The following is a 58,930-nucleotide window of genomic DNA, read 5'->3' on the forward strand; positions in this document are numbered from 1 at the left end:
ACTTAACAATGTATTATTTTTCACAATGCTGCAATCCGGGTTGGACTCAGCTGAGCTGTTGTTCTTCTCCATGTCACATCTGCTGTAGGTATTCACTCACATGCTTGAAGCTGGGTGGGTTAGAACAGCTGGGGCCTGGCCTAGCATCTCTTTCTCTCCTGTTCTCACAATCTGCCTAGCTTAGGCTTCTTTATGGTAAGGTGATCTCAGGATATTTGGGCTTGTTACCTGGTGTCTGGCTCCCAAAAGAGGAATTGGAAGCTGAAGATCTTTTAAAAACTGGTCTGCAACTGGCAACAGTGTCACTTCTGCTGTGTTCTTTTCATCAAAAGCGAATCATAAAGCCAGTCTAGATTCAAGGACAGAGAAAACACATTTTATCTCTTGATGTGAGAAACAAAGTGCACATGGAAGTAAATGGGAAAAGGTGAGGAGTTGGTGGAAGATTTGATGGCAGCCATTTTTAGAGACTAGCTCCACAGTGTCTACAGCAAGACTTTCCATCTCCTGTAAGCCCTGTTCAAACTCTATTAAAGTGATCAAATTCACTATAGGAGACAACTAAATAACTGAAATAGTTTGTATATTAGTGCCTGCACAAATCTCATGTTAAGTTGTAATTTCCAGTGTTGGAGGTGGGGCGTGGTGGGAGGTGATCTGATCATGGGGTCAGGTTTCTCATGATGATTTAGCACCATCCCTTTGGTGTTGTCCACATGATAGTAAGTGAGATCTGGTAGTTTAAAAGTGTGTTGTATCCACCCCTGTCTCGTACCTGCTTTCACCATGTGATGTGACTGCTCCCCTTTTGCTTTCTGCCATGATTGGAAGCTTCCTAAGTCTTCCCCAGGTACAGATGCCACTCTTTTCTGTGCAGCCTACAGAACCATGAGCCAATTAAACCACTTTTCTTAGAAATTACCCAGTCTCAGATATTTCTTTATAGCAATGCAAGCATGGCCTAATACAATAACTTTAGATTCAGTTTTGAGGTCTGCATCAAGATCTCTGAAACTTCACAAGGACAGCTTCCACACCCCAATTCACTTGAATGTAGTTCCAGTCAATGGTTATTGAACACTTACCAAAAACAATAGCTTATTATTAGCCTTTTTCATTCATTCAACTTCATTTCTCCAAAACTTCCCAGGTCTGCTGCCCTTGTTCTTACTACTGGGCCTGTTGCCACATGACATTGTAAGCCTGGAGCATCACATGCCTGGAGTGTCTGTTTCACTGTTCCTTGTTACCACTCTTGGAATAGGCTTGGAACAAACCCTCACATCCTCTCGGAATCCTAGGTAGACTCATGACCAGTGGTGGATACATTTTTGGGGCTCCTTCCTATCTACAGTTACTAATTCTTCTTGCATCCTCCTACCCTCACCTCAGGTAAACACTTATTTTGCTTTCATACCAAAGTAAATTTAGTTTTCATTTGTATTTCATGTTATTCTCTATATATGTGTAGAAGCAGCCTGGAGCTTTGATGTGCTCAGCTGTGCCAGCCTTACCTTTATTAGAATACTAGACTCTTGATGGAGGATGTTATCTAGACTTAACCAAGATGGTTTCTAGACAAAACTCATTACAACTATTGTGGTCTCAGAGTATTTGAAGTATTAAATGGTTTCAGTTGCTCTATCAAAGGAACAATGGAGTTTTCAATTATATGTTATATTCTGAAACTGTCTCTCAATAGGAACTAAACCCAAGTAACTTTAGACTTTAAATGTATTTTCCTTTGTGTATTAATAAATTATTGCTTTATAAAATTGGTGGTGGAGAGGTAATTTTTCTTTTTCAAAATTAGAAAGTTAATCACAAAATAGGCTTTAGTATTTATCTTAAAGGTCACACTTTTGGAGGTTAGTTTTACAAGAAGAAAACCAAAACCCACAGTTGAGAAATTGAGTTGAGAGTTAATATTCTTTACAGGAAATTCCTGTAAAGGAAACCAGCTTACTCACTTTTTCAACTAAACCCAACCACAAACTTTATCTCGTCAAGGAGGTTGGTCAGAGAAGAGTTTGAGTTGCTTCTTCTTCAGAGCACTTCCTAGGGAAAGAGGTAGTTTATTTGATTTTCCTCTGTATGACCATCCATTTCACAATGTCAATGGTCATTTACAAAATGAGGTTTTCCTTTTTCCTCCAGTTATAACCCCTTATTTTTGAGCTGGTCTGAATAACATGGCTACTGTGTCTTCTCCAGGTATCTCTCTGGATAGGAATAAATACAGTAGAATCCTTTGAAAATGGATATTTTCACATATTTTCCTTCAGATACAAAAGCTGGCAGTTACTGAAATAAGGACTTGAAGTTCCTTCCACTTTTTTTATGTCTTAAGAGCAGGAAATAAAGGTAAGAGAGCAGTACTTCTTTTTTTTTTCACTAGATTTCCTGACCAGAAAACATAAGTTGGGAGAATAGCTTAAATAATTTAAAAAATGAGTTGCTAATACAATTGCTTTTCAAGAAATATTTTAGAATAACAAAATGGGTTATTTACTAACAAAATTTACATCTCCATGTATACGGAGTCTTCACTTAAAAAAACTGATGGTTATAGAATAAACCTGTTTAAAGTGCTTTGAGCATTTTACAGGAAGGGCTAAGAGCAGATTCAAGATGTTTGCCAAATTTGAATGCCCATTTAAACTTAACTGTAACATCTTTGATGGCAGGTAGTACAGCCTCATGTTCTGTTATCCCTAGACAATGGGATCTAAAGCCACCACGGAGCATCTGAGAATCATAATGATATTAGTTGAATTAAGTACTGTCACTATTAGACGAGACCAAATCTCTGTCTGCAGGTGTTCTCCGTGTAAAGTGGTTTAAGTCTGCCTTTGATGGTGACATTTCTGTCCCTGGGTCTCAGATCCCCGTTGACATTGCTTTCTCCAGCACTTTCCTCTCTCTTCCCCGTTTCCCACCACAAAGTTTTGTGGGGAAAGTTTGGTTCATTATTTCTCCCAGAGACAGCTGAAGGTGTAGACTTGACCAACTGAAAGAGAAATCTTCATCCTCTGACAAAAGATACATGGTTCTCAAAAAACGCATCTGGAAAATAATTGAAGAAGAGATTCTGTAGATTCTCCCAGCGCTGTTGGGCTCTCAATTCCTTCTGTGAAGGACAGCATATGGTGATGGGGAAATCAGAAGCTTTGAGACCCTCTACACCTGGATATGAATCCCCCTTCTAATACTTACCAGGTATGTGATTATCATTGAGAATGGGCACTGCCATTCCAAGCAATGTGAGCCTTGGTTGCCCATCTGTAATACGAGAAGGACAGCACCCCGCTTCACTTTACAGAAAGTAAATGAGTGCCACATTGTTTTATTCCCATAAGCAGAGTCTGAAGCTTGCTCTGGCTTAAGTTGCCCAGTGCTCAATAAATGATGTACTCTGCATTTGGGTGGCTCCTTCCGATTCAGTGAAGCATTTTAGTGATGGCAGCATGGAAGACATCACGCAGACATTAGACGGCCTTCAAAAGGTAGATATTAACAAGCAAGCCACACAGTGTGGGTGTGTTGTCCCACATAAATGAGACTTCCAGAATGGGCTTGGGCTCACGTTGGTCAGTTGCCTACAATGCTGGCAACAGCTACTGTAACTCAGCACTGACCCACCTCCCCAAGCTCTATGCTTATCCCTGAGCAGGGCTTCCCAAAAATGTCTCCTGGATGAGCATGGTGGCTCTGACACTTGTTTATAATGTAGGTTCCATTGCTCTTCTCCTTGAGAATCTGATTATCTGATTTAATAAGTCCTCGGGAATCCCAAAAATCTGCATTTGTAATAAGTGTTTCGGGTGATTCTTATAATCAAGATGATTTGAGAAACACTGTCCCAGAGTGAAAGCTGCAGCCTGCAATCAGTCTCAAGCAGCCGGAGGTCTGAGGCCAGTGGGTGGGTGGGTGCATCAGTAGACAGTATCTGTCATCTCAAGGTTGGTGGAAATTCCTGAGGGCTGGAGACTGCTGGGCATTGTGGTAACTGATTTGCTATAGGCTTGGACATTTAGACATAAATTGCGGGATGGTAGAGCTGGGATGATCTTAGCAATCAACTGGTCTTATGATTTGCAAGTCAGGGAGCTTTTTTTAAAATTACAAATATCCTGACTTAAACATCAGAAATTCTGATTCCCTCATTCTAAGGTGGAGGAACTACTGATACAGTCCACACATTTCACTTTTCAGATAAGAAAGCTGAAGTCCAGAAAGATCCTAAGTGACTTAACTGGAGTCACACAGTATGTGAATCACCATAATAGATTGCTATGTGTTTGTTCTGACAGCTCTGGAAGTGTTTGTCATTTTTTCAGAACACAAAATTTATTACTAATTATTCATTTGGCACTCTCCTAGAATCAGGATATATGATTTCTGAAACGGGATCTCTGCTCTTCAGGAGTTCCCAATCTAGTGGGAGGACAAGGTGTAAGGAACAACTGATCTACTGCACCACAGTTAAATCCTGAACAAGTCATTACTGAGCTCCTGCTATTAGCTAGGCATTATTCCTGCAGAGAGGCTGCAGGACTCAGAAAGACAAACTCAGCTCCTGCTGGGATGGAACTTATATTCTAGTTGGGGAGAAGTTTTAGGAATAAGATATTTTCAGACAATAATATGTGCTAAGACAAAAGTCATTTAAAATGAGTAGCAAGAAGGGAGAGAGGTGCTTCTTTATCCAGGTGGTCAGGGAATGACTCTCTGAGGAAGAAATCAGGTAAGACATTAGAGAGCCAAATGCTACAGCATTTGTCCGTGGTGCTCTGGAATCTGTGCTTCATCACATGGGTGGCGGGAGCCGGTGACGTTTTGGGCATGGAAATGAAATGCCCAGGCTTGCTTCTTAGGAAGATGTGTCTGGCGGTGGAGTTGGAGGACTGTTCTTTCAGAGACTTTGTGGACAAGGGAAAGGCAAGTGGGGAGACCATATCTTTAAAGGCCGTTGCTGATCCTGCCTTGTTCCTTGATTGCAGTCCTTGTAAGAAGAGCTGTCAGTTGTCAGCAATGGGGATAATGCAGTGACCTTAACACCTATCCCTGGCATTCTGCAAGGGGCATTGCACAGAACCCCCTTTCTTTCTTCCATGAACACGCCTTGCTCTCAGCAGACAGCCAGGTCAGCATCAGCAGCCAGGTGGTAGCATCCTGTACTTTCCTGTACTTTCTGGCTCCACCTGGACAAAGTGGTCTGAGCAGACTTTCCTTTTCACCTGCATGGTTCTACCTGCCTCCTGTCCAAGATTAATCTCTCCATGGTATGAGGGACCCCACTTCTTCTGACTTCCTGGGAGAAAGCAGTCCATGCACCCTCTCCTCACTCTCACTTGTATTTGTCCTCACTGACCTGCTGACACATTCCTCTCACAGTGGAATCCTGCCCAAGGCCCTCTCATCTCCAGAAATGAGCAAACACTTCCCCCGTCTTCCTGCATCATGCAGCCTGTAGAATGCGTGGTTCTTCCCCGCTTCCCACATTCCTTCTACTCCTCTCTCTCCACCCTGAAGTGCTCCGTTATCTCACCCCAGCTGCATATGCTGAGCTTTTGGTGGCCAAACCAAGACTCTTTGGTGGACACTTTTCAGTCCTTCTCATGCCCAACTCCTCTGCAGCTTCTGAAACTGATGTCTAGTCTCTCCTCCAAGCTTTCTCTGTCTGGATTGCCAAGGTGGTCTCTCTGCTCTGCTCTTTGCATTCCTTTTAGGTTTGTCATTCTTTATTTTCCATTAGCCCTGGCCTACTCTTAAAGGCTGAGGTTCCTCAGGGAAGTTCATCTGCCCTCCCCTGTGGGGCAACAGAAACACTCCAGGCTTGTTACAGATGCCCCAGGCTCCCTCCAGCTGCTGAAACAGAGACCCCGCTCTGAGCCATATCCCTCCTCACCCCGCTGCCCTGGGAATGCTCCAGCTGTATCCCCAAGATATTTCAAGTAAGTGGTTTGAAAGGTCCCATGACTGCCTTATCAAGAGAGGGGACACAAGTCCTTTGGACACAGCCCAAATCTGATTCTCTGGAGGGGACCTGCTCCCCCTTTCATATTTGAAAGAGTTGATAGTGATGCCATCCAGTGACAACTTTCCCTCTTGCATGTGGGGCAGGGAGAGGCAGGTGGCCTCTATTCTCTAATAGCATAGGCTAGTATATGCAAACATTCTCAAATTTTATCAATAGGAGCTATATCTCTAGCTTTCCTAACCGTGAAAAATCTGACATTTTTATTCAACTTGGGTCATTTTTTCAGGAAAAGTTAAACATAACTCTTTCCAAATTACTCATGGAAATATACATGCTAGGTGAGCACATCAAAGAGAAAAAGATTAATGAGGGGAAAAATGGCATTAAAAGAACACACTGCATAGAGCCTAGGGATATCGGGAGTTTGAGATGATTTGTAAGAAATGACACAAGTGAAAAGGTTGCTACACACCACTGGAAATGCTCACGTAAGTTATAGGCAAGTGAAGGCCGGTTTGGGTAGGACTTGCCCTTTCAAAGCTTCCTGTGTGAGTTGCACTTTGTTCACTGGTTCTGACTTCTTCATTTCCCATTTCTTGATTTACAGAAATGAAGGGGATACTCAGGGCAGAGTTCTGAATCTCAAAACACTCTACTCTGCCAACGGAATGAAGTTATTGGAGTGATGACAGGAACACGGGAGAACAATGCTCTATTTGGGCTGGATATTTCTTTGGCTTGTTGCAGGAGAGCGAATTAAAGGATTTAATATTTCAGGTAGGGGTTTTCACTTTTCGTGTTAGCACTGTGAGTCTTTGGTCAAACGTAAAGTGATGGATAACCTGATATATTAGCAGTGTGATATATTAATACACAACCTTTCCATCCTACTGTTAAAAAGGGACTGAGAGGAGAATTATTGGGGCGAACAGCTTTCGGCTGATACCAAGCATTGTCGAGGTACCCTGTTACTGTGGTTGAGTGTTCAGTGAGATCAGCTGACGAGGGAGGAGCCAGGGTTCTACCATCTTTTCCAGGAAACCAGGGCTGCTGCTGGTGATGCTGGAGTCCCGTGGGAGGGAATTAGAACAGGCACTTCCTTTCCCCTAAAAACTGGACAGTGAAGAAGAAAGACACACAAGGAAGCTTAATCTCTTGTTAAATCAAGTACTAGATGTAAATATAAGCTAGAATTCCATTTTCTAATGTGTTTCCATGTTGTTTTGTTTATTATGATTTTCAGGTTGTTCCACAAAAAAACTCCTTTGGACATATTCTACAAGGAGTGAAGAGGAATTTGTCTTATTTTGTGATTTACCAGAGCCACAGAAATCACATTTCTGCCACAGAAATCGACTCTCACCAAAACAGGTCCCTGAGCACCTGCCCTTCATGGGTAGTAAGGACCTATCTGATGTCCGATGGTACCGACAACCTTCAAATGGAGATCCATTAGAGGACATTAGAAAAAGCTATCCTCACATCATTCAGGATAAATGTACCCTTCGCTTTTTGACCCCAGGGGTGAATAATTCTGGGTCGTATATTTGTAGACCCAAGATGATTAAGTATGTTCCAAATACATTTCTATCTGAAAACATTTCCAAATCCTCTATTATCTAGACAAAATATCTATGTTCACAGGGTCTTGTTAATTTCCTAGGAGCCCCTATGATGTAGCCTGTTGTGTCAAGATGATTTTAGAAGTTAAGCCCCAGACAAATGCATCCAGTGAGAATTCCACATCACATAAGCAAGACCTACTTCTTGGGAGCACTGGCTCTATTTCTTGCCCCAGTCTCAGCTGCCAAAGTGATGCACAAAGTCCAGAGGTAACTTGGTACAAGGTAAGAGTGAATTCTCTAAAATTAATATGAGTATTGTTTTTGTGGTATCTTCTTCATGGGCTTTTCATGGAAAAGCGTATTTGAGAATCTGAGGTATACAGCTTCTCAAAAACTGGCCCTGTGCCTCTGCAGGAGATCTGACTTTCTAAAATAATCATGTCCCCTGGGAAGCCAGAGAGCTTGATATTCTAATTATTAGAGGCATCCTATTGATCAACACCAAAGAAACTTCTAAAATTCAAGTATATTACGCATGAGGTTAGACATAAACCTACTAACATCTGCTGATGTAGGAAGATAGGTTCACTCATTTTCACTCTTAGGAAAGCAACAGGCATTGAAAAGGGGAAGGGAGCACTCAACACGTAAGTCTTGAAGGGTTTGTGAAAGATACAGGAGCCTGAAATACATTCCCAAAAAGACAGCTCTTGAAGGACAGTTAGGACAAATCCAAAGTGGGCCTGAGTGACAGATGTCTTGCACAGGTGAGATGGAAAGGAGTACAGTGCAAAGAGAAAAAGGGAACAAGAGCAAGTTTCACAATGACTTTTAGCTATGAACCACATGTACGTGAACTCCCGTAACAAAAGCACTTCATGTTTCCATCATGTTTTATAGTGTTTCCAAGTGCTAGCAGATGATGAAATGCTGCCTAACCATCTCCTCCAACAGAGCCCCCTGTCAGTTGACTCTTGGGTGATGGAATCCAGGAATAGAATCTAAATCGCTTCCTACAGTTGCAATAACTATTTGAAGTCCAATACTTTGTCTTCAAAATTATGCAGAATTTTGTATTCAACCTCATAATATATGTGTTTGTTAATATAAAAATATCATTCTAAATTGCTACTGATTAAAGTCAGAAAGATGAGTTATGCTTATCTAATGGTTTAATGCACCCCAAATTTTAAGAATGAGAGTCTCCTGGGGATACAGTTACCATGGTAAGAGGAAACATTTCCCTACTTGATTCCTGAGACTCCAGGCTAATAGGAGGACATATGTTATCACATCCTTTATAGAAATAAATATACAGGGTGGACGAACGGCATGGGGTATGGTCTCACATTTGTGTTTTTATATGACACTGAAAGAATGCTGGTCTCAATAAAACCCTAATTTCAGAAACATTCATTTCATAACCTCTAAAATGAGGTTAGTAAGAAGAGCCAATAGTTTTGTTCATTATTTTCAGTTCCCTCTCAAGAACAAAACTTCCTTTGGTTCAAAGTATCTGTCATCCAGGATGGCAGCTGTCTTGTTGTCTTGGTGGGCTGTTCTCAAGCCAGTAAAGCAGTCTTGTCCCCATTATTTCAGATGAAAATGTGTTTGGCTTTTCAATGATCATACATCTGAAGTGAAAGCTATGAATTTTTACTTTTCAGGTGAGCACAAGTTGCATAATAGTTGCCAGCTTTCTGCAAATATTGCTTTTATAAACTAAACCCTAAAACTGTGTGACATTCACAAAGGGAAGCTTTGTTTCACTTCCCTGGGGCTTTGACTACAAACGTCAACATGTGTTTAATGGTGAACAGGCAGCCACCCTAAGGATAGGTGAACAATGGCTGTTATTAAAATTGTACCTCTGATACACATTTGGACAGGTCTTGGTTTTGTAAATTACACATATGTATGTGTGCACTCACACATACATATGCATATACAGGCACAAAGTAACCTGGAAATCACAGACCTAATGGCAGTAGTACATCATTAAAAGTGATGGCATTAGGCAGGAAAACACACCTAATGCCTTTTTCCTTCACGCTAACCCCCAGGTTCTCAGGTGGTGGGTGAGTCATACCTATGACCCATCTCTGAATAGATGAAGCTGACACTGGCTGAGAAAATGAAAACATGGCTTTGTTGAATTAAAATGAAACTGCTCTCTAGGGATGCACCCACCAGATACACAGAGTATACAACTGAAATAAATCCCTGGGCTTGGAGTCTCTGGAGCATTCCACAATATTTTTAATTGGCAAATTAAAAACAGGCTTGCAGATTGTTAAAAAAATTTTTTTCAACTTCTTTATTTTAAAATTATTTTTAATTAACAAATCATAATTGTATACATTTACAATAGATTAAATGTATACAATACATTTAATGGTCAATAGATTTTTAAAAAAGATGCCAAGAACACACAATGGGGAAAGGATTACCTCTCCAATAAACGATGTTAGGAAAACTGGTTATCTACAGGGAGAAGAATGAAATTGTATCTCATACCACATACAAAAAAAAGTATTGATGTGATGTTTTGATATATGTATACAATGTAGAGTGATTAACTCAAGCTAATTAACACATCCATCACCTTGCTTACTTTTTTTGTGGACAGACATTTGAAACTTACTCTCTTAGTTATCTTGAAATGTGCAATACATTATTGGCTATAGTTATCCTGCTGTGAAATATGTCTGAAAACTTATTCCTCCTATCTATCTGAAACTTTGTACTCTTTGACCAGTATCTCCCCATTCACCCTCTTCTCCCCACCAACCAAACCTCCGCTAATCATCATTCTACTCTCAACTTCTATGAGTTCAACTTTTTAAGGTTCTATATATGAGTGAGATCTTGCCGCATTTGTCTTTCTGTGCCTGGCTTATTTCACTTAGCATAGCTTCCAAGTTTATTCGTGTTGTCCCACATGATTGAATTTCCTTTTGTAAAGGCTGAATAGTATTTCATTGCGTACATGTACCACATTTTCTTTGTCCATTCCTCTGTTGATGGACACTGAGGTTGATTCCATATCTTGGCTATTGTGAATAGTGCTGCAGTAAGCATAGGAGCGTAGTTAACTCTTTGCCATATTGATTTCAATCTCCTTGGATATGTACCCAAAAGTGGGATTGCTGAATCATATGGTAGTTCTATTTTTAGTTTTTCTGATGAGCCTTCATAGAGTTTCTCTTAATGGCTGTACTAATTTACATTTCTACCAACAATGTACAACAGATTAATTTTTTTGATAAAAGCCACTCTAACAAGTGTGAGGTGATATGTCATTGTGATTTCAATTTGTATTTCTATGATGATTAGTGATACTCAGCATTTTTTCATATAGTTGTTGGCCATTTGCATCCTTTCTTTTGAGAAATATCTTTTCAGATCTCTTGCCTATTTTTAAAATGGGCTATTTGTTTTCTTGCTAATGCAGTGTTTGAGTTCCTTATATATTCTTGACATTAACTCCTTATCAGATATATGGCTTGTAAATATTTTCCCCATTTGGTGGGTTGTTTCCTTTGCTACACAGAAGATTTTTAGTTTTATGCTATATCATTTGTCTATTTCTGTTTTTGTTACCTGTGCTTTCAGGGTCATATTCAAAAAAATATTTGCCCATAACAGTGCTGTAGAGCTTTCCCCCTATGTTTTCTTTTAGAAGTTTTACAACTTTAGATCTTATATTTCATTCTTTAACCCATTTTGAATTGATGGGTTGTGTGTGCTATGAGATACAATTTCATTCTTCTCCCTGTAGATAGCCAATTTTCCTAACACCATTTATTGGAGAGATAATCCTTTCCCCATTGTGCGTTCTTGGCATCTTTTTTTTTTTTTTTTAAATCTGTTGACCATAAATGTGTGGGTTTCTTTCTGGACTTTCTATCGTATTCCATTTGTTGATGCGTCTGTTTTTATGCCAGTACCATGCTGTTTTGATTTAAATGGCTTTGCAATATATTTTGAAATCAGGGAGTGTGAAATATCTAGCTTTGTTCTTTTTGCTCAAGATTATTTGGTTATTTGGGGTCTTTTGTGGTTCCATATGAATTTAAGGGTAGTTTTTTGTATTTCTGTAAAAAATAACGACATTTTGATAGGGTTTGCACTGAATGTGTAGATCACTTTGAGTAGTAAGGACATCTTCTCAATATTAATTCTTCCAATCCATGGACACAGAATACCTTCATATTTATTTGTGTTTTCTTCCATTCCTTTTGTTAGTTTTTTTATAATTTTCAGTATATAGGTCCTTTACCTTCTTGGTTAAATTTATATCCAACTATTTTACTATGTTAGTTCCTATGGTAAATGGGCTTGTTTACTTAATTTCCTTTTCTGCAGACAGTTCGTTATCAGTACAGGGAAACACTGCTGATTTTTATATGTTGATTTTACTTCCTGCAATTTTACTGAATTCATTTATCACTTCTAACAGTTTTTTGGTGGAGTCTTTAGAGTTTTCTATAGATGAGATCATGTCATCAACAAATAAAGGCAATTTTACTTGTTTTTCTACTAAAATGCTTTTTATTTCTTTCTCTTGCCTAATTGCTCTGGCTAGGACTTCCAGTACTATGATGAAAAGAGGTGGTAAGAGTGCACATTCTTGTTTTGTTAATCTGCTCTTAGAGGAAAAGATTTCAACTTTTCACAATTGAGTGTAGCTATGGGTTTGTCATATGTGGCCTTTATTGTATTGAGGTACAGTCCCTCTATACTTAATTGGTTGAGGGTTTTTACCATGAAGGGTGTTAAATTTTGTCAAATGATATTTCTGCATCGATTGAGATCATCATACAGTTTTTATCTTTCATTTTATTATTGTAGTCTATCATATTTATTGATTCATGTATATTGAATCATCCTTGCATCCCAGGGATAAATCCCACTTGATCATGGGGAATGATTCTTTTAATGTGTGGTTGAATTTGGTTTGCTAATATTTTGTTGTGGATTTTTGCATCTGTATTTTTCAGGGATACTGGCCTGTAATTTTCTTGTACTGGCCTTTTCTGGCTTTGGTATCAGAGTGATGCTTGCTTCATAAAATTAGCTTGGAAGTTTTATTACTGATTCAGTCTCCTTATTCATTATTGGTCTGTTTAGATTTTCTGTTTCTTTATGATCCAATCTTGGTAGTTTGTATGTGTCTAGGAATATATCTGTTTCTTTTAGGTTATTCATTTTATTGGCATATAATTGTTCATAGTAGTTTCTTATAATCCTTTGTATTTTTGTGGTATTGGTTATAATGTCTGCTCTTTCATTTCTGATTTTATCTATTTGAGTGTTCTCTTTTTTCTTAGTCTAGTTAAGAGTTTGTTGATTTTGTTTTTAGTTTTTTCAGTAAACCAACTCTTAATTTTATTCATTTTTTCCTATTGTTTTTCTAATCTCTGTTTCATTTATTTCTGCTTTTATCTTTGTTATTTCCTTTCTTCTGCAAACTTTGGGCTTAATTTATTGCCCTTTTTATAACATCTTTCTGTGTTTCATTAGGTTGCTTATTTGAAATCTTTCCTGTGTTTCGATGCAGACATTCATTGCTATAAATTTCCCTCAGGACTGCTTTCACTGCATCCCACATGTTTTAGTACACTGTGTTTTGACTTGTTTGTCTCAAGTTATTTTTTAACTTCCTTTTTATTTCTTCTTTATCCCATTGGTTGTTTAGGAGCATTTTGTTTCATTTCTGCATATGTGCATATTTTCAAAGATATTTTCTGTTTTTAGATTTCTACTTTTATGCCTTTGTAGCCCAAAAGACACTTGATATGACTTCAATTTTCTTAAAGATTTTAAGACTTATCTTGTAGCTGAACATATCCGTCCTGGAAAATGTTCTATGTGTACTTGAGAAGGATGTGTATTCTGCTGCTGTTGGATAGAATGTTCTGTATATGTCTGTTAGGTCCATTTGGTCAAAAGCGTAATTCAAGGCCAATTTTTGAAGTTTATTTTCTGTTTAAATGAGCTGTCCATGGTTGAAATTAAGGTATTGAGTTTCTTACTATTATTGTATTGCAGTCTACCTCTTTCTTCATTTAATAAATGACTTATGTATTTAAGCGCTCTAATATTGGGTGCCTATGTATCTACAATTGTTATATCCTCTTAGTGAATGGACTCTTTATCATTATACAATGATCTTTCTTGTTTCTTTTTATAGCTTTTTACTGAAAGTCTATTTTGTCTGATATAAGTAGAGCTATCCCTGCTCTCTCTTGGTTTTCATTTGGATGGAATATCTTTATTCTTTTTTCTCTTCTAGTCTATATGTGTCCTTATTAGTAAATCTGTTGAAGGCAGCATATAGCTGAATTTTTAAAAACCCATTTAGCCTTGAAATGTTTTTTGATTGGAGACATATTGTAAATGGTTTGATTAATCCATTTACATTCAAGGTAATTATTGGTAGATAAGCACATGCTGTTGTCATTTTGTAACTTATTTTCTGTGTGTTTTGTAGGTTTTTTTGTTACTTTTTTCTCTGTTAGTATCTTCCTTTGTGTTTTGATGGCTTTGGTGTTACAGTTTGAATCTTTTATATTCATATTTTGTGCAGCTACTACACGTTTTTGTTTTGTGGTTACTATGAGGCTTCCATAAAACATTTCATAACAGGCTAGTTAAGCTAATAACAACTTAACTTTATATACAAAAAGTACACTTTCATTTCCTCCCCCCTACCTTTTATGGGTTTGATGTCAAATTTTACACTTGTTGTAGTTTCTGTTTGTTGATGATTAATTACAGCTAGGGTTGTTTTTATTAGTTTTGTCTATTAACCTTCATAGTAATGATAAATTGCTTTATATACCACCCTTACATTATTAGAGAATTATGAATATGACTATGTATTACCTATTACCATTGAATTTTTTACTTTCATATTTTTTGTTCTTAATTAGTAGGCATTCATTTCACTTTAGATCATTCCTTTTAGCAATTCTTAAAAGTAGACCAAGTGGTGATGAACTCCCTTAGCTTTTGTTTGTCTGGGAAAGTTTTAATTTCCCTCTCATTTCTGAAGGACAGCTTTGCTTGGTTGGCAGTTTGTTTGGGTTTTTTTCCTTTAACACTGAATATATCATCCCACTCTCTCCCGGCCTATAGCGTTTCTGCTGAGAAATCCACTGATAGCAATATTGGGACTTTCTTGAACATGATATGTTTCTCATCTCTTGCTACTTTCAGTATTCTTTCTTTGTCTTTGAATTTTTGACAATTTGATTATGATGTATCTTGGTAAACCCCTTTTGGGTTGAATTTGGTTGGCAACTTCTGAGTTTCCTATGCATGAATGTCATCTTTCCCTAGATTTAGGAAATTTTCAGCTGGTATTCCCTTAAATACGCTTTCTGACTTCCTTTTTCTTCCATCTTCTAAAATTCCTAATATGTGAATCTTGAAGGTATCCCATAATTCCCATAAGCCTTTTCATTCTTTTTTCTTTTTGCTCCTCTGACTAGATAATTTCAAATGTCATCTTTGATATCACAGATGCTTTCTTCTGCTTAATCAAATCTGCTGTTGATATTATAGTTCAGGTATTATATTCTTTATCTGTAGGATTTCTTTATTTTTCAAATACCCACACTTCAAGGAGAAGGATTTCTGTTTAAAACTTTTTTTTCTATTTCTCCATTAAACTTTTCATTTTGTTTGAAAATTGTTTTTAAAATTTATTTTATTTTTTATACAAATTTTCTTGTAGTTTCCTAAACTACTTTAAGAGGATTATTCTGAAGTTTTGTCAGTTATTTCTTAGATCTTTACTTCTTCCGATTTCATTATGATAGCTTTATTAGTTTCTTTTGGTGGTGTCTTATTTCCTTGATTTTTCATAATCATTTGTCCTTGCATTGGTGCCTAAGCAGTTGAGGAAACAGCCACCTCTTTTGGTCTTTGTAGGTGATCTTTGGTGGTAGGAGACCTTCACTATGTAGTCTAGCCTGGGATTCCAGGTGGGCTAGTTGGTAGCAATCCCAGATAAGCAGACTTTGGTGTTGAGTTCTCTAGGTGGGCTTGGCTGTTTTCTGTGCACTGAGGTCAAGTGGAATTGCTTGCTGTTCTTTGCGTTCCAGTGAGACCACTTTCTGAACTCTATGGTCAGGTTGAGTCGCTGGATGGGCTCTGTGATTGCCTCTGATCAGGCAAAGTTGCAGACTGTCTTTCCAAATAGTCTGCAACTTTGCCTGATCAGAGGCAGTCACAGAACAATACCCTTGTGTCTTCCATTCACCCACAACATGAAGGAATTGCTTAATTAACTAAAAGGGCACCCAAATGCCCTACATCTGGCCGAGAAATACTGTTGTTAGAATGTGTAGTTGGGCAGGACAACAGGCTAGGCTCTGAGGCAAAGTGAGTTATCTGGGATTGCTGCTCAGCAATTTGGGATGGGCAGGGGGAGAAACTAGGCTACAAAGATGTGTGTGGGCTTGATCTTACCTCTGGGCCAGGGATAGCCTTAAGCAGAGCACTGAGGCTTGATTGGGTTGCCGCGCACCTTCCGGGCCTGGGTGGGGTCAGCTGCTCCTTCTGCAGATAATTGCTGATCTGCCCTTGCCTCCTGGCCTGGGGAAGGCTGCAGGAAGGTGCTGGGGCCTGGCTGGGTCACCATGCTTGGAGATTATTAATTAAAATATTTAATGACTGAAAAAGTCAGAATTAAAATGAGTTATTTATTATTTATGCTACTAACTTTTTCTATATATTTTTCTAATTTCTAAAAATGTAATGAAAAAATAGCCCTGGCATAAACAGACTTCATCTTAAATAAATAATAGTTACATGTAACGTAACAGCATTTTATGATCTTCAGCTAAGCAAATCCTTGACACAAGTCAAAATTATAATCAAGGGCAGTAAGAAAGTCTCTTCTGTACTGGCCTAGGGCACTGAGATATGAGTTGTGATGACATTGCTGTGACCTCTTGTTAGTAGGACTTGCACCTTGAATAACATTTCCATTGGTGGTTTAAGACAATCTCACTCATGCCACATTCTCTTGCCACACTTCTGACATGGCTGCTGGGTTGATTTTAAGCCCTATGTTGCATGCAAGGTTTTTGTTTGTTTGTTTTAGAGATAGGATCTCATTCTGCCACCTAGGCTGGAGTACAGTGGTGTAATCACAGCTCACTGCAGTCTTGAACTTCTGGGCTCAAGTGATCCTCCAGCCTTAGCATCTCAAGTAGTTGGGACTACAGGCACACACCACTGTGCCCAGCTAATTTTAAATTTTTTTTGTAGAGAAGGAGTTTCACTATGTTGCTCAGGCTGGTTTCAAACTCGTGGTTTCAACCAATCCTCCTGCCTTGGCCTTCCAAAGTGCTGGGATTACAGGTGTGAGCTATCATGCCAACCACAAAGAAGTTTGTTTGTTTTTTGAGATGGAATATCTCTCTTTGTCGCCTAGGCTAGAGTGCACTGGCACAATCTTGGCTCACTGCAACCTCCACCTCCCAGGTTCAAGCTATTCTCATGCCTCAGCCTCCCAAGTAGCTGGGATTACAGGTGTGCGCAACCACACCCGGCTAATTTTTGTATTTTTGGCAGAGATGGGGTTTCACCATGTTGGCCAGGCTGGTCTCGAACTCCTGACCTCAGGTGATCCACCTGCCTCAGCCTCTCAAAGTGCTGGGATTACAGGTGTGAGCCATCATGCCGACACCAAAGAAGTTTCGTACCTATACCTGATACTTCTCATTTCCTAGTTCTTGTAACTGGCACCTGTTGGCATCCTGTGGGCCTAGTGCTGTGGAGAACTGGTGAGCATGGTGAGAGTGGCTAGATCCAAAGATTAATGTGTTTCTAAATAGAGAAGAAGGTAATTTAATGTGTTTCTAAATAGAAAGAAGATAATTTAGATGATATTTCTCAAAACTGTTTCCAGGGTTGAAACATTGGCCCATTTGATTATTCTCACTACGAACATTTCAGAACTCTGAAGATCTGGACAGCTTTCTAACACCTGTTCAAAACAATCATCTATATGCTGTCTAACCAACAGTGAAACAGAGGAAGCATTTCCTTACTTGTTCAGAACAGAATATTGCCACAGCCCACAATTGTTTTAGCTTTGGGACAGCCTCATTATATGGTTGATTTATTCTGAGTTGGCAGGCAAGTCTTTCCACAAAAACTGAAATCAAGCAAGTTCTGTCTATTTTTGTTTGTAGAGTAGAATTTGTAACTTATGTTCATGATTTTATATCTATTTCTGTTAAATGATAATTTGTTGTTTTTAGTTCATTCTACATGTCAAGAGGTTGGAATTCTGATTTTGAATGCTGACATATTAGCCATCACACGCAGGTTTGTGAGGCATGTAGATGAGATCAACATGATATGTTCTCCCTCAAGCCCCTGCTAAAACTACCAATGAGGCTAACACCAGGGACAGAGTGCTCTGCTGTTGACTCCAGTTTGATCCTTCTAGTTACATATGATCCATTCATCCACAATGCAAGGGTGTTGCTTAATTAACTAAAAGGGCACTTGAATGCCCTATATCTGGTCATTCAGCTCACAATATACCTTTGGTTTAATAGAGATATCATGAGAATATTTTTCAAGTGACTCACAATAGTGAAAATACTCTGTGTCTGCCATACTCCTGTCAACCTCCAGTCTATTCAATTGTGGACAACGATGAGATTACCTTGATATGATTGTTGTTAGCAAATGCAAGCTGGCTAATATTAACCATCACTTCCTTTTCTAAGGGTTCATAAACCATCTGTTAAATAATTAATTCAAGACTTTCACAAGAAATTGGCATCTAGCCCATTATCAATAATTTCCATAATATACTGCATTCCCATTAAAAGATAAATATTAGTAAAAAAAAATCTATCAATAGAATGTTGTTAGTTGACAACTGGGGCAAGAGACTGCAACTACACTTAACAGGAAAGAGCAACATAGACAACAGAAACAGAAAAGCAAAGGGTATATTCAGTGAATGGTCACACTGAATATCTCACTGCGATGGGAGCTGAGAGCTCTTGAGTGGTTTAATTACGACTAGAATGGAAATAAAGGTTGTGGGTTGCTCATGATGGTTACAGGGACCTCGTTGATGTGTTTGAACTTTACGAGTGTGAGTCCTGATTCAGGACAGGACAGAAAGAAGTGGAAACAGAAAGAAGGTGGCAGATGCTAGTGATATTTTCATGTAATAAAATGAAAGATTGAAAGCTTTGACTGGGAGTGTGTGTAAAATAGATGAGTAGCATATTTGGTGTTTTTCTGGCTCAACATATATGAGATAATAGTAGTAAATTCAATTAGGAGCAGGAAAGCTGCGATGAATACAGACTTGGACACAGTGAGTGTATGATAAGGAACTTTAAAATGGACATGAAAACCTGAAATGCACCAGGGAGAATAGGCCAGGGAGGAGAGTGCAAGAAATGCAGGTCTTTGGAGTCCTCCTAGACTAGGTAGTGGAAGTCAAGCTAGGAGCTCCACTGTGTTGCCCAAATCCGGGAAGTACCATTCCCATAGAATAACACAGTGTGCATGGTGCTCAGTAGCTGTACTGACTGGTAATATAATAAATTGATAACATTGCAGTATAATATTATAATACCTGCCCCTAGTAGTAAGAATAACTGTGTTCTTCTCCCTGCTTCACATATACCTTTAAAAGTCCTTTGCAGTGTCTTCATTTTTTTTTTTTTTTGCATGCCTCCATTCTTTTGAAGACTTACGGACATTATTCATCCAGATTCACAGTGGCGGATGTTCCTGTTTCCATATTCTGCTCATGACTGCTTCACATATGAGCAAAACCAAGAGTTCCCTGTGCAGCTGCATTAGCCTCTCTGTCCTATCAGGATGATCTGTAATTGTATTATTAGAATGGGTTTCCCATCATCCTTGGAATAAATTGCTTCTCCCTAATTTCTTTTCTTTGATGTTTCCTCTAAGTTCCATTTCATAAAGTCTTAATGATACATACTAAGCCTCACTTACCTTTTTATGGGTAAAAAAGATATATTATTTCCCATCCTCTCCCATGGCTTAGGTGAGGTCTTAGTTACAGCTCTGTGTCCTCCCACCATTACGTTCTCATGTGATTTATGACACACCTCTCCCCCAAATTCTGATCTTTGTATGTTATCACTGCATCCTCTGAGGTTTTATCTTTGAATTTCCCCCTGTGTTTTAAAACTTCCTTTTGAAAATTTCCTGATTCTTGAGATCACCTGGTATATATTTAGCCTTGTATACCACTACCTCTTGGCCTTGTTTTGCTTCCTGCCCACAGCTGCCCTTCTCTGGCCAGTCTGCCCTCACTCTTGGTCTCCTTTCCAGCCTGCTGGAAATTCCTTCTTGGACCACAGGAAACACACCAGGGATGTGGCATGGGGGAATCCAAGCTTCTACTAGTAGGCAGGCAAAGTGGAAGGGAAATTCCTCAATCAGAAAATGAAACTCAGAACCAGAAAAAAATGAGGTTGATTCTCAGTGCTCTCACTTACCAGCTTTGTCAGAGAGAGAAAAAAGCCTCTCACGTTCCAGAACCTCTGTTTATATAAGTTTTTATTTATAAGTATGTATCTGTTTATATATGCAAATATATACAATATATGTTATATATGTGTGTGTATGTATATATGTGTGTGTGTATATATATGTGTATGTATACACACACACATTAAAAATGGGAAGTCCTATGTTAAATAGCTCTTTAGGGGCTGATCAGGTTTGGAGGTTTGACTCTCTCATCTCTACACGTAATGCAATTGTATTAGAAAATGCCTCTTGTTTCAAATCTACAAGTACAGTTTTTGAACACAATGTCTTCATAGCTTGTGGGATACCCTTATCTCAGATTGACCTTCTTCCTCCCTGTTCAAATTTGTAAGATTTTTCTTTAGGTATGTATTTCATAAAGTTTTTCTATGGCATAAATTATCTGCTTAAAATATCTTTTGGATTAGAATGGAAAACTCCTCTCTGTGGAAAGGAGCAACCGAATCGTAGTAGATGAAGTTTATGACTATCACCAGGGCACATACGTATGTGATTACACTCAGTCGGATACTGTGAGTTCATGGACAGTCAGAGCTGTTGTTCAAGTGAGAACCATTGGTAAGTGAGATTTTTATCTCAAGATTTGAGATCTGAGCAGAAAATTAAAATTATCTTCTTTTGGCTTAGTAAGTTTTTCCTCTTAGGGAAAGAAAAGGATAGTCATATACTTGTAATCATGTAAAACCTTTCATGTGGGCAAACATCAAAGTTGCCATCCCCCAGGGAAGGCTAAGTTCTGAAACAGGTTCAAATTCTCACAAGTTGGGTTGTCCATGAATATGTCCCTGATTTGCTTTTGTAATAAATTTAAAAAATGTATTAAACATTTCACACACAGAAATATTGTGACATCCACGTACCTATCATCAGTTTTAACTATGTTACCATTTTCCCACATGCTTAAAATCATAATTTTTTTCTTTAAAGTAACAAAATATTGCAAAGACAACTTGAGGTCTATGACCCCATTCTCTTCCAGGCCTTTGCTTCTGCAGTATAGTAACATCTTGTCATTTATATCATTTCCATTTATGTTTTTATGCTTTTTCTACATATGTATGCATCTATTAACAAAATAGAATATTGTTTTGAGTTATGAAATGTGTTTTGTGTCATAAACACTTGGTATTATCTTAAATTATTGGTTTGCCAATTTACAGCCCCATTAGCAGTAAATGCCCTTTATTCCCAAGTAATACTTGGTGTTATCAAACTTTATGACTGGTGTTAAGTGGAGCTTCATTTTTGTTTGTTTGTTTTCTACTCCATAGTATACTTCCCTGACTAATATGAGGTTGAACATTTTGCTATATGTTTTTTGGTTCATTGGCTTTCTTCCGCAATTTGTCTATTTTTGTCCTAATCTTTCCCTTGGGTCGTTCTTACCAGATCTGCAAGCATCAGCTTGAATCAACTATGTGATAGAGTTAATTTAAATGTGGTCTAAGAAGTCAAAACATAAGAGAGCCAGTCACTCATGCTTTATATCAAAGAGCAACAGAGTGGTTAACGTAGCTGTTAGTTAAGATGTTAATCTTCTCTTATTACAAGATACAAACCACACAGAGCACCCCAAGACCAAGTGAAACTCTCCTGCCCCTTGCACCCTCTAGCACTTCAGAATTATTTTATATTACTTTAGATTAGATGTTATATAGATAAGATTTCATTTTATATTATTAGATTGCTCCTTGAAAGAGAAGTTAGAATGTGAATACCCCACTCGCACCACTTTTCCCCTCCAAGTGATGTGTAATTGTTCTTTTACTCAGCCATCACTCAGCCCCTCAAATTCTCAATGGCATAATCTGCTTTTCTCTCACCCAAGGGACACCTTGCAACCTCTGTTGCATGTATTTCAGTCAAGCCCTCTCTGTCGTCATCCCTGTCTTCCTCATTTAGTCATTCATTCTCGCATTTATTCATTTCCACACAAATATTTACTGAACATGTAATATGTGTCAGGCTTGGAGCTAAGGCTACAAGAATGAGTGCCTGGATGCTTTATCTGGCCTCCAAGAACTTTCCATTTTGAGAAGAAGACGAAGGTGAAGCAGGCCATTATAATACAGTGCAGCGAGGGAAAGGAGCACTATGGGCACGTGGAGGCCCACCAGACCCAACCTGGGGAAGCCCGCTCCAAGTGAAAGCTGATGGATGAGGACACACCAGCTCAGTAAGGGTGGGGAGCTTCCATTCCAGACTGAGGAAGCAGCAGAGCTGATGTCCAGGAGAGCATCTGGGAGCAGGACTGACATCACACTCTTCTAATACGTGTTAAAATTATCTAATTATCTAATTATCTAATATGTGTTAAAAGTTATGAAGGAACAATGGGGAGGCATTGAGGGTTTTAAGTGGGAGAATGTCATGACTGAATTTGCATTCAAGATAGATCACCTTGTTTGCTGGGTTGGAAGTGGGTTTGTAAGAGCAGGAATGGAGGCAGGGAGAAGAGTTAGGAAGTTCTGTGGTCAAGCAGGCAGTTGCTGATAGGGATCTGAACTAGGGAGTGGTAGAGGGAATGGAGAGAAGTGGATGATGTTGAAAATGTTTAAGAGGTACATCCAAAGGATTTGGTGTTCGAGAGCAAGGAAGAGGGAAAGCACGAGCCATGGATACAAGCCAGCATTTGAGCTGATCAAGGAGGGAATGTGCTGACAGAGCACATCAATACAGAGGATGAGAGCAGGCACAGTCATGGAGCAGCAGGCTTGACTCATGGTTAAACCATGCCTCTGTTTGTGCTGTGAATAAACCTAGCAGAGGTGATGAGAGGTAGCTGGACTTGTAGGTCAACAGAGCATGATAATGGTTTTTACGTAAAAGGTAGGAGAAAGAGAAGAATCAAGGATGTTTTTTGTTTTTTGCCCTGGATAAGTTAGTGAATGGTGGTACCATTTAAGGAGACTGAAAAAGCTGAAGGGAAAGAGCATTTGAAGAGGAGATTAAGTACTAGGCTTAAAAGGACTTTTAGTCATCCAAATCATGATGACAAGTAGGTATTTGGACAAGCCAGTCTGGAGAAGTTAGGGCTGGAGATGTGAATGTGAAGATGGTTGATTTTTACATAATATCTGAAGCCAAAGAACTGAATGAGATCACCTAGGAAGTGAGCATAGAGACAGAAGGGACTAGATCCAAACCCGAGAATGCTTGAAGAGGTGGAGAAGAGGAAGACAATCCTCAAAGAGGACGGAAACATACATCAGCAAGTGAATATCAGTGGAAGGGTGGCAAGAAGAGAAACAAAGGAAGTGAAATTGATGATGTAGGAAAGACATAACCTCAGGCACCAAGACCTTTCATAGGGAAGAGGCCTAGAGAGTAAACGTACTACCCAGGGGTATCAGGAGGAGTGAAAGAACACTAGGAGAGGACTAATAGTTAAAAGAGACACAGAGGAAGGGACAGGCACAGAGAAGCGAATATAGCGGTTGAAGGTAAGCAGTAGAGTATGGGAACATGGAACCAAAAGAAGACAGGGTTTCAAAGAGAGCATGGCCAAAAGTGTCCAATGCTGCTAAGAGGTAAAGTAGATGAAAAATTTGATTATGCCCAATGGATTTAGGTGCATAGGTGGCACTGGTGAATTTGGTTAAGCAGTTTCAGTGGACAGATGGCGGCGGAAATCAGGTTCCATAGGAGGTGAAAGGATGGAGGGAATTAGCACATAGAACTGCCTTTCAAGAATTTGGCTGGGAAGGAAGGAGAATAAGTGAGGCTGGGATATAAGGCAGGGTTTGTTTTCCCTTTTTTAGGATGATGAGACTGAGCATGAATAAATGCTGATGAGAAGAAGCCCAGAGAAAGAGAGAGAGAGGGAGAGAGAGACAAGTTAAAAATACAGGGCTGAGATGGTGCAAAGGGGAGAAGGAGGTCTCTGAGAAGTAAAAGTAGATGATGTCAACAGCAAAGACGCTGGATTTTTCTTTATCCAGAAAAAGACACACCTTCAGGAGGAAATTTGACAGTGGAGGCATATTTGACAGTGAAGGCATATTTGTGGCAAGAAGAAGAATTAAGGACTGGACTCTTCTTTATTTTGAAATAAACCATGAGTTTAAGGATGGAGGGGTGGACTCAGATATGCTTGACTTGCACAGTTTCTTGGGTGGATTCTCCTTTCGGTTCAATTACTCAGCCAGGTGGCACCACAAAGAAATCTTGTGGGAAAAGACAGGGATAGGAGCTCAAGTCTGCAAGGGGCAGGATTAGTGTGAAAGAGAATGCACGCAAGCAGATATGGATCAATTAACAACTAATGTTTTACCAGCACCCACAACCTGATGTGGCAGTCATTTTAGGGGGCAAGCTTTTTACATGGAAACCAGAATTCCTAAACTTAGAGATAATTAGTAAAATGTGAAGACAGAGCTCCAAGACATTTAGATCAAAGTGTGGCTGTGCACCCAAATCTTCATCAAGCAGGCCTTCAGACTTTTCAATGCAAATAATAATCTTTGTTTTCATCTTTCAGTGGGAGACACTAAACTCAAACCAGATATTCTGGATCCTGTCGAGGGCACACTGGAAGTAGAACTTGGTAAGCTGGGCCTCATCGCCTTTGAATGACATTGTGCTGCTGGGAGCAGGTCTAAGTGTGATAGAAGGAAAACAGCAGTGAGATTTCCAGTCAAACAGAATTGGGTGTGAATCTTAACTCAGCCATTGACTAGTTTTGTGACCTTGCACGGTTACTTCATCCTTTAAGTCTCAGTACTTAAATCCGCAAATAGCTATCATAAAACTGACCCTAAAAGATTATATTGCAGGCCGGGCATGGTGGCTTATGCCTGTAATCCCAGCACTTTGGGAGGCTGAGGTGGGTAGATCACTTGAGGTCAGGAGTTTGAGACCAGCCTGGCCAACATGGTGAAACCCCATCTCTACTAAAACTACAAAAATTAGCTGGGCATGGGTGTGGGTGCCTGTAATCCCCGCTACTCAAGATGATGAGGCAGGAGAATCACCTGAACCTGGGAGGCGGAGGTTACAGTGAGCCAAGATCGCGCCATTGCACTCCATCCTGGGTGACAGAGTGAGATTCCATCTCAAAGAAAAAAAAAATTATATTGAGAAATAATGGGACAATGTATGTTAAGTGGCTGGAGCATAAAACCTGATCAATAGATTTTATTCTTCCTTAACTTCCCCCAGGAACAGGTGGTTTCATATGTGTTGGTTAGGTCTATCAGTTATGGCTACAAATTCGCCAACCCGAGTAACATTAACTCTTATGAATATGACATTTAGTCTGGCATTTAAGAGAATTGTAGTAGAATTCTACAACCCCTGCTCAAACAATTCGTATTCCAAAGTAGTGTCTTCTTTGGGGTTGAGGAGAAATTGACTTCCCTGTGGGTCTCCTTTTATTTTGTCAACTTCAATAACATCTATGTCTTTCTACACAGACAAATAAGAATTGCCGTATTAAAAATAAAATGCTGTTTTTCTTTTAATAATATAAATATTTTTCTAAAATGCTACTAAAAGATTTATTATTTTAGAAAGAAACATAAAAATACATGTTATGATATAAGATCACTAGATGGCAGGAGTGGTGTGTTCTGCCTCTAGAAATAGCACTAGCTATATGCTCAACATCACAGGAATGGAAAGAAGGAGGAAAGAAGGAGGAAAAAATTAGATTAATTCAAATAGTCAAGTTACATATGTTTTAGTGAATTATAAGGTATTACCAGTGGAAAAACGTTAAGGGGCAAAGATGAATTTTCAAATGGAGCTCCTAATCATTTCATGGTTAAATATTAGGTTTGAGGCAGAGCATATGTGAATATTCCTCATGGAAAAAAATGGGTAGAAAAAAGTTAGTCTCATAATATGCATGTCCATCCATAGTGAATTGTTCAGAAAAATTGCTTAATATCAAAATAATTTTTTTATTTAAACCACGTGCTACAATAACGTTATGATTTTTACTTAATAAACAAATATTGGATAGTAAAATTTTCTTTTTTTTTTTTTAGTAGTACTCAAAGTAATAGTTTAATGGTGAAAACAGCTGATTTGTCATTTATTACCACAGAATCTTAATTTGCTTCTCCATTGTATAGGTTACCTATCCGCATTGAAACTTGTTCTCTTATATAAAAATAAGGCTAATAATAATATTTCCAAACTTGCTGAGAATCTTAAATAAGATTCTGTTTGCAGCTGAACCTCTGTATACTGCAAGTTCTTGCCTAATGTTGCATTTAATTTAACAAAACTTTTTTTTCTTTTTTTTCTTTTTATTATTATTATTATTATTATTATTATTATTATTATACTTTAGGCTCTATGGTACATGTGCGCAACGTGCAGGTAAGTTACATATGTATACATGTGCCATGCTGGTGCGCTGCACCCACCAACTCGTCATCTAGCATTAGGTATATCTCCCAATGCTATCCCTCCCCCCTCCCCCCACCCCACAACAGTCCCCGAAGTGTGACGTTCCCCTTCCTGTGTCCATGTGTTCTCATTGTTCAATTCCCACCTACGAGTGAGAATATGCGGTGTTTGGTTTTTTGTTCTTGCGATAGTTTACTGAGAATGATGATTTCCAATTTCATCCATGTCCCTACAAAGGACGTGAACTCATCATTTTTTATTTTCTTTATGGACACACCTTGTACTTCAACAGTAGTGCAGAAGACCGGGCTGATCTCAGAAACTCCCCATTTTCTTAGTTTTTCTTAGGGTCTCCCTCAATCCACATAAGGACCCTTAGTGATATAATCATGCTCATCTTCATTTTAAGAACATATGGTCATATGGTTGAGATAGAAGGATTGCCCATTAGAAAAAATGTACCTGGTTTTATGCATTTCTGAATGAGAGCAGTGTAGACGTTTCATTATTTCTGGCACACATATTCTACCTGCAAACCTGACTGCATCAGGAAACAGCTTCTGGCGACGTCTTCCTCCCAGACATAGGACAAAGTGTTCTCACCAGCTTCCTTCTTGTTTTCTCTGGCCTCTTCATTTTCAGGAAAGCCTTTAACTATTAGCTGCAAAGCACGATTTGGCTTTGAAAGGGTCTTTAACCCTGTCATAAAATGGTACATCAAAGATTCTGACCTAGAGTGGGAAGTCTCAGTACCTGAGGCGAAAAGGTAAGAAAAAAACTCACAGATTCTGTTCTCTGCAATTCAGAAGAGATACTTTTACCTTTAGAAATGTCTAAAATATACAGTTGATGGTGTAGCCACGAGCACCGACTAGTGGTGAAAATAAAAGTACAAAAATGCAAAGTGCAAAGGGCCATTGAATGAAATATTTAAGTTGTTTTAAACCTCAATTTGTAGAAACAGTTTGACGTGGCTGCTCTCAAAGTCAAGCTATTGAGCAGACAGATGTCCTGACCCAGACTGCTTGGAGATACGTAATATGTCCAAGAAATGGGAGGAAATGCTGCTTACCCTCACTCTGCTTTTCACCGGTGCCACCCATTCAGAGAGTGTGGCGGGTCCAGGGATCCAGATGTGTGGGGTAACGAACAGTCTAGAAAACCTCCAGGGGAAATGGCATCATAATAATAAGTCTGACAAAAAATATGTGAAGTGAGGAATACCTGAAGCAACTTAACCCCGAAAAAGAGGCTCAGAGGAGGGCTCTCTGTCTTGAAATCCTTGGGAGCTATTACGTTGTTTGAGAAATTTGACTTGGTTTGTTGCTCTCTGGAGCACAGAACCCGGATCAGTGGTCCGAATTTACTGGTGAGATATTTTGGCCAGTAGAAAACCCTAGATATTTGGAGCTATCCAATCATAAAAAAAGTTGATCTCCGGTCCCCAGAAGGATCAAAGGGCCTGGATCCAGTGATGCCCAATCAGACGTGTCTCTAAAGGATGCATTCCCTGATTTTTTGAAGATGTGACCCAGAGTAAGAGTCTATGCATTAAGTACCTTCTTTTGATACTTAATAGATATCAATAAGCAAATGCAATATCATTTTGAAAAGTATACATCATTACAAAAAAAGTACAGAACAGATTTTGGTCACAACAATAAAATTTAGCAAGAATTTCTAAGATCAGGAAGGTCATTGGGGCCCATCTTAAGCTGATATTGCATTAGAGTTCACAGTAGGAGAGTGTAGTCAAGAGGGTGTGCTTTGACATCACCCACGCTTAGGTTTAAACCCATTTTCTATCTGGTGGCAACATGACCCTTAGCCCCTGTGAGCCTCCATCACCCATTGATAATCTATGGATAATAGCTTGCACTTTGCAAGCTCACTGGGAGGGGTGGTTACAGCAGAGGTGTTATGCCTATCACAATGTGTGACAGGTAGGAAGCACTCATTGAATAGGAACTGGCATCGTGGTCTCAGAGCAACACAGCCTAAAACATCATTCACATACACAAGATTTCTTAACACAAAGATGGATTGTAGATCGGTAACTTCAGAGAACTCAAATTGTGAATAAATGCCAAGACTCCCAACTTCCTGGGTGAAGCAGCATGGCACAAGCCCAGGAATCAGACTGCCCATTCCCTGTGGTGTGGTCTGGGCTACTCACCCACCTTCTTTTCCTTGTCCTTGTCACTGGCCAAGGCCATTATGATCCTATTATACCCAAGGGTTCCTGGGAGGTGAGGAATGGAGGACATTAGAGTCCATATTTGGTGCGCAGAAGAGGGACTGATACATAGTAAACCTTCAGTAGGAGTCGGTTATTTTAAATATTTTTCTTAAGGTATTGTTATTATCTATTCTCAAGGGGAATTCTTAAGAGTAAGGAAGGTCAGATGAGTCTCACAAATAAATAATGTCTTAGCGTGAATGCTTAGAAGAGTCAATAATTGAGTCAAGAATGAGCCCTTTTTGACCATCTTACATTCTCATGGTATCTTATACTATTGATCTCACAGTTCTCTAAAAGCCCGACTGTTGGCTGCTTATACGTGTTCCAAAATGCTGCAAATGGGTGTCAATGTATGTTACTGAATGGAGTGGTATTTTTTCTCCTTTCTCAGTATTAAATCCACTTTAAAGGATGAAATCATTGAGCGGAATATCATCTTGGAAAAAGTCACTCAGCGTGATCTTCACAGGAAGTTTGTTTGCTTTGTCCAGAACTCCATTGGAAACACAACCCAGTCTGTCCAACTGAAAGAAAAGAGAGGAGGTAAGCCCAGAAGGTTGCCCAGGAGGCAGGAAACTGCTTTCACTTGAGAGGGGAGGAGTTTTCCTAAAGAATAGTAACAATGATGACAGCGATTACATTTTCTAGATGACAGACATTGTTTTAAGCACTTTCCTGGTGTCAACCCATTTAATACCTTGACCAAAGCCACACAAATAGTAAACTGCATATTACTGGTTTAGAGCTAGTTCTCTTAAGGAATACTCTGCATTTGGGAGGCCAGGTTGGAAAAGCAACTCATTCATGCACTCATTCATTCATGCATTCATTCTACAATAGCTATGGGGCATGCCCAGAGTGGCAGGCATTGTGCTAAGACCTAACCTGCTTTCCAATTTTTCTTTCCTGGCTTTCAAACCCAGAGGACATGATGGATTCATGTTCTGATGAATGGAGAATGGAAGAGAGAAGGAGTAATCTTGTTCATTGTTCAAAATGATGTGTATATATCACAGATATATTTTAAAAAAAAAAGCTGGAGTAGAAATTCTAGGTAAAGAATAGCGTTTAAGTTTCTTTAAAAAGATGCCAGAGGTGAAATTGATATCATTCATTCCTTTAATTAATAGATAACTGTAATTATAAGCAGGTTTGAATGTTTCTGAGGCTTCAACAAGACAAAGTGTGTTCTGGCCTGTAGTAAACGCTCTGTGAAGGGGGTTTTCCCCATGAGAGTATGCAGGAGATCCCTAGTATCAGGTAAGCCAGATGGGACTCCTGGTTTCAGGAAATTTAGGCTGCAGTAGGAATGATAATACAGGAAAATAATTTACAATATGCAATGAGAGAGATGTAAATGGATTGTGTGGAAGTTTACGAGAGGAAAAAATAAAATGAATATGATAAGTTTCCCAGGCCACTCTGATCAGGAACTGCCCATCCCCCTGGGGTCTCTAGTGTTTATTGTAAGACAGTTCTCAAAATGTGATTTTTTAAAATTTTATTTTAATAGGTTTTGGGGGTACAGGTGGTTTTTGGTTACATGAATAAGTTCTTTATCTAAAATCTTTAGATTTTTGAGATTTTAGCATACCCGTCACCTGAGCAGTGTACACTGTACCCATTGTGTAGTCTTTTATTCCTCACTCCCCTCCCACACTTCTCCCTCAGTCTCTAAAGTCCGTTGTATGATTCTTATGCCTTTGCGTCCTCATAGCTTAGCTCCCACTTATAAGTGAAAACACAATGTTTTGTTTTTCATTCCTGAGTTACTTCACTTAGAATAATAGTATCCACCATCCTGGCTAATAAGGTGAAACCCCGTCTCTACTAAAAATACAAAAAAAAGTAGCTGGGCGTGGTGGCGGGCGCCTGTAGTCCCAGTTACTCGGGAGGCTGAGGCAGGAGAATGGCGTGAACCCAGAAGGCGGAGCTTGCAGTGAGCCGCGCGCCACTGCACTCCAGCCTGAGTGACAGAGAGAGACTCCGTCTCAAAAAAAAAAACAAAGGAATAATGGTCTCCAACTCCATCCAGGTTGCTGCAGATGCCATTATTTTGTTCCTTTTTATGACTGAGTAGTATTCCATGGTGTGATTTAAGAGGTTTCCAGATTCAAAAAAACTACTGCTAGTGGCAATGATTTCGATAAAATAATAGAGCTGGAAAAGGTGCTGGGTGGGCCACAGCGCCGGCCTGAACATGGTCTTGGTGCAATCCCGCTGCCTCTGTGTCTCTTTATACTGTCTCCACAGTGGTGCTCCTGTACATCCTGCTTGGCACCATCGGGACCCTGGTGTCCGTGCTGGCGGCGAGTGCCCTCCTCTACAGGTACTGGATTGAAATAGTGCTGCTGTACCGGACCTACCAGAGCAAGGACGAGACGCTTGGGGGTAAGTTTACCTCCACATGCAGCCCTCTGACTTTTCCTCTCGGAATTGACTTGGAGCAGGACAACAGAAAGTATCATCACTACCCCTTGGCTTTGTTTCCTGAGTTACCTTAGAAAGAATTTCAAATGTCCCCTGCCAGCCTGGGCACAGCATAAAGGAGCTGAAGAAAGAAATGTCGTCACTGGATAAAGTCATGCCCCTGAGGTTTTGAGGCCTTCCTCCAAGTCTAGTGACCTCACACTGAGGAAGGCTGGAGAAACAATTATTTATTTCGTTCCAGTTGCCGGGAATCTTGTAGGCAATGCTGTTGTGAAACATGTTGGACTTAAAAATAATCCCTCTATAACCAACCTAAAGCAATAGGGCAAATGAGTGAACATCTCTGTGCCTTTGTTTCCTCATCTATAAAACAGGATTGTCATAGCACCAATTGCAAAGGATGATGTGAGGGCTCATTGATGTATTCTTAAGGCACATTTAGTATTCATTCATTTATTTATGTATTTATGTATTTATTTATTTTGAGATGGAGTCTCGCTCTGTCTCCCAGGCTGGAGTGCGGTGGCGCCATCTCAGCTCACTGCAATCTCCGCCTCCCAGGTTCAAGCAATTCTCCTACCTCAGCCTCCTGAGTAGCCGCAATTACAGGCATGTGCTACCATGACCAGCTATTGTTTGTGTTTTCAGTAGAGACTGCTGGGTTTCACCATGTTGGCCAGGATGGTCTCGAACTCCTGACCTCAAGTGATCCATCCGCCTCGGCCTCCCAAAGTGCTGGGATTACAGGCATGAGCCACTGTGCCCAGCTACATTAAGTATTTAGAATGGCACCCAGCACACGGTAAATGCTCAGCATGTGCCAGACTATGGCTGTTTCTTGAGGACTAGAGTGTATGCCTGCCATGTGTGTTAGCTACTTTAATGGTCACAGCAATCCTTCCAGCCAGGCAGAGATACAGGAAGTCATGTGCCTAAAATTGAACCACTGGAAGGCATTAGAGCTTGGGATTTGGGCACAGGTTGTCTGGCTTAAGAGATCTCATTAGCTGTTACCTCAGTTAGCCTCATCTGTAAAATGAGGCTTTTAAGATGGTGGGAATGCCCCCAAAAGTGAGAAGTCCAGTAAAATGCAAGTGCTATTACTATTAATGAAGCGCCTGTCAATATTTGAGGCAGGATAATCATGTTCATTGATGTTTGCTTCTTTGGAATAGAAGCCTTGCTTCTGTTTTTTTCTAGTCCTGGAAATCTCCAAAGTTAAAAGGTTTGCAGTTTTAGTAAATGACTCTGTTGCTTGGAAAAAGCAGAATCCCTTTTTGCTGGATTTAAGGGTAATTATTTACCTTACTGAGAGGCCCCTCCAAACGCCAGTGCTTTCCCAAACTAGGAATGCAGTGAGGAGTTGTCAGATCCCTAGGGGAAGAAAGAAAGAATAAAGACCGGCATGGGAGGCTGGGCGTGGTGGCTCACACCTGTAATCCCAGCACTTTTGGGAGGCCAAAGTGGGAGGAATGCTTGAGCTCAGGAGTTCGAGCCCAGCCTGGGCAACATGGTGAAACCTGCCTCTACAAGAAATTTTTTAAAGTTAGCTGGGTGTGGTGGTGCCCCCCTGTAGTTCCAGCTACTTAGGAGGCTGAGGTGGGAGAATCACCTGAGCCCAGGAGGTCAAGGCTGAAGTGAGCCATGATTACATCACTGCACTCCAGCCTGGATGGCAGAGTGATACCCTATCTCAAAAAAAAAAAAAAAAAAAAAAAGTGGCTGGGAGCAGTGGCTCACATCTGTAATCCCAGCACTTTGGGAGGTCCAGGCGGGCGGATCACTTGAAGTCTGGAGTTTGAGATAAGCCTGGCCAACATGGTGAAACCCCATCCTTACTAAAAATACAAAATGTAGCCAGGCTTGGTGGCAGGCACCTGTAATCCCAGCTACTCAGGAGGCTGAGGCAGGAGAATCACTTGAACCTGGGAGGTGGAGGTTGCAGTGAGCCAAGATCATGCCACTGCACTCCAGCCTGGGTGACAGAGCAAGACTCCGTCTCAAAAAAAAGAAAGAAAGAAATGCACCAGTCACATCTTTCTTTAAACTAACTATTGAGGATACATACTAGAAATCCTTAAGCCAAATGTTTTTAAGATTTATTTTAATAACTTTTTTGAATGAAGCAAATTATGTAATCAATGTGTTAAAATGCTATTTACCTTAAGATTCTGGAGCTGGCGTAGAAGAGTCAGTCAATGGGGAAACATTTACTTGTGTCCTTTCTTTTTCTGCTTTGCAAAGACAATGTTTTAGTGATCAGATCTGGAGGCAGAATCCAGTTTTCAAGCACAGGGATGCAGTGCCCTCTGTTGGCCAACCTAACATTTTTTAGCAAAATGACTGCTTTGAAGTTAATGCTAAGTAACCAAAATTTTAGAGATGTAGAATGTTAGAATTCTGGAGGACCTCAGAGATCATCTAATACTCCACTCTCTAATTTTATGACTAAATAAAAGTAGTTTCCAGGTTATAGAAAAATTTTAGTTTGCTGGGATTTCACATGATATGGAAGGAATAGAGGCAACTATGGTGTGTTACACATTTAAACAGCACAGCACCTACCTGCCAGCCATGCCCCACAAGTCTCGTGCTTCCTACACAAGCAATGAGGTGCTTCATAGGTTAGTTTCCCAACCTCAGCTCTTTTACATCCTCCTCTATTGACTCTGGGACCTTCCTTTTTGGTACCTGGTACTTCCATCCACCGAGGCATCTTTTTAGGTTCACCTTGAACATGGTGTACTACTAAATAGCATCAGCAGTCAGGGCTATTGTTTACTGTTTTGTAACAATACTTTGACAGGGATTGTGGAAATTGCTGGAATACAAATCTGATGTATCCCATTCCAAAGCCTGTGAGTTAAGTGTTGGGATTTTCTACTTCTTCCAGTGAGTTCCTTAGTCTCAGTAATCATATGCATTTATGAAGTATGCATATGAAAATATAGGATATTTTCAAGATCTCAAGATATTTTCAAGATATGCGTCTGTTGACTATATTATTTTACATGTGATATAAATCATTATTTTACAATATAGTCAACAGAGGTATATGAGACCTTGAAAATATCCTATAACAAGTTATATATATATATATAGTTTTCCATCTAGAATAGAGGGGAATGGACATTTATCTTGCACCTCCTATGAGCCAGGCACCAAGAAATTCATATACATTATCTCATGAAACCCTTAAAACAGCCTGCCCAGGAGTTATGATTGTCTTTATTTTACATATGGGGATTCACATATCAGCGTATGGGCCATCAACTCTCTGAGGAAGTACTTTTTCTCCTTGGATACAATGTGCTGGGTGTTAGCAGTACTTTGCTTACTGGATATCATCATGTTGGATGGGGCAGACTCCTGTTTGATGTGTGACTAATGAGACAGAAACACTGCAGGTGCAAAGAAGGCTCAGAGAAACTCCTGAGTTCATGTGATTTAATCAAAGAATGCCTCAGCTGTTTGACCTAAAATCAGCAAAAATGCAAAAGTGCTTCATAAATTAGAATTCAATTTGGGGTGAACAATCAATACCGCTCGGTGGTGTGATTTTGAAATGAATTTTTAAAATCAATTTAGTCAGGATCCCAAATATTATTTCTTATTCATTTACCATATGATTCAAGCATATGTATGTGTACCATGATAGTAAAAAAAAAGTAAATGACTTATGTTTTTATAAATTTTCCTATTTTTCAGATAAAAAGGATTTTGATGCTTTCGTATCCTATGCAAAATGGAGCTCTTTTCCAAGTGAGGCCACTTCATCTCTGAGTGAAGAACACTTGGCCCTGAGCCTATTTCCTGATGTTTTAGAAAACAAATATGGATATACCTTGTGTTTGCTTGAAAGAGATGTGGCTCCAGGAGGAGGTAAGTCCAACATGTCAAGAAAAACTGCAGTGCAAAAAGGGCAGTTCAATGCAATCTCCAAGTCTTTTTTGTCATTCTTTGTTTTGGAATATAGATCTGGGAGATTATATGAGGTTAGAACATTTTGGGCAACAACACAGAAACTATATGTTTCAGAGATGTGTTCCATTACCAAACAGCTCCATCTGCAGAAGAAGACAATGATATGGGGCCCTAGGCAGTCCTTCTAGGACAAAGATACCTCTCCTGGCTTCGCAGCTGAATGCTGCGAAGGGAACTACGGTCACCCCAATTTAGTGGCCCGTCTGATTTCTGGGATTCTGCCTTCCACAAAGCTCACTCAGCACTGGGTCAAGCAGGCTTCTCAGGCCTGGGCCAAGCCCTGGACACCCTGAGAGGTCCAGATCTCAGCCTGTCCTGCTGGCCTCCTCCTCCTCAGATACCCCCACCAAGGAGCCTGGGATGTTCCATGGCTCCCATTATCCCAGCTTACCTAGTTCCAGTTAGCTTTATTCCTAGAGGAATTGCCAATTTGGGGAGACTGAACACAAAGCAGGGAATGTAAAGGTGAGGGTCACTAGATACTGGAGCGTATCTCCAACTGGCAATAGAGCTGATACAGTCCAAGTGGTAGAGTAAACATGTCTCCCTTCCTCCCTATGTAAGAGAATCCATTGCAAGGACCTCTCTGACTCAAGGTTTAACAATATCAATTGCAAATAATCAAATGTTTTATTTCCAGTGTATGCAGAAGACATTGTGAGCATTATTAAGAGAAGCAGAAGAGGAATATTTATCTTGAGCCCCAACTATGTCAATGGACCCAGTATCTTTGAACTACAAGCAGCAGTGAATCTTGCCTTGGGTGATCAAACACTGAAACTCATTTTAATTAAGTTCTGTTACTTCCAAGAGCCAGAGTCTCTACCTCATCTTGTGAAAAAAGCTCTCAGGGTTTTGCCCACAGTTACTTGGAGAGGCTTAAAATCAGTTCCTCCCAATTCTAGGTTCTGGACCAAAATGCGCTACCACATGCCTATGAAAAACTCTCAGGGATTCACTTGGAACCAGCTCAGAATTACCTCTAGGATTTTTCAGTGGAAAGGACTCAGTAGAACAGAAACCACTGGGAGGAGCTCCCAGCCTAAGGAATGGTGAAATGAGCCCTGGAGCCCCCTCCAGTCCAGTCCCTGGGATAGAGATGTTGCTGGACAGAACTCACAGCTCTGTGTGTGTGTGTGTTCAGGCTGATAGGAAATTCAAAGAGTCTCCTGCCAGCACCGAGCAAGCTTGATGGACAATGGAATGGGATTGAGACTGCGGTTTAGAGCCTTTGATTTCCTGGACTGGACAGATGGCGAGTGAATTCTCTAGACCTTGGGTACTTTCAGTACACAACATCCCTAAGATTTCCCAGTGGTCCGAGCAGAAGCAGAAAATACAGCTACTTCTGCCTTATGGCTAGGGACTGTCATGTCTACCATATATTGTACATATGACTTTATGTATACTTGCAATCAAATAAATATTATTTTATTAGAAATGAGTGATTTTTTCTTTTTTTTTTTTTTTGAGACAGAGTCTCATTCTGTCGCCCAGGTTGGAATGCATGTTCTTGGCTCACTGCAACCTCCACCCCCTGGGTTCAAGCAATTCTCTGGCCTCAGCCTCCCTTGTAACTGGGATTACATGCATGCACTACCATGCCCGGCTAATTTTTGTATTTTTAGTAGAGACGGGGTTTCACCATGTTGGCCAGGCTGGTCTCGAACTCCTGACCTCAGGAGATCGGCCCACTTCGGCCTCCCAAAGTGCTGGGATTATAGGCGTGAGCCACCATGCCTGGCCTTAGAAACAAGTGATTTAAACTCTGCCTGAAGAATTTCTGTAAAGAAGACAATTCTTACTCCATGGTCAGCCAACAACTCTGGAGCACAGAAAGTGAGCATAAAAGGTAAAGACTAACGGGACCCAGAATAGACAGGGCTAGGGTTGGTTTCTACTGTATCCTCATGCGAAGTGCCCACACTGGGTGGATGAATAGAGGAAGAATCCCTTTTTTTTTTTTTTTTTTTTGGGCAGATGCAGTCTGTGCCAGGATATGGGCTTGGAAAGAAGAGTAGAGTTAATTTCAGTTCCTCCTTGTGATGTCGGCCAGAGATCTTTGTGTTAGGTATAAAAGTGTAAATCCTTACCCTGCGCCCCTGGAAGTACAGACAAACTGGACCAAAATGATCAGGCCAATGAAGAGACAAGGAATGCACTTGCAGTGACATACAAAGCAGAGAGACAGTGGCCAGAGTCAGCAGTGCAGCTAAGAGTCTGCGAAATAAGGATATACACTGGTTAAACGGCAGCAAGAATGGAATGTGAACAGAGCTGTAGCCTGAACCTTCTGCTGAGGCTGGCGATCCTGTGTGCTTCCGATCTGGACGTCTCCCTTTAAGTCCTCCTAAGTAATAAGGTGATGGGCTGCAGGGCCATGAAACTGTTTCTGATAGACGAGGCCAATTTCCTCCTCATAAGTGTGTTTCCTTTACCAGAGTTTAACCTGCAGTTAAAATAGTGTTCCACCCACGTATAAATATCAAGCTCTTATACTCTGTCTTCTCTGAAGGAATAAAATGATTTGTCATCTGAGCAATAAATAAAAGCAATGTCTGGACTCATTCACATGCAATGTGTCACACCCACCAGTCTGGATGTGATCCAAGTTCAGAGTGGCTAAAAGTCATGGTCGTCTTGGGGCCTGTGTGAAACACTCTTCTGCTCTTTATTCACAGAGGCACCCACATCATAAAAACCATTGTGGCTTTGGCACCAAGCAACATCCTTGTTGGAAATTTCAGTGATAAAGTTAACGATGAGTTAAAGGGTATAAATTATTCTTGGAGGAAGTTTCTTGTGGGAAGGATCATTGCAGGGTCTCAGTGAAGAGGAGCCCATATTGTCACTGTGCCATTGTGCTTTGGTGATGGCCAGCCTTCCTGCCAGCCACTCTCTGAGATTTAAGACTCAGACTTCTTTTGGCCAATTTGTTCAGTTTATCCTAAGATAGATCATGCTAGAACCAAGCTATCCAGAGGTCCAGCGTTTTGACCTTAGCTTCGTGGAAAATCAAATCGAGCTTCAGGTTAGCACATACACAAAAGGAGAAATAGACAGCTGTAATATTTACAGAATACACTCTTTCCAGGCTGCTAGGTACACTGAACATAACAAAGTAGCATTCAGGACAGGGGGCTATTTATATTTCTTACATGTCAATTAACCACAACAAAGCAGACAACCAAAGCAAATTTTCTATGTATAGGACACTGATTGCAATAGAACAATTGGACTCAGTGGAATATAATTAGAAAAGAGTATTATTTCCGTATCACATCTTCTGAGGTGTCCATATGTTCTAGTTCCTGCTTGTACCTATTGTCCAAGTATAATTATTATAGTATTCTCTTTCACTCTGAAAAAGTGTCCTACCTTGGATGATGGTCACCCTACCTCTAACACTCATCATAGAGTACTCCTTACTGACCCTTCTATGACAGCCCGAGCAGTTCTCATAGCTTTCCGGGTCCATTTTGGGTTTTAATACCTATATTTAACATCTATATCATTTCTAGGTTAAAATTCTAGATAAGATGGAGTAAACAACACCATCCTGTCTCTTCCTCCTAGTGCAGCTATAAAGTCTGGAAAAATGCATCAAAAATCAATTTGAGTATTCTGAAAAGTAAATAGAAGCAGACGGATTGGGGAAGACAATAATTCAAAGTCTCATAATTTGTCTCCAGTCTCTTCTGACTTAGACTCAGTATAGTCTGAAACCCAGAAGTAGACATCGGTGATAACAAAAAGAGCTTCAGAAGAAGCACTTTAGTTCTGTCTTGAAGACTGAGAAAGAGTTTCCTAGCCCTCCCATATTTTCCCTTTCATGTTCTTTCACTGCCCACTCTCTAAGCAATCCTGTGGTAGCAGCAGTGACACCACCAAAAACAGTGGCATTAGCGGCCCTTGAGAGCCTAAATCTCGAGGAAGGGGAATTGTCCACCTTGATATGAGGACCTGTAGTCCCAATAGGGTGTGGCAAACCTCTGTTGATGTTTTATTCTTTCTTTATCCTCTTACCTTTTCGTGAGGTGGATGTAAGCAGTTGTAGGAAGTGCACTGCAGAGTAAGGTAAATAAAGCCTCAATGCTTTAGCCAGAGAACTGCACAGAGGAGGAGAGTACAGGTAGAAAGGAGCTCAGGAAACTGAACCCATAAAATTGTTTATAAACCTTTGGACTCATTCCCAAGCTGTGCATGTATGAATCTGATCCTAAAGGGAATACCATAAACTTTGAGAACTGAGCTATAGGAGAGATCACTTTCTGAGTTCCAGACTGGCCACTGAAAGGTATAAATATGAAGTAGGTCCAAATAGAACTGAAAGGCAGCAAAACAAAACTGAAATTGAAACCACGGGCTTAGTCTGGAGCCTTGATCCCACTGGGTTAATTGCCTGTTGAAGCAGAAATAACATAATACATAAGATTTCAACAAGATCTAGAATCATATAACATAATATTTAAAACATCCAGGATGTAATTTGTTAAAAGCAAAATTATGACATTTTCTGGTAGGATTTTCAATATAGGCAGATGTAATGCAACATAAAGGAGGGCAGGTAAGGGGCCTAGATGTTGGTAAAGTGTCTATTTCCCACTTGAAGTGGCACACTATTGATTCTGAGTAGAATGTGAAAATTGTGTGTAATATTTTATTCCATTGAGTAACCGTCAACACAAACAAACAAAACATCAAATATTGTTAAAACATAATGGACACAGAAATACTATTCAGCCTGTAAAAAGAAGGAATTTCTGCAATAGATCACAGTATGGACAGACCTTGAGGACAGTATGCTATGTGAAATAAGCTGGACACGGAAAGACAAATACTGCATAGTTTCATTTATGTGAGGTATCTAAAATAGTCAAATGCATAAAATCAAAGACTAAAATGGTGGCTGGAGGCTGGGGAAAATAGGAAGTGATTGATAAATAGGCATAAAATATCAGATACGTGAAATGGAAAAGCACTAGATGTCTGTTGCACAACATTATGCCTATAGTCAACAATAATGTATTCTACACATAAAATTGATTAAGAGGATAGGCCCCATGTTGAGCATTCTTTCCACAATAAAAATGTTTTGATGGAATAATCAAAATGTTTAAATAATCTAAAAGAAGGAAGAGAAAAAGAGAGGAACAAAAACTAAGAAGATAAATAGAAATCAAATAACAAAATGGTAGACGTAAATCCAAACATCATAATAATTACATTAAGTGTAAAATGTCTAAACACAATAATTAAAAGACAGAGATTATTAGAATAAACTTTTATAAATTTATTTAAAATCATCTTCAGTAAGCCTTTTATCAGATTTGACTTGATCAGAACCAGATTCAGCTAATTTGCTGTCTTTAAAATTAGTGAAATCTTGATCATTGTCTTGCATTCTCAGCACATTGTCTTTCGCAAGCTTATCTGAACAAGAAATTTAACCCCCTTACAATAAAAATGCTTTGAGTATAATGGTATAGGTAGGTTAATAAGATATAATTACATGAACATTAATTAAAAGAAAACTAGAGTGCCTATATATAAATATATTATTTATTTATATATTCTTTAGAAATGAATAATATATTAATAAATATATTATATATTTTATATGATGAACATGTTAATATAAATTATTATTTATTATATATTATACACAGTATATGAAAATATATTTATATATTATTTGTTTCTAAATAAATAAATATATATTTACGCACATTTTTTGGGGACAGGATCTCCCTCTGTCACCCAGGCTGGAGCACAGTGGTGCATCATGGCTCACTGCAGCCTCGACCTCCCAGGCTCAAGCAATCTTTTCATCTCAGCCCCCCAAGTAACTGGGACCACAGGCGTGCGCCGCCACATCTGGCTAATTTTTTCATATTTTTTTTGTAGAGATGAAGTTTCACCATGTTGCCCAGGCTGGTCTTGAACTCCTGAGCTCAAGTGATCTGCCTGCCTTTGCCTCCCTAAGTGCTGGGATTGTAGGTATGAGCCACCATGTCAGGCCCTGGAGTGCCTATAATACATCAACTAAAGGAGACTTTGGAGCAAAGAAAATTACCAGAGAGAAAAACAGATATTACATTATGATAAAAGGACAATTTACCAACAGGACATAACAGTCTTAATTAAATGTGTATGCACCTAACAGCAGTGCTTCAAAATACATGAAGCAAAACTGACAGAACTAAAAGAAGAAATAGACAAATCCACAACTGTAGTTGGAGACTTGAATATTATTCTCAAGTATTGATAAAATGGTAAACAGAAATTTATCAAGAATATAGGCTGGGCATGGTGGCTCATGCCTGTAATCCCAGCACTTTGGGAGGCCGAGTTGGGCGGATCACGAGGTCAGGAGCTTGAGATCAGCCTAACCAGCATGGTGAAACCCCGTTTCTACTAAAAATACAAAAAATTAGCCAGGCATGGTGGCACGTGCTTGTAATCCCAGCTACTCAGGTGGCTGAGGCAGGAGAATCGCCTGAACCCAGGAAGGAGAGGTTGCAGTGAGCCGGATCGCGCCATTGCACTCCAGCCTGGGTGACAGAGTGAGACTCCGTCGCAAAAAAAAAAGAAGAAGAATATAGAACAACACTACTTAATTGTTGTTTTCTAGATCTACTTGACATTTATAGAATGCTCCACCCAATGATTGCAGAATACACAATCTTTTGATGTACACACCGACCATGTGCTAAGATATACCATATCCTAGATTGTAAAACAAACAATAACAAGAATTTAGAAATTGAAATTGTACAAAGTTATATTCTGTATTTAAAATGGATTTATAATGAATTCAGACTAGAGATTATTAACAGAAAGATGGTAGGAAAAATCTCAAAACATTTGGAAATTAAGTGACACATTTCTCAATAATCTATGGATAAAAGTGGAAGTCTCAAAGCAAATGAAATGATATTTTCAAATGAATGGAAATGAAAATGCAACATATCAAAATTTGCAAGATGAGACTAAAGCCATGCTTAAGGGCAAGTATATAATATTAAATACTTATGTTAGAAGAGGAAAATATATAAATTAATAATCTAAACTTACACCTTAGGAAGCAGAAAAAAATAATAAATTTAAGAGCAGAAACCACTGCCATTGAATAACATAAAACAATAAAGAAAATCAATAGTACAGGAACCTGGTTCTTTGAGAGCATCAATAAAATTGAAAAACTCCTAGCAAGACTGACCAAAAAAAAAAAAAAAAGGAGAAGAAGAAGAAGAAGGAAGACACAAATTACCAATATTAGTAGTGAGATAAGAGATATCACTACAGATCCCGCACTTCTTAAATGAATAAGGAAATGTTATGGATACTGTATAAATATATATTTGACAACCTAAATGAAATAGATGAATGCTCAAAAACCACGAGCTAAAAATACTCATCCAATATCAAATAAATAACCTAATTGGTCATAACTATTAAAAAAATTAATTCCTATTATTAAATTTCCAAAAATAAAATCTTCAGACACCGATGGTTTCACTGCCTAATTCTATCAAACATTTAAAGGAAAAAAAAATGTGAATCCTACACAATTTTTTTCAGAAAACAGAAGGAACATTTCCTAAGTTATTCAAGTTATTGAGTCCAGAATTTTTCTAATACCAAAACCAAACAAAAAACTTTTAAGACAACTATAGAGCAACATTCTTCATGAACATTGACACAAAAATACTCAAGAAAATATTAGCAAATTGAACCTAGCAATACATAAATAGAATAATGCATCATAACCAAGTGGAGCTTATCCTGGGTATTCAGGGCTGGCTTAATATTTTAAAATATTTCAGTGTAATTCTTTACATTAACAGTGTAAGGAAGAACAAACACATGATCATATCAACCAATTTCAAAAATATATTTGACAAAATTCACCATCGACTCGTCATAAAACCTCTCAGCAAACTAGGCGTAGAAGGGAATTTTCTCATCACGATAAAGGGCTCCAAAAACAACAACAAACAAACTATAGATGAAAAAATCATACTAAATGGTGAAAGACTGTATGTATGTTTTCTCTATAAGATGGGAAGCAAGGCAAGGATACTTACTCGCAGAATCCTATACAACCTTGTATGAAAGTTTTCACCAGTGCAATAAGACAAGGAAAAGAAATAACATGCATGCAGTTTGGAAAGAAAGAAAAAGTCTCTTTTTTTTTTCCTAAAAAGTAATTTTCTGTGTAGAATATCCAAGAAAGCTACAAAAATATTCCTAGAACTGATAAGTGAGTTTAGCAAGTTCTTAGGATACAAGATTATCAATGTAAAAATCAAATGTATTTCTATCTCTATTAAGAAACAATTGAAAACCAGATATTACAGACATTACCATTTATAATAGTTCAAGAAAGAAAGAGGAAAGGAAGGAAAGAAGGAAGGAAAGAAGGAAGGATAGGGAAGGAAAGAAAGAAAGAGAAAGAAATAAGAAAGAAAGAGAGAAAGAAAGAAAGAGAGGGAGGGAGGGAGGGAGGGAGATTTATGTATAAATCAACAGAATGTGTGGATGTTCTATAAGCTGAAAACTATGAAATACTTATGAGCAAAATTAAAGAACAATTAAATAAAGAGAGAAGCATAGCATGTTTGGTGATATAAAGATTCAACATATTGTCAAATCAACAATCCCCTTTACATTGATTAAGAGGTTTAACACAATTCCAACCGATATTCCAGCAGAATTTGTTGTGGATTATAGGCAAACTAATTCTAAAATATATGTGGGAAAGCAAATAAACTAGAAAAAGAGAAGCTATTTGGAAAAGAAAATAAAGTTGGAGGAGTCATGCTAGATGATTTTATGAATCAATAAAAAGTTACAGCAACCAAAATGGTGTGATATTAACAAAGTAATAGATCAATGGAACTGAGCAGAAAGTCTAGAAATACATCCACACAAATACGGCCTATTGATTTTGACAAATTTTCAAAGGCAATTCAATAAAGAATAGCGTTTTAAACAAATGGTGTTGCATCAATTGGACATACATATGCAATAAGATGAAGCTCACAGCTTACACAAAATTAACTAGTAATAGGCCATAGATCTCAATGTGAAACCTAAATCTATCAAACTGTTAGAAGAAAACATGACCTGGGATTAGAAACAGAGTTCTTAGATGTAACACCAAAAGCATGATCCGTAGAGAAAAAAAAAGTTGGAGTTTAACAAAGTTAAAACCACTTTTTCCGAGAAAACCACTGCTAAAAGGATGAAAACAAACAAACAAACAAGATTTAAATTGACAAAAATTATTTCAAAGCCACAAGTCCAACAAAGGACTCGTGCTGAGAGTTTATAAAGATCTCTCTAAACTCAATAATAACAAGTAGCTACCAATTAAAAAAGGAGCAAAAACTTGAATAGACATTTTGCTAAAGAGGACAGACAGATGGCAAACAGGCACATGAAAAGATGTGCGACATCACCATCCACTGGGAAAATGGAAATTAAAGCCACAAGAAAACACACACACACACACACACCATGGGGCACAGAGAGGAAAAGAAAAGAAACCTAACAACATGAAATGGTGATGATGTAGAGAAACTAGAACTCTTATATACTACTGGTGAGAGTGCAAAATAGTGCAGCCACCCTACAAAACAATTTAACAAGTCCTTATAATGTGACTTCCTTACTAGATGCCCAAAACATCCTACTTGTAGATATTTTCCCCAGAGAAATAAAAACTTACGTTCACACAAAATCCAATACACAAATGTTTATTGTGGCTCTACTCATAATCGCTAATACCTAGAAAAACTCAAGGACCTTCAACCAGTGTGTGTCAGCTAAAGTCCAGTCAAAAGACAGAAATCACGTAGTAATTTAAAAAAGGATATTATGATATAAATGATTATTTGGCTATGATGAGAGACTGATTATAAGGACATGAATAGAACTCCAAAGATATCTCAGGGCTGAGAGATAGTAGAAAGACAAAGTTGCAAGTAGTCCCCTCCCCAAGACTGGGGTTCAGACATCACTAGAAGAAGTGTGGTGTAGCCCACTGAATGGCAAGGAAGGTCTCTTACATGCCTGGGTCAGAGCTAGTTCACAGTTGCTGGGAAAGCTGGAAGAAAACCTGTCGGGTGCAGTCAAGCCATGGCTGGTGGGCAGACATGCAGCATGGCCAGGCCATGACTGCTTTAGGATGCAGGCGAGCTGTAGTTGATATGGGGGTACACAGGGCATTTGGAATGCCACTGAGGGCATGCGGCCTGGAGTGCACAGTGTCCACATCAGGAAGATATTGGGAGGTGGTCACCTGGCCTAAGCTAGTACTGCGAGGTCACTGAGCAACGGCTTCCTCTGGATATAGCTAGTGCAGAGCTCCAACAGATGTCTACACACACACACACACTGCTGCCTGATGGTGCAGCACAAGTGAGAAAAAAAAACACAGAACACAGCAGCTGGAACCAGACGGACCCTCCTGTAATGCTTGTCCAACTCCCTGTACCAAAGAGGTGAATACTATGCTTACTGTATAGGATGAATGCTTCAAAAATTCAATCCATTACACACAGCAGGTACCGAATGGTGAATTCAGAGCTGTGAGGTAATACATTGATAACTGGTGATAAATTGATAACTGGTATAGGGTGAATTAATTAACAAATAGTTGTACAAGCAAACCATGAAATACTTCTCAGCAATACAAAGGAATTCACCACTGAGACATGCACCAGCTTGGATGAATCTCAATGCAGTATACTGGGTAGAAAAAGCTAATCTCTAAAGGTTACATGATTCCATTTCTATGACATTTTCAAAAAGTCAAAACAGTGACAGAACAGATTATTGGTTTCCAGGAGTTAGGGATGGAGGAGGGCGGGTCTCAAAGAAAGAGCATGTAACCTGATTGTCTTAGTGATTATGTGAATTTACATCCGTATTTAAATGCACATAACTATGAATCAAACAAGCTAATTTTATTGTATGTTAATTTAAAAATAAAAATGTAAACCCATTCTCTCTAACCCTACCAAGATGTCCACTGCTCCTGGTGCACCTGATGAAGGTGATAGCTTCTCTGGCTCCACCTCATCTTTTGCCCCATGCAGTAAAGCCCCTAATGGTCCATTCTTCCAATGTGACTCTAACCTGGTTATTCTGCACAGCATTCACCTGGTTCGTGGGGAATTAGATGCCCACTTTCCCCACCATTGCTCCCAGGCTTCCCTCTCTTTCCTTGCTCTCCAACTGCATTTGTTCTTGCTGATCTCCCACTGTCAATGATATCCTGCTGAGGATCAGGCACCAGTCTGATTTTTGAAACCCAAAGAAAAGATTATAAACTCTTTCAAGATTTTTTTTACTTGTCTACATTCCAATTACATAGATTCTGTGGGGATGAGAACTCAGCTCTGTACACCTTCAGCAGAGGTGAAACGTCAGTCTTCCCCGCTGGCGGACAAGCCTCACATCTATGAGTTGTGACCTTGGAGCTCTCTAATTGGGAGGCTGTAGGGTCTTTTACATAGGTCTCTGGGGATGTGAGTGCTGGACCAGTTTGGCTGCCCTTAGCCAGTCCTGCAGGGGTTTTGTTTAACATCTCTGAACTGAGAGGGCATTTGTCACTCAAAGTCCTTAAATTTGTCACCTTTGCCAAAATTCAAGGTCAACTGAAAAAGGCCCCATTTAACCTCTGATTGTACCACCCCCAGGTAAGTTTCTGTGCCCTTTAAAAAGCCAACTATATACAGGAAAGTCTCTGACCAGAACTTGGCACAGTTAAATATCACTTACTGGCTTTTCTTACCTTTGTACTCTGGTTCATTTCACGTCTAGGAGTTTTTCACAAGCCCCACATCTGTAACTGGATAATTGAACAGGCTGAATTTACTAAGATATCTACAGAAAATGGTGTTGCTCTTCTCCCACCATTGCCTCACTACATTTTTTGAGGTCTCATTTGCTTCCACTGATCAGTTATGGATAGATGATCTTGTATGCAATTGTACTTTAACTAGAGCTAATTGCAGCGAAGTCACAGAGAAAACGTTACGTGTTCACCAAAATCATTTTGTTTTTCTGAACACACAGCCACTTTTCCCAGCCTTCTTTGTAGTTGGTATGGGTCATGTGACTAATATTTTCTAGAAGTAGAGTGGATGTGATAAGGTGATTTCTAGACTGAGGCAATGCAGATATAACTTTTGCACACTCTGTCTTGCTCATTGTGACCTTGGAGGCTACACGCTTGAGCTGGCATGGCCACATGATAAAGGTGTTCCTTATCCACATCGAACTATAATGTGGGTACAAAGTAAACTACCCGTGTTCAGCCACTGAAGTTTCTAGATGATTTATTATTGCTGTGGAGTTTAAAGTGTCCTAACTGACAAAAATAGTTTAGTCTTTTCTATTCTCTTCCTTAATGTCTCAGAGTGTTCTGAGGGTTTTCTCATCTGAAACTGTCATGGTTTTCAGAGTTAAGAAATTCACACTGAAACAGTTCTCTTTTGGTGGACAGCATCCTGATTTCCCTCTGTGTTGTTCTGTCTCACTTCCCCGCATAATTCCTCCTTCTTGCCTTTTGATTCTGCACTATGTGCCTGTGACAAGGCAGTTCAGGCAATCATTGCTGACCCGAACTGAGCTCTTTGTGTACCACCACACAAGTGAAGATCCTAATGAAGAATCCTTCCCACCCCACTCCTAGACTTGCACAACAGGTATTGACAACTTATTCCAGTAGGTGCTCTTACCAGCAGTTTTTTTTTCTTTTTTTTTTTTTTTTTTTTGTGACAGAGTCTCACTCCGTCGCCCAGGCTGAAGTGCAGTGGTGCGATCTCGGCTCGCTGCAACCCTCTGCCTCTGGGGTTCAAGCGATTCTCCTGCCTCAGCCTCCTGAGTAGCTGGGATTACAGACACGCGCCGCCATGCCCAGTTAATTTTTGTATTTTTAGTAGAGACGGGGTTTCACCATGTTGGTCAGGCTGGTCTCGAACTCCTGACCTCATGATCCACCCGCCTCAGCTCCCAAAAGGCTGGGATTACAGGTGTGAGCCACTGCGGCAGGCCACCTTCAACGCTTTTCCAAGTCTTTCTGATTTTCTCTCTTAAAATTAACTAAATGTCTCTTCCCTTTTGCTAGGTAGGTACAATATAGACATTTCTCAAAGGAAACAGAATACACTGCACTCCCATCATTTAGCATATTTCTCAGTAAAATGGGATTCACTGTGAGTGCGCAAGTGTGGGTACCTTATGGCAAGTGGGTTTAATTGGTATGATCAATTACAATCACATGTACCCATCCAACATCACTGGTCCTCATCCAACAACATACATGGACACTAAATTTAGTAGAATAGGGCTGGCTGCTGTGGGAGGAGCACAAGCAGTATAGCTTCCAAAGATGTTCTTGGTCATTTGATCTCCTACAGATCCATCACTTTCTCCATGCCTTGAGATTCCTATCAAAGGTGCCAAAATAGCCTCATTCTGGGTACCCTACCAGTCTTGATCCTCAGGGCTTATATCACTATTTCACATAAAATTGTGAACAGTCTGTGACTTTTGTATGAGGGGCTTACAAACCCTGGGTGCTCTTGGTTCTTGAACAAAACTCAGCACTGGTTAGGCCACACCCTTGAGTCTGGAGGAGGCAGAACCAATGTCTGGGCCCCTAAATTTTGCCCCTGCCCCTGCTGTCCTATGCCTCAGAAGCCCATGTTTGTTTCTCACACACAAAACATCCTGACTCTGATTAGAAACCCTCTTACCTGAGTAGTTCCAGTAATGACTTTGGACCAAGAACCATGTGCACAAATTCATTTGCCTACAAAATGGCATAATCCCACCCAAACTGGTTCAATTATCAAAACATGACCTCACTGTAAAAGACTTTTTTTTTTTTTGAGACAGAGTCTCACTCTGTTGTCCAGGTTGGAGTGCAGCAGCTCAACCATGTCTCACTGTAGCCCCAACCTCCTGGGCTCAAGCAATTCCCCCAATCACCCCTCCGAGGAGCTGGGACTAGCTGGGACTACAGGTGTATACCACCATGCCCTGCTTTTTAAAATTATTATTGTTAGTTTTTGTAGAGATGAAGTCTTGCTATGTTACTAGCACTGGTATCAAACTCCTGGGCTCGAGGGATCCTCTCACTTTGGCCTCCCAAAGTGCTTAGATTACAGGCATGAGCCACCACTCCCACCTGACCCAAGAGGCTTTCAGCTTCCTTTACATCTGAGCATCCGGCAAATACCCCATGGACAGGTCCTGCCTACTGGTTGACAAGAACCTATTACCCGCCCCCCGCTTCTAGCTTCATAAATTTCTGGAACCACACATGTGTTTCCCAGGCCTTCTTTGCCTGCTGTTCACTAATTGTCTCTTACCAATGTTAGAGTTTGTTTGTTTTTGTTTTTTTTTGTTGTTGTTCAGGAGCATGCTTTCATCTATGTGTCATGAAGGTGATGGAGAAGTGAAGTATTCAGGCAAAGGGAAGGATGTCTTATCAGTTATGGAAGCTCAGACTGGCAGGGAAGTATCTGGGGACAGCGTGGTATTGCTAGCCCATGTTAAAGAGGTGGAGATATTTATCTTGGCCTCAACTTAAAGCACTGGGGGAAACTAAATGTGGAGGTTTAGAATCTTGCTCTTTCCTTCTGAGGCACCCTTGGCAGATTGGTTAGGTATAAAAATGCTTCCTGGCTTCTGCTTCAGTGGCCACTCAGCTGGTAGCTACAGGATCAGTTCTGCAGCAGAGCATTCTGGGATAAGCAGTTCATTTCAATGATTTAATACAGATGGATCTTTGGAGAGTCTCTCTAGTGCTTTATCAAAAACCCTCCCTTTGCTAAAGGCTGATAATCATGGGTGTTATATTGTTAGGGGACATAAACTCTGTCTTGTAACAAGGAACAGATTTCAGAAGTTAAAAGCTAGCTGTGGAAGCATCCTGTACCAGGGATACTGGCATACTTTTCTGTTTTAATAGAGTACCAAAGAAAACTCAGGTTCTGCCAATTGAGACAACAAAGAGTACAAATTCTTTTACAGGTCACAACTAGTTTCATCACAGGAAGCCAGAGCCAGGCAGTGGAAAGCTCTCCTAAAGTTCTCTTCTATGGACTGAATTGTGTCCCCCTAAAATGCACATGTTGAAGCCCTACCCCCTAACCTCCAGTGTGTCTGATTTTGGTGATAGGGTCTTTAGGAGGTAAAGTTAATGAAGTAACAAGGGTAGTACCCTGGACCCAAAGGATTATTGTCCTTGCAGGAAGACACACCAGAGGTTCTTTCTTTCTCACACTAGCTTGCACAGAAAAAAGGCCACGTGAGGACATAGCAAGAAGGCAGCCATCTACAAGTCAGGAAGAGAGGCCTCACCAGAAACCTAATCAGCTACCACCTTGATCTTGGACTTCCCAGCCTCCAGAATCATGAGAAAATAAATTTTTGTTGTTTAAGCCACCCAGTCTGTGGTAACTTGTTGTGACAGCCTGAGCAAATTAATACAGTTCCCAAGCTTACCTGGGTATGTGATGCTGGAGATGATATGAAGCAGGCAGAAGCCTTGAAGGAGGAATAGATTTGCCTGGACTGAATTATAGAAAATGGGAGGTGGCAGTGGTCACTGGTATATGAGTTGGTTCTTTGAAGACTAATTGTGAATAAAGTTCAGCTGGCTTCCTCCACACTCATGCATGTACTCGAAGCCTGAGTAAAGGAGAAAACTGCAGTCTCCTCTGGTCCACGGTATTGCCCACATCTCATTGGCTTATGTTTACAATGTCCGTTTATCTAAACTACCTGAATATCTATCAGCAATCGTTCTGCTAACAAAAGCAGCCTCTTCCCAATGTCAGAACCTGTTATCCACCTACCTTAATGAGAATCAGTGTTCCTTAAAATCCAGTGTCATGGTCCCCCCTAAGGGAATAGGAATTTAGTTGAGGAAAGAAAGAAAAGAGGGAAAACAGACCTACTAGGCATTCCTAACGTAGGTGTTGTTGGTGATGGGTTATGGGTTGAGTGGGGTGGAAGTGGGAGGGGATCAGCCCTTGGAACGAAGAGGAAAGATTAGGGAAGATACAATTGCTAGCTCAGCCATTTTAGACTGGGTTCAACTAGCCCTGTGACTTATTGTCTAAACAGTGGTGACTGGTGACAATGTGGGTAAATAGAGAAGAATGACACATTTCATTTTTAACCACCTGTCTGTCTTATTTCCACCATCCAATAAATCTAGGATGTTTTGTGGACAAGTAACTTATTAGGAAGTATTATAGGATACTAAAGGATATTAGACTTCTACCTATGTGGAGTTTATAATCACTTTGAAATAAGATGAATCTAATACTAATCTAGTATCAATTCTGTATTAAGCATTTTTCTTTCTGTTATTTGTCATGTCACCTAATCCTCAAACATCTTTAGAATAGGCATCATCATCATCATCATCATCATCATCGTGGATAAAGTAGCTGAGACTGAAAGAGGTTTAAGACGTGCCCAAGTTCACATAGCTTCAAATTTTTCCCCCTTGCAAAGTTTGTATTCCCTTAGGGAAGCTATCATAGTAGAACTGTAAGAATCTGACATTAACTCTGGTGTGAAGATCTGTCTTATTACAAAGCCTACATTCATGCCCAACCCATCCACCCACACTACACTGTGGTATTTACTCTCTCCTTCCATATTTGGGGGGGGGGTCTCCTGGACTTGATTTTACCTTTACCAGCCCCTTCTGTTTCACTCTGAGCAATGGAAGTTTGACTTTGGGGAGCAGAGACAGAGCTCAGCTTTCTGTCCTGAAAGCAGGGTCATAGCTTTTGACTTCTCTCCAGCTTAAGATGTAGGCTTTCAATTTAGGGGTATGATATACCAGAACTTGATCCAGGCCATCCAGCTTAATTGCTAGCTATGGTCTTGGAAAGCAAATCATCTTTCTGGACAGCATTGACCAATTCTCTATCACTACTCTTTTTCATTCTTCTTCCTAAAAAAGAATATAAATTTGAGCCCTGACAAAGTATCAAGAATTCAGGGGCAAGCAACAGATACTTTAGTCTCAGAGTGCTACACAAATACTTTCTGGTAAAGTCAACTATGACCACACATTATGGGAAGGAAGAAAAGGTGTGCTGATTATTTTGTTGAAAACTATTCCTGGAGAGAGATGACTTTCTAATTCATCATGTGAAAAATATGGTGTCAGTTCTGCTTTTTTTTTTTTTTTTCCTTTGGAGCTTCTCTAAAACAAAAGTCGCCTCTAGAAAACTGAGGGTAAAAGGAGAAGAACGTTCCCTAAGCTCCTTTTCTGGCTATGCACAGCTGAAACCCTGGGGGATGGGAGATTCTCTTGCCATGTGTACCACCCTCAATTAGTCCCATGAGGGAAGACAGGATATAGCAAACTAAATTATAAGGCATCCACTGGGGAGAGGATGTCTGGCCATTCCTTCCCTGCCACTGGGCTCTATGTGTGAGCGGGTTACTATGAACAGATGACAAGAACCACAGGGATTCTTGGGACTGGCACCAAAAAGGGGTCAGGAAGGCAGGTCAGAGAAGGTCAAGTTTCTACAACCAATATAGTTATCTGAATAATTAGATCAAAACTGTCAGGTATTCAATAGCTTGCTGCTGGCCTAAAATTCCAGGATGATTCTTTTAACTCTCTGCTTTGCAGAAAACTGTTTATATTTTCCCTTCACCATCACAAGTATAAACAGGAAAGTGCACAGCACCCTGCGATACTCTGGTGCACCTGTGAATGGATCTTTTCCGAGAAATTAACTGATAATTATTATTTGGATCATATTACCATGTAGACATATCAAGATGAATTTGGTTTCAATTAACTATGAGGCTCAAATTATAAGGCTCCCTCTTATCAATTGCCCTGACCCTTCATAAATGTCTGCATCTTCTTTCTAGTCAGAGAAACCTGCAAAACACAAGCGTGTTATTTTAACATCACGTCCTTTTCCTGAGGCACTTTTTTCATTCCTGTTACTCCCAGGATAGATGACAGCACATTCTGCACATCATCTGAATGAATGGAAGTCCTGCTAATTTCCATTTCATCCTCTCTCTGCTTTTTATTACTTAGTGTTTCCTATGTGTCAGACACTATTGTAGCACCCTATGAATAATAACTCATTTAATTAATTATATTAATTTTTATTAATTTGATCTTCATTCTTTTGTAAGTGGACATCAGGTTTTCCAGCACCATTTGTTGAAAAGGGTATTCTTTATATATGGAATTGTTCTGACACACTTGTCAGAAATCAATTGACCATAAGGGAAAAGGATTTCTGGACTATCCATCCTGTTCTATTGCTCTCTATGTCTATTCTTATGCCAGAATCTCATTATTTTGATTATTCTAGTTTTGTAGTAAGTTTTGAATTTGGGAAGTATCAATTTTCCAAATTTGATCTTCTTTTAATAAGATTTGTTGGACATATTCCTTATGAATTTCAGGATGAGCTTGTCAATTTCTGAAAAAGGAAAAAAGACACGATTTTGGTAGAGATAGTGTTGAATCTGTAGTTCTTTTTAAATTATGATTGTACTTTAAGTTCTGGAGTACATGTGCAGAACATGCAGGTTTGTTACATAGGTATACACGTGCCATGGTGGTTTGCTGCACCCATCATACCATCACCTACATTAGGTATTTCTCCTAATGTTATGCCTCTCCTAGCCCCCCACCCCCTGACAGGCCCCGGTGTGTGATGCTCCCCTCCCTATGTCCATGTGTTCTCATTGTTCAACTCCCATTTATGAGTGAGAACATGTGGTGTTCTATTCTTGTGATAGGTTGCTGAGAATGATGGTTTCCAGCTTCATCCATGTCCCTGCAAAGTATATCAACTCATCCTTTTTTATGGCTATGTAGTATTCCATGGTGTATATGTGCCACATTTTCTTTATCTAGTCTATTATTAGTGGACATTTGGGTTGGTTCCAAGTCTTTGCTGTTGTCAATAGTGCCACAATAAACATATGTGTGCATGTGTCTTTATAGCAGAATGATTTATAAACCTTTGGGTATATACCCAGTAATGGCATTGGTGGGTCAAATGGTATTTCTAGTTCTAGATTCTTGAGGAATTGCCACACTGTCTTCCACAATGGTTGAACTAATTTACACTCCCACCTACAGTGTAAAAGCATTCCTATTTCTCCACATATTCTCCAGCATCTGTTGTTTCCTGACTTTTTCATGATTGCCATTCTTACTGGCATGAGATGGTATCTTGTTGTGGTTTTGGTTTGCATTTCTTTAATTACCAGTGATGATGATCATTTTTTCTTGTCTGTTGGCTGCATAAATGTCTTCTTTTGAGAAGTGTTTGTTCATATCCTTTGCCCACTTTTTGATGGAGTTGTTTTTTGTCTTGTAAATTTAAGTTTTTTGTAGATAGTTCATTTTTGAGACTGTCACCTACATAACAGTATTAAGTCTTCTGATGCATGAACAGAGATATCTTTCCATTTATTTAGATCTTCTTTCACTACGTTCAACAATTTTTTTAGAATACAAGTATGACACTTTTTTGACAAACTTATTCCTAAGAATTGTATTTTTTGATGCTATTAAAAATGGCATTGTTTTCTTAATTCCATTTTGTTTTATTCATTGTCACTATAAAACACAATTTGTTTTTGCATATTGATCTCATATCCTACAAGCTTGTTGAACTCATTTATTATATCTAATAGTTTTTTAGTCAATTATTCAGGATATTCTATTTAAATATTTTAGAGTAATCTATTTAAAAGATCATGCAAGTGGAAATAGTTTGACTTTTTTTCCTTCCAATCTGAATGCCTTTTATTTCTTTTCATTGTCTAAATGTCCTGACTAAAAGCAGCTCTAGTAGAATATTGAATGGAAGTGGCAAGAGTGTATCTCCTTGTCTTGTTCCTCTTCTTTCAGGGAAATGTATTTAGTCTTTTCCCTTTAAGTATGATGTTGGCTGTGCATTATCATGTTGAAGAAGTTTCCTTCCATTCCTGACCTGTGGAGTGTTTTTAAAATAGAAGGTTGTTGATTTTGTCAAATGCTTTTCTCAGTTTGTTGAAATGGTCATGTGGTTCTGCCTTAATTCTATTGATATGCATGTTACATGAAATAATTTTTAAATATTAAACCAACCTTGCCTTCCTGAGATAAATCCCACTTAGTATACATAAGTTTGAATTGTTACATCTTCTTGATAGATTGACACTTCTCTTTTTCTTAAATGTCTCTCTTTATCTCTAGTAACATTTGTTATTTTAAAGCCTATTTTGTCAGTGTAAAGCACTCAAGCTCTCTTAGCATAGTGTTTGTGTAATATATCTTTTCTCACTTTTTTTTTACTTTCAACCTACTGGTATCTTTGAAACTAAAATGTGACTTCTGTAGACAGTATGTAGTCCATAATTTTTTTTCTGCCTAAAAACTGGATATTTTAGATGATATCTTGTAGCAATTCTTGATGCTGCTTTCTCCCCTTCCCCCAACTCCAGGGCTTGTTGTTGTTTAATTGCTTGCTGCTTGTTTAGTGACTTAGCAGGACTATATCAGCAAAGTCTATTTCCCTGTGCAGCTTTTTATACTGATCCTCAGCCAGTGAAGCCTGGGGCATGGTTATAATACCCCTAAGCCCTTTCTCCCTTACCCCAGAATAACAATGGTTTTAGCAGGCTTTTCTGACTTTCTTTCACTGATCTATTAAGCTTCTAGCTGGTCTGTTGTATCTATTGACATCAAACTCAACTGTTAGCCTCCAGTAACTGCTGGCTGAAATGGCCTATCGTTTTCAACAATGCCTTGGGTTATAAATTACTCCACAGTCTGATCCAATTAAAGTCAGGCTCCTTTGCAGGGTAATCTTTGAGGCCAGTCTTTGAGACATGTTATAGCTTCAGGAGAGCTCTTTTCAGCCATCTCTTTTTCTGGTTCTTCTGTTAAACTTCTAGTTGGTCTACTCTTTAACTTATTGCAATCATGGAGCTACTAGCTTTTCTTCCTTGCTCACAACCTAAATCTTCATTGTTTTTGACAGTGCCCTTAGGCTTGAACATCTCTATATTTTGTTCCAAATAAAGTTAGTCTACTTAGAGTTAGCTATAGAGTTCTCTGTTCTATAGCCTGTCTCCTCTTCTTGGCAGAACCTCTGTTCCACTACTCTGGAGGTAGGGACAGAGATAGTAACCTACTTCTCTTGGAGTGATACCCCTGGTGTGTGAGTGGGATGCTGGACTGGGGCAGTAGCCACTGGTCATCTTGGTTTATTTCCACTGTTGTGAAAACTCAGTCTTATGAGTAAGTTGAGAGTTAACGGGGTCCAGTATTCCTAATTTGCTGTTTCTAGGGTAGATTCAGTTACACTTGTCTGCAATAGAGTCTGTTCAACATATTGCTAGGATTGGGGTAGGGCAGAGGTTGGTGACATATGCTGACAACCTGACTTTTCTGGGTAGAAACTGTAGTCCTAAACTGGGATCTGGGATTAAAGGCAGCCCCATCCTCTTGGCTACATTCATCCAGAATAGAGTTTTTCTCACACTGAGCTGAGGGTTGGGTAGAGAAAACAGGCCATGCCTTCAGGTCTTACCAATATTTAGAAGATTTTTTTCAATTTCTGTCTGCTCTTAGGACAATTTCCAGAGACTGGATGGTTGTTTTTGATTTTTAATGATCTCACCAGTTATAGTTGTTTCACTAGGAAGTCTATGGTGCTTCTCATGCTGTCATTCTGGAAAAGCTTCTCCCTTCTTCCCCCTTTCCCCTCACTTTTGCTGCCTTTAGTTTGCACCTCTCATGGAAGCTTTGTCTCACACACAATTTCCGGGGACCTTATACTAAGAAATCATTTTAGAAAGAATGTTCGGACATCTGTATGAAAGTACTGCATGAGTGGAAGTGATGCCAATGGTTGATGAAGTGGGCTGCTACATCTTAACCTGGACCACAAGTTAGTAGACTGTTGCAGAGCTCAAGTTGTTCTCCTACCATCCTCCCAAGATTGACATTTTTACTCTGAGAGGGACTGGACTATCAGCCATCAGGTGATCATAAGGCTAAACGGGTTGCCATATACTCACAAAATTTGGAATTTTAGAGCAGGAAAGGGTTACCTGGTATGGACTGCATCTTTATTTTATAGATGAGAAAACTAAGGCTCAAACAGGTAATTTTCCAAAGCCAATCAGATAACTAACGTCTGAGCACATAAGTCTTTTGATTCTTAGTTTTGGTCTTTCCACAAGGCACTATGTAAGACTTGCTCCCTCGTTTCTTTTTAGAAAAAAAAGTACAATAAAATGCAAATAAAAATAAAACACCTATTATAAAGCAGCTTTCTATTAAAGGATATTCATATGTTCTTTGAGAAAAAAAAATGACTCAATATGGGTACGCTGGTAGTCTCATTTCAGTGACTGAATCTAATCTGTTCTGGAGTCAAACTGAAGGAAAAAGAAAAAATATTCATATGTGAACTTTTAATTCTATTGCCTCACTATGAATTTGCATCTAGGTGTTAGCCCTTCTCAACCATTCCTTTCTCAATTTCCCAGTGATGTTAGCTGAGAGTGTGTGTTTGTGTGTGTGTGTGTATGTGTGTTGGCTGGGCGGAAATCCTCTGCACTCACTAATATGAACTAAGAAAAAACAAAACACAAAGCATCTTGCAGTTCGATGTAAAAGAGATGTTGGGGTAGTATATGGATGATGCATTATTCTTATTTTTTACTGAGTATCAGTAGTCATTGCGAAAGTGTTGTATCTTATCCTAAAAGTATAAGAAATGTAATTTAAAATAAAAACTAACATTTAAGTGCCAACTATATGCCAAATCCTTTCTTGCTTTATCTCATTTAATGTTCCTAGCTACTCAATGAGGCAGAGATTTTCCTCCCCGTTTCAGATAAGGAATTTCTGAAAGGTAATTAACTTCACCAAGGTCACCTGGCAACAAGTAGAAGAGTGAGAAGTAGGCTCATAAAAATTATCTCAAAATTCTTTCATCAACACTCTATGATGCTGCTTCTTTTCAACAACAACAAATGTTTTTTAAATGGAAAATCTGGATGTGCCATGGAGTTTTACAAATCCAGGTATTTAGGTGTATTTATGGAACTTGTTCTTTGGCTCCCTGTTTTTTAAAAATTACAGTGTAAAGTTCATGGAGATCTGGAACTTCATTCCTTCTACGAATGACTGCTCATGGAGTCTGGTAACATGCAAAAGTTTCAGTGTTTTCTACCATCCTTGTTGTTACCACCTCCTTCTTATCCTCCTTCTTCCTCATGTATAGAGACCATATAAGACAGTTTTCTGGACAATTCTGGTTTGTGCCTATAGCTTTGCATAATTATTATTATTATTCATTCCCCGAAGTGTCCTGGTTTAGATAATTTCATGGTCACAATGTTCATAACTGAACGTGTCAAGGGTGTTGTATTGCAGGTGCCCACTAGGTGTCAGCAGTGTGACCTCCAGAGAACAACCAGAGAGAGGATTTCATTACAAAAGTCAAATCAGAGCAAATAATTAAGTGTAGTTCAAGAGCTACCTGAAGCCTTGGTCATTCAAAACAAATGAGAGGACAGGGGGAGGAGAGAAGGAACAGGTGCAGATCAGGTAGCTCCTTCTTGGGATCTGATAGAGTGGGAAGGTTTCTTTTCCTCATTAGAAGGACTCCAATGATCTGTGGAATGAGCACTACAGTATCCTTTTAAATTTTCACCCACAGGACAAAGCCAGTATGCAGTGAAATGAGG

At 39.4% G+C, this 58,930-nt stretch overlaps 1 protein-coding gene across 1 annotated transcript; it reads left to right on the forward strand.

Moving 5' to 3' along the window:
* The first annotated feature begins 2,005 nt into the window (after positions 1-2,005).
* IL18RAP (interleukin 18 receptor accessory protein) lies at positions 2,006-36,680 on the forward strand. Its single transcript, XM_054547830.1, has 12 exons — positions 2,006-2,364; positions 2,983-5,957; positions 6,591-6,760; positions 7,227-7,551; positions 7,647-7,830; positions 20,535-20,685; positions 24,608-24,673; positions 27,127-27,250; positions 29,118-29,269; positions 30,980-31,117; positions 34,865-35,038; positions 35,781-36,680. Exons 3-12 carry the CDS (start codon positions 6,691-6,693, stop codon positions 36,194-36,196), a joined length of 1,800 nt encoding a protein of 599 aa, XP_054403805.1. The 5' UTR covers positions 2,006-2,364; positions 2,983-5,957; positions 6,591-6,690; the 3' UTR covers positions 36,197-36,680.
* Positions 36,681-58,930: the final 22,250 nt, after the last annotated feature.

This window comes from Pongo abelii, chromosome 12 (genome assembly GCF_028885655.2).
Source record: "Pongo abelii isolate AG06213 chromosome 12, NHGRI_mPonAbe1-v2.0_pri, whole genome shotgun sequence".
NCBI lineage: Eukaryota > Metazoa > Chordata > Mammalia > Primates > Hominidae > Pongo > Pongo abelii.

What these genes read in the sequence shown, in the direction of transcription:
- IL18RAP (XM_054547830.1), top strand. Translation starts at nt 6,691, where the DNA reads ATGCTCTATTTGGGCTGGATATTTCTTTGGCTTGTTGCAGGAGAGCGA. An exon ending in TGTTCAAGTGAGAACCATTG is followed by an intron (nt 20,686 to 24,607) that starts GTAAGTGAGATT and finishes TTCATCTTTCAG; the next exon opens with TGGGAGACACTAAACTCAAA. An exon ending in CACACTGGAAGTAGAACTTG is followed by an intron (nt 24,674 to 27,126) that starts GTAAGCTGGGCC and finishes CTTCATTTTCAG; the next exon opens with GAAAGCCTTTAACTATTAGC.